General features: G+C 38.8%; 2 protein-coding genes across 3 annotated transcripts; one reads left to right on the top strand and one right to left on the bottom strand.

The window, feature by feature from the left end:
• Positions 1-32,927: 32,927 nt before the first annotated feature.
• Positions 32,928-52,778, bottom strand: TMEM182 (transmembrane protein 182). The gene is made up of 5 exons (XM_021538323.2): positions 52,435-52,778; positions 51,896-51,995; positions 50,481-50,579; positions 41,841-41,978; positions 32,928-34,026 (listed from the first exon to the last, which is right to left on the bottom strand). Exons 1-5 carry the CDS (start codon positions 52,573-52,575, stop codon positions 33,803-33,805), a joined length of 702 nt encoding a protein of 233 aa, XP_021393998.1. The 5' UTR covers positions 52,576-52,778; the 3' UTR covers positions 32,928-33,802.
• A 9,902-nt stretch (positions 52,779-62,680) lies between these two features.
• On the top strand, positions 62,681-71,503 carry SLC67A2 (solute carrier family 67 member 2). 2 transcript variants are annotated; one of them, XM_021538303.3, is made up of 6 exons: positions 62,681-62,930; positions 64,827-64,914; positions 66,204-66,247; positions 67,439-67,568; positions 67,947-68,156; positions 68,689-71,503. In XM_021538303.3, exons 1-6 carry the CDS (start codon positions 62,826-62,828, stop codon positions 69,474-69,476), a joined length of 1,365 nt encoding a protein of 454 aa, XP_021393978.2. In that variant the 5' UTR covers positions 62,681-62,825; the 3' UTR covers positions 69,477-71,503. The 2 variants fall into 2 exon arrangements, with proteins under 2 accessions (XP_021393978.2, XP_077637673.1); XM_077781547.1 differs by lacking the exon at positions 62,681-62,930 and adding an exon at positions 63,004-63,174.
• The last annotated feature ends 586 nt before the right edge of the window (positions 71,504-72,089 follow it).

Genomic DNA, 72,089 nt, shown 5'->3' with positions numbered 1-72,089 from the left:
CCTGTGAATTTTGTATTAATGTCTCAGACTCTCTTATTTGTGCAAGTAATCAATCTTTCGGGGAGTAGAATAGTAATTCTTTGTGAAAAAATGACAAGAGTCTGAGGAAGAAAGAAGATAATCTGAGTTTCATTCTGTACACAGCAGGTCAGCTGTGATTGACAAAGCTCATCACAAAACTATAGCTCCCAGAATAATCCCAATAGCAGAGTTTCATTTGCAGCCGAAGCAGTGTTAATGACATGTTTAACAGCTGCTTGTTGAAGTTTGGAATCTGCATTAACCTGCAGAGCAGTGAACAGAGAAATGAGGGGAAGTATTGAAATCAAGCCCTCATTATGCCAACAGCCCAGGGTGAGGGGTAACGAGGGGCTGGTGGAGCGGGCGGGCGGAGAGGCAGGTTCGGAGGGCTCGGCTGCAGATAAGGATACTGGAGGAGAGGGCAGCATCCAGTCAATGAACACAAAAGGCTGCACAAGGCAACTGACAGGCTTGAGCCACGACACCGAGGAAGGGGGAGATTCCACAGCTGGAATAAACAAAAAGGGAGAGATGGAAAATTGAGGACTGGCAGCATGGCTTGTGAAGAGGAGAACCAATGGCACCGCTCCTCACAGGTTATCACACTCCTCAGCCAGCCTGTTCTCCAGTCTGCAGCCATTCTCTTTTAACCAGGGACCTTTGTCTACCCTATAAAAGGGAATAATGTCACAGCATTCAGTCTCCTGCTGACATTACTTTTAAGATCTGTTGTTATTCCCTAATGAAGAAACAAAGCCAAGACACTGAATGCCTTTCCATGTCACACTGATACCCAGCAATCAGATATTTAATACTCATCTGACTCCAGTTCTCCAGCACCAATGTATACCAATGCACATGTTAAGAGCCTGAGTGCACTTGAGCTGCCTGTAGACTGTACTGTTCTACACCAACTCCCTCTTTCATACTGCTAATACTAACATCAGTTTCACAAAAGCAAAAGGCAAAGGCCTGGAAGTGTTTGACTCTTATGTGCATGCTTCAAAATGTTGGCAGTGCCAGCAGGCATCTTTTGATGGAGATGACAATTAATACAAACATATATACAGTACCTTCATAGGTTAAACAAAATGGCTCATTGTTATTCCCAGTACTGAATATGGGGCACCATTAAAAGTCATTTGAAGGCCTTCCCTCACACCAATTTTACTGACTTTTCTTGTCTGAGTCTTCTTACTCAGTGTTTTCACTGGAGTGGATTCCTCTCTGTTGCTTCCAGACATAAGGGGAACACATTTAATCCTTTTGAAAACCATTTGATTTAGTCCATAAATTGTAGGTGAAAGGCATTGAACTTTCACCGAAGTCCTAGATTGTCTTAGGCTTCCAAGCGTGTAAATTCAAGCACATTACACCTTGAACTGAAGAGTTGTTTAAGCACCTGGCTTAATGTCTTCCCAAAGGCAGGCAATTGCAAAGATAGGTACATTTTTGGTAAAGTCTAGCTAGTCTAGACTCAGCAGATCCCTCAAAGTACCTCTGATCTGCTGCTATAAGGGCACTTACCACTAACACAAGTGACTAGTCCTGGGGAGCTGGAAAATATTTTTGTCTTTAATATTTGGAATTCAAAGCCAAGACATCCAAAGGATAAACAATGCCCATGAAAAGCAAAAGCAAAATTTAGAGGTGTGCAAGTCTGACACAAGTTTAGAGGTCACACTAGTGCTAATGTCTACCTTTCAAACCACCCACAATTTTCTTATTGTGCCTGCATCTCCAGTGTTTTATTTTCTACCTCTTTTTTATTTTTATTTCAAATGTCTTTGTCTCTAGTGAGGGTCAAAATCTCTGCTCTGGAACAACATTGTCTGGGAACCAAGCCAAAACACAGTTGATGCTTTCTGAAAAAAAAACAACCAAAAAAAACAGGAGAAAGCAGATGACATTATACTGGAATGGTCCAGAGGCTAGAGCAGGAGTCAGGGACCTGTGTTATATAAATACCTTCACAGTGATTTACCATAGCACCAATGACAATATTTCTTGACATTCTTAGTCAGAAGGTGTTTTGTTCACAAATAAAATCAAAATTAGTCTTCTGTGGTCATTTTCTCTTGCCTGCTTGGTTTCATGTGGTGAACATATTTGAGACCATTTTGGTTCAGTCTTTTCACAAAAATTTTTTTGCAGACAACCTTCTAAAATCTTAAGGCACATAGCAACGCAAAAGCTGCATTAGGGCAAAACTGTCAGTAGATACATACATAAGGCAGAAGTAATATATGTCATCTCTGCCAGTTAAAATCTTCAACAACCTCAGAAAATGCATGTGGTTTGTCATTCTAGCCACTTGCCCAGAAAAATCTTCATATCCTGCAAAAAATTTCACTTATGCTCTTAGTTGTTCTGTGGACTCAGGCATTAAAAATCAGACAAACTTTGGTAATATTTTCTTATGTTTAAACATCCATTTTCTGACTCTGAATAATGTCAGATATCGCTTGTGTTTTTTTATTTATGCATACCTGCTAGCTATTGCATTATCAAAGACTTAGATAGTATTGTTAATTTGTCCCCTAAAATATATGTGATGGATTTACACAGATCCTGATGGTTTTGACAGCAAAATCTACTCCTGGGACAGTCTTCTTAATCCGTGTTCCCAAACAAACCTCAGGGCAAAGACTGAATGATAGTAAGCTGTTGAACATGAAAATACATAACAAACAAAAGGAAATTAGATATATCTATGGAACAATTTGGCAATGTGTTTAAACACTTTTGTTGTGATTTTCAGAGCTAGTTTTTACATAAAATTACTCTATTAGATAGATAATTTTCTCAGAAAGGGCTTAGAAAGCCTTATTATTTTCAGCTCAGCCTTTAATTTTGCAGTGGCCAGGAAGTTTATTACAGAGAATATAAGGTGAGAAGAAGGGTTAGTCTTTGAATATAAATACACAAATTTCAGTGACTAGAACTAACCACTGTTCAGTTGCCACTTCATTCTCCTTCACAGTATCAGAGCTCTGTAACTTCTGTTGAATTTTAGAATAATTTATGAATTTTAATATTTTCTATAAGATCATGATAATCATTGAGGGGTATTCCTAGCATTGTGCTTGTGCTTTCCATATCTTACTTTTACAAGTGCTTTATCTCCTATTTGACTTCTCTGCAATAATTACATTCTAGTATTGCACTGCTAACAGCAATAGCTCAATTTCATCTGGAAGGCAGAGTTTGGAAAGCAGGGATTTGCTGAAACTTTGAAATGGAGTATGTAGGAGCCCTACATGGAGTATGTAGGCGCTCCAAGGAAACTAATAGTTTCCTTGGAGATAAATATTTCCCACTGCAAGGAGTACAACTTTGTTTGAGGATTCCCTTTGGGAAACAATTCTGCTGTTGTCATCTACAATGACCATGACTTTATACCAGGTCTACTCAAAGTTCTCCATTAACAGTATGCAGCTTCACAAGTGCTTTAGAGAGACAGTAGAGTGCCTTAGTATCACAATACCCGAAGCACAAAGAGTTGAAGGGACTTACCTGAAAACCCTCATCAGACCATTAGGGTGCTCTTTCCCATGCCTCCTGTCACACTGCTTCCCTATGCAGAGTATTTTGCAACCTGACAGTTGAACTAGCAAGTCTTTCAGCTTTGTCAAGGTAAATCGTCATCAGTGTTCCAGGAAATCAGGATAAACATGTAGAAATGATGAAGATACTGAAACGTCCACAAAGCCAGCAGTTGGACTGAGATATATAGAATAAATACATATTTTTGTCTGTTTTACTGACCAATGAATACTCTTACCAAAAACTCCTTTAACACTAAAGATGTTAATCTCTGATTTTGTTTAGGTTTGATCATGAAGTGTCTCCACATGCAGTGGGATCAACACCTTGCACAAGAAAGAATTGTCAAAACAGGGATTTCCTTGTAGGAAAATGGGAGTATGCACAAATAGAGAATACACTGATTTTCATTCTGTTTCAGTGTAAAAAATACTACAATCATCCTGTGGATTTTCTAAAGTTGCTTAAATTGTTTAATTTCAGACCAAGGAAAAAATATAAAATAAAATAAAATAAAATAAAATAAAATAAAATAAAATAAAATAAAATAAAATAAAATAAAATAAAATAAAATAAATATTTTTTTTAAAAATATGAAAAAATTGAAAATAGATAGCTTTTGCCTAAATACATGTACATTATACACACACACACACACACACACTCACACACACACACTCAGACATGCACACACACTAATTTGGTGTAAGGAAGTGAGAAGATTTTGACACCTTTTATTGGGAGCATATGCTATATTTGCCGTTAGCATTTCAGGACCTTTTTTTATAGCTGGATAAGAATGGGCTGGTAGAAGCATAAATGAGAATCCAACTCCATACCTGTCTGAACAAATTTCTTGCACTAATGGGTTGAATTACAGGAGATGATCTTGTTGCCATATGTGCGTTTTGCTGCTCTTAACCATATGGCTTTACTGCTAAGCAAAATATTTCTAGATTTCTATTTTTTTCATCCTCAAGCTGGGACAAATGTCAGCTTTTTGAAATTTTTCCCACATTGAGAATCAGGGAAAAAATGTATTAAAGTAGTTAAAATATTTCCTTTATGTCTCAGACTTTCACAAAAGTTTACAGTAAATTATTCTAGTTTACTAAGCAATCAGTTATTTTGTGCTGAAAACAGTGATAATTTTAATACAGCTAAGTTCAGAACAGACTGATAATTTATCAGGTTTTTTTGAAAAGTTTGAATTTGAATGAATAAATATATTTAGCAAATAAGTGCCATTTCAGTTGCAAACTTTTTCAAGTCATGTCAAATAAACGTAATGCATGTTCTATGATTAGAAGGGAAGCCAATAAGCTTTTCCTTAGTGCAGAAAGTGACTTAGGGGAAATGTGAAAGTGGGAGAGGAAAGGTAGCCAGAGGTAGATTTTGTATAGGATCAGAGGTTTCAAATCAGGCATGGATCAGGATAAAATGAAAAAGCAAATAAAATGACTTAATAATCAGGAATGTCAAACCAGAAAACACAAAAGAAAAGGAGCTTTGGTAAGGACTGTGACTTAATTGTGGCTAAGAGAGAAAATATGAAGTCTGTACTTTGTCATTAAGCTGGCTGTGACTTAAGCACATTGCTGCCTTTTTTTGGATTTGAGTCATAAAACCATATGGTTATAAGAGCACATTGAAATGGGCCACATGGGTGGTAATGGCAACTGACTGCATACCTTGTGTGTCTCTTAGTTTAGTTTCAACCAAAAGGGTCATTTTCACAGATTCTTAGTCTACCCCATGATTTGAACCCAACTGGTAAGAAGAGCCAAGGACAGATCTGTTTCAACAGCACACTTAAGAGCTGGGAGTGAGTGAAATGCTGATGCACCAAATCCTTGACTAGCTTTGTAGAGAATGATAGATGCAGTCACTGCATCTCCCCTTTGAAATTTCTTCCTAAATGGAGGGAGAAACAATGGAGAACTAGATGGATGAGTGACAGCCTTCTTTTAGCATTTTCCCACCAATGCCCATCTCTCAACACAATAAGAAAATATAAGTGATTCTTCATCTTTCACTGGATCACAGACACAAAAAAAAGATCAACACCACTGAGTACCTGAAGACGATGGTGAAAAAATGCAGAAAGTATGTCCACCACATTGCAAGGCAATGTGTTTCTCTGCCACAATCTGGGGCAGAATGCAGCAAGAACTCCTCCTCTCCAGCTACATGACCAAATACTGTGAACAATTTTCCTGGTTTTCTATTCCATTATAAGAAAGAAAACACCTGGGATGCTCACCTTGACAAAGCTAAAAGGGCAGAGAGGGCCTGCTCTCTTTTTTTAGGAAGTCTTTTCTTTCCTGATAAGTCCTTAGACAACTCATAAAGAGAGATCTTATTCTGCTTAAAAATGCAACATGGATCTAAAAGCAGATGAATTCTCTGTATTAATAGGAGAGAAGATATATGAGCAATTATTGCTTATTTCATAATAATTTTAGGTTTTAAGAAATCAATTAATGCAAAGCTAATGCACATCTTCCCTGATGTTTTTAAAGGTCACCCACCCTTTTCTTTCAAAGATCAAAAGAATGAACTAATACCATAGTAAATATTCAAGCCTGCAAAATGTCCCTCCTCCGTGACATGACTTAGGTGTTTGTTCCTTCCGTGCTTTGATCTTTTCCCAGTAGCATGCAGGCACTGTAACCTTTAAGTCTGAATTGAACTTGCCAACTCCTAATGACTGAGCAGGTTCAAAACTGAACAGAAGTAGTATTTTCCATTCATTGCTAATAGGAATAGAGGATTCTTTCAGACTTTACATTGTCAGCATGAAAGAAGTTGCCTATGAGTATTTATCTTCAAATTGAAGAGAATTCTACAGCTTCTGCTAAAGCTAAATTTTACCTAGTTTCATGATGAGGCTGCTCTCACAGAAAGCACAGATTAAGTCAGTATCTGTCAGGAAAGAGAAATATTAGATGAATTCCTTAATGGCAACAGGAATTTACCCCCTTTTACTGCCTAGCATGGCAGTAAATATGCTCATGAAGCATATTTTTTAAAAATACCATTGTCCCCCAAAATCAGAAGCTAAGAATTTAGGGAAGAAATCAAAAGACATTTCTGGAGGCTAGGAGCTGATGCAATTTGGCCATTACTACCTCTGCTGGATTTTGGAGCATTATAATCTCTAGTGAGTCTCTTGTGTCAGAGTCAACTGCAATAGCAACAATCACTGAATGCCAATTGACTCACACTGGCCATTTGCTCACTACATTTCCAAATCAAAATTTGTATTAGATAGAAAAAAACTGAACACTAATATTAGAAGGTTTTTGTAAAACAGTTGTATTTTCCTGCAGGGGTGGTCTAAGAAGTTTCATTCTTGCTTGGGATGAAAAATTACTGAATTATGACAACTCGAATGTCAGTCTGCTCAAGTCATACTTTTAGTACATGCTAAACCCTTACAAACAGACCAGCATTTTCTCCTTGAATTTAGAAGTATGACTTTACTTATGGTTCTGTGCAAAGACAGTGACTCAATTCCTAGGGTTTTTTTTATTATGTGGGTAGAAGGCTAGGTACTAAATATCCCCCTTTATTATAACATTACAGATTTAGTTATTTAGGAGCAAAATAGTGAGCCGCGAAAAACATATTTCTTAGAGACTGGAGAGAGCAATAAATCACTGTTAAATTTAGTTTTCTTTTTCGCAATTCTACCCATTATTAAAATCTCTATTCAAGTCTGTGAATTGATTTGAAGCAGAACTCTGTGGATATCCGATATACTCTCTCCAGGGGAATTTAGAGATTGCAGCATATTCTGAAAGAGCAATGAACTTACTGGCCTTTTCCATGATGTCAAAAGAAATTCCTGTCCTAGACAGATAGCAGCTATATCTCAGTAAGATAAGAGATTGAGAACTGCTGTTTTGTTCTAGGATGGTTAATTTGGGTTTCTTATTCAATCTTCTTTTTGATGGGGATGAACTGTGCTTCTAACCAAATTTTACAGACAAAAATTGGAAAAAAGCTTTTTATTTACTGCATGTATATTTGTGCACTTGAAACCACTTCCTAATAAATTTGTATATGTAATGTCAGAAAAAAAAGGACACTTAGACTGCAATAAACGTTTTTATTTTTTCTTAGCACATGATCATATGAGTATTCAGGAAGTGGTTTTAGCACACTTTTTTTTCTTCTTGCTTTGTTTCAATCTATTGGTTTTTTGCATTTGTACTATTCATTTACCTCCAATTTAAGAAATAGTAATTTTTTTAAATAGTACTTTGCAAAGGGCACCAACATATGCAGAATTTGCCCAGAAAAAATCTTACCAAAAGTGGCTGATAACCACAAATTGTTTTTCTGACTCTGAAGTATTATGGAAAAAATAACAGTCCTCTTGTGCTCAGGCAGCCAGCATACTGCACTAAAGCTAAAATATTACTTGAGGTTTGGTTATCAGAAAGGAGAAAACTTTGATTCTCAAAGTCAGGAGTAGATGAGTGCACATCATAACAATGTTATGACCATTTAATCGTTTTTCCATAAGAAAAGATTAAAATGCCTTAGTTATGCTAGATTAAATGCTCATTCAATAATTGCAATGGACAGTATGCTTTCAGAGTAGGAGAATTAAATTAAAAGAAAGACAACTACAGAAAATGTACCAGTGGTAGAATTAGACAATGTTTCATCAGTCCCTGATGTCTCTACAGTAATGAACCTGTCAAAAGATAATAATATTTTAGTGAAAGGTGTGATTGGATGAGTCACATTATTTATTAACTGTTACCCTAAAATATCACTTTTGTCTTATTATTAAAGAATGGTTAGAGGGCAGCAGGGATGCCTGACATAAAGCATTAAAACATGGATTGTGGCTATAACAGGCCATGAAGTGTATATGCTGTGCTGTAAACTCTGTAGCACAAGTGGCTAACACCTGATGACTCAGAGCATTCGAGGAACCATAAACTAGCAGACTTTGTCTAAGGGCTTTGGATTGGTCTGCTAATTCAGTAGTGTATTTAGCTATTTTTCTGGAGCTACCTTTGTCAAAATATCTTAACCGTCCAGTGGATACAATCTTGGATTCTAAATTTGATTTTCAAGGCATTGCAATGAAACACTTTCTTCTTCTGTTTTTTGTTTGGGTTGAATTTTTTTAATTATGGTGGTAATGGTAGTAGGCAGGAGGGTGTTATAGAAAAAGGAGCTAACAGCAGTAGCAAACCGAGCAGAAAGTCACTGGTCAGAGATCACAATAAGCTCTCTGGTATTCCCACATCACCTGCATTTTATTTCAAGTCCAGCCTAGGTCATCTATTTGTATGTTAAAGAGGGGATCTCAAAAAGTCTGCTACACAAGATAATGGAGAGTGAAAATTTACACAGTGGTGTTATGGATGAGAGCAAAAGAGCTACTGTGAGATGGGAAGGATGTGGCTTCTATTATGAGGAAGACATATCTAAACCACAGAAAGTATGTACACAGAAAGTTTCACTCAAAATGATCCTTTCTTTGATTTTTTTAAAGCAACTGGAATGAAAAATCAGGAGTCCAGACTTCCACAGAAATGTCTGACATTAAAAAAAAAAAAAATTAAAAAAATACATGGAAAACACAAATAATTTTGCATTTTTTAAATCCATATTTCCTTGGCTCAACTCAGGATCTGCAATTACAAGTAAGACTCTGCTAAATCATATTGCCCTGTAGCAGTTGCTGGTTGCTCAGAAAAGTCTTTCCTGTGGCTGTTAGACTACATCACATAGATAAAATGCAAGATGTGACATTGTATATGAAAGCAGCTTTTAAACAGCAAATGTACAAGCTTTAACTAAGCATGTGAGCTTACCTAAAACTGGGCCTCAACTTCATTCTCAAACAAAATGTAAATGTATCTTGCAATTCCAGAAACTGTTCTGAGAGAAGACGAAAAGTTACCAATTATATACCAAGAAAAAGCTAGCCTTGCGGAAAGAGGAAAAGCTATTTAAAGTGAACCCATTCATTGATAAAAAATGCAATTACTCCTGTTAGATGCAACTTGATCCAAAGTGCTATGTGCGTGGGGTTAAATCCCTCATGCTCCTTGAAATATAAATTCTTCAATAAATCAGGGGCAGCAGCAAGTTTTTGCCTTTTCCCATTACTGCCATAAGAACTTCTGTTAAATACATTAATTCAGGGTATAATACTGCAACAATAATGGACAACATCAGACTGGCAAAGTCCTGCATGTATGTCTCAATGTTTGTTTTCTTGGAAAGATTACTCATGAACAAACTAAGATGAATGACACACTGGGGCAGATACCAGGAGTGTGCATATCACCTGAGCTTCATCAGCATCATTGAACCTCAGCACACCCTCTTGCCAACCTGCAGATGGGGCTTTCAGGGCTCCTAGAGACACACCGACACACCCATGTGGAAAGATAAAACCCCACAGAGTGTGTATTTACATACATGATTATCATGCTTTAATATTTAGTAAATTCCACCAGCTCTTTTGAAATTAATGTTATCAAGACCACAGCAGACGCTGAGCTGCTGAGAAAACCCAAACACTGGAGCTAAAGCTACATCCTTTTTTGGTTAAATACACAAACCTTGTCCTGGTTTCCTTTCTGTGGAAAACTGAAATCCTGAAAGGCTTCCTGAGCTAGTTCACACTCTTTAAATTGTAGCTGAATCAGTACCCTGGTACCAGCTTCCTGCCATACTCAGAATGATCATGAAGATCGTTCCCATGACAAACCAAGGCTCATTGCTGCTAGAGAAATGATGTCAAATATTTTTTACTGTTTGACACTTTCAAGGATGATTACTGCCAACCTAATATGCAAATGGGAGTATCAGAAGTATGCAGATTATATATATTTAAACTCTAATACAGGATTATATGAGAGCACTTGCTGTTGCAGTGCTTGCCATTGACACAACTTCATTGAGATAACTTGGCTGTAGCAACCAAGGACAGCACATATACCATAATGTCCAGTTTCACATTATGGGGAGGGGAGGAGAATGGACACAAGCAAAGCAAATTTGTGATTTAATGCAAAACTGAATGAACAACTGTCCAGAAGAAGCACACCACAAAACACAAAGACAGTCAACATACCCTGACACCTCCCCAAATACACCACAAATCATTTATGGCAGGAATTGGAGGTGTCTGAGGTGGTTTGTGCAAGGACTGGTAAACACCTTATTTGCACCTTTGTGGTTAACAATTATATGTTGTAAATACCTATCTAATACCCCCACACATACATCTCTACATAATTACAAGGGAAGTCCTGGACCACACAATATCCTTTGGAAACAGTTGCTTCAATGGAATAGAAGATAGCTCACTGTTCAGGTTTCTAGAAAGGCAGTTCAAAAAAATAAGGCAAAGATTTGTTTTCAGCCCACAATAGATGGACTATTTCTAAATGGCAAAGCAAGAGTTAATCTAATTCTCTAAAGCTCCTTATAAAATGACAGCTCTTAAAAGGGTTGTACCTACACTTATAGCTAACGATGCAAGTTGCAAGGAAGTAGAGAATCAGGCCCACTTGACTCTAATCCTACTGAGTAAAATATATATTTGTACATTAATCAGAGTGTGCACAGAAATACCTATATAACAATACATAAGGAAATGAATGGATTAAAGCACAGAAAACTCCAGATGCTGGAAAAGATTTTGCGTCCTTATTTTTAGCAGTCAGCATCAGCAAGATTGTCTTTCAAAGGAAAGAGAGAAACTGACTTCACAAAGACACTTGCATTTCAGGTCAGCGGTACTTAGGCAGTATTTCTGTTCCCAGATGGCTTCCTGAGTATATTTATAAGATGCAGAAAAAAAAGGACCTGAAAATATTTCCGCACTCACTGCATTTTAATCTGGACAAGGGATTAAAGGGAGGTGCTTCCCATTGCTTGCATAACAGTCTCTAACACACTTCACATGCCCATGTCTGTCTGAACAATTTCCATTCCAAAAGGACAGAAGATACTTGGCCCTTGAAGCCCTGCTACAGGAACTACAGAAAACCAAAGGATGCACATCAGTACCAAGGATCAGACACAAGTTATTGCCACCCTCTGTTATTTACTTCTGAAATTCTTTGCACAAGCAACAACAATGTACAATGATCTGATAAACAGTACTGCTTTTTTATTTCTTTCAAGGTCAGTTCCAAGAAACCCTTGCTAGAATCAGCTAATTAATTTCTGGCCTCTTTAACTACAGGGTATTTGAAGCCACATGTTATGAATCATTTTCAGTTGAGATATTAAAATCAGATTACAATAGAAAAGCCTTGTAAATATTTGCCTTCAAATGAGGCTAAGAATAAATATATATTCAGTAATTCATCCATATTTAGCAGATATTAAAGAGACAAAGCATAGCTTTAAATTCACTTATCATTTTATACAAAGAGGGGAAATATGAAACTTGGCTTGATTAGCTTGTTTCTTCCTATGCTTTGTAATACCTTATTAAAATTTGAACTTTGAAATTGATTATTATCAGTCAAATAATGTCAGCAGAAATATTTAATCTGTGGTTACAGCTTTATTAATAGAACTTTTATTTGAAGTGTTTTATGTCCAAAGAGGAAAAAAAATAATAAAAAGAAAGCCTGAAATGGACTTGGATTGTTGCTTTTACTTCACTCATCTCATTTTGAAACCCTAAATAACGTGCTGCTAAAGAAAAATCTCTAAATCTAACTTCCCACATACACACACTTTGGACTTCCAAGACAACAGAGCCCTCACTGAATGACCTATTCCTTTTTGACTGGCAGGTATTCAGGACTTCGTGCAACACAGAGTACAACTGGTCTTCCACACCAGGCAAAAAAAAAGACTGTTGAGCTCACTGGAAAGGACTCATAAAAGACATTTTCCCTCTTCCTCCCTCCTGATAATATTTTAACCATTAAAGAATGTCCATACAGTATAGAAGGGAAATAGGAAAATGATTGCTTCTTGTCTGGTTTTGACAAATGAGTAGTATTAACTTATAAAATAAATTTTTAGACCTCTGATAGACCAAACCCCAAAATTAAATATAATTATTCTGACAAAAATGAGAATGACATTGCAAAGCCTCCAAGGGTGACATTAGAAATAAAAATCACTTCAGAATTTTGCTTATAGAGGAGCCACATTTATGGAAATCTGAGTGACTGTCATTCATAGTATTCCATTTTGTGCTATAGCAATGACATTGGAAATAGATTTCAGTTTCCCTGTAAAGTATCTTTTTATCTCCACTGACACATGCACCAAATACTGCAGAACGTAACCTATAAAGAAATATATATGAGAAATAGAATCATTGAGTCTTGCTCTGTGTTATTGTTTTTCCAGCAAATATTCTAGTTGTCAGCCCTGTCAGGTATAAATTTAGAAGGATGGGATTTATCTTGAAAATAGAGGAAAGATAAAGGGACAGGGAGGAGAGGAAGAGACAGAGGGAAGAAGGGAAGAGGAGGGAAAGATGAAGGTGATAGGGAAGGAGAAGTAGGGAAAAGTGAAAGGATGGAGGAAAGAAGGAAGGGAGCAAAGAAGGGAGCAAAGAAGGGAGGGAGGGAGGGAGGGAGGAAGAGAGGGAGGAAGGAAGGAAGGAAGGAAGGGAGGAAGGGAGGGAGGAAGGAAGGAAGGGAGGAAGGAAGGAAGGAAGGAAGGAAGGAAGGAAGGAAGGAAGGAAGGAAGGAAGGAAGGAAGGAAGGAAGGAAGGAAGGAAGGAAGGAAGGAAGGAAGGAAGGAAGGAAGGAAGGAAGGAAGGAAGGAAGGAAGGAAGGAAGGAAGGAAGGAAGGAAGGAAGGAAGGAAGGAAGGAAGGAAGGAAGGAAGGAAGGAAGGAAGGAAGGAAGGAAGGAAGGAAGGAAGGAAGGAAGGAAGGAAGGAAGGAAGGAAGGAAGGAAGGAAGGAGCAGATATTTTATTCATACAAAAACTACAGGTCATAGCTCTCAGGAACAAAGAGGGAAAAGATAATGCTCACCACTTCATCATGGTTTTATCACGTTGACTACAAAGCCTAAAACCAAGAGGTACTTGCAAGGAGCTGATCATCCTCCATCAAAACTAAAAACAAAACAAAAAGCCTTTCAGGTCTCTACCTCCCTGTTGATTTGGGAATGTCTGCCTTTGATAATGTTCCATTATACCAGTGGAGGTTATGGCATTATCCACTGTGAGCAGTTCATAAAGACAGACACTAAAAAGAGGACTTTGAATTCTCTACTTGACATTTTCTTTCATAATAAAAGTTATGAAATTTGTTAGAAATCTACTCTACAGTAGCAGCGTGAAACACATTGTTTCACTCCTGAAAACTTGACTAAAATCACATAGCCACAACTGAATTTCTGTACATAGCAAAGGGCACTAAATAAATTGCTTTCCCAGGACTATGAAAGTAATGGTGAGAAGGGGGAAGAAGGGTGCTCATTACAAGCATGATGTTATATAAACACCAGAGTTTGTAACAGGGACTCTGCTACTTGTGCTGTTTTACAACCAGTTTGCAGAAAATCTCCATGTCCAATGCTCTTCCTAGCACTGCTCCTTTCACCCCTCAGCCTCATCCACAGGTGCTGGGTGCCATCCAAGGCAGGAAGATCACATGCCATCTGTGGAAACCCTCGGAGACCTCAGTAAGTAATTGTAGAAATTCACTTGGATATTTATTTCAAGCAGCATTAACCCTTAGCCCTTTCCTAACCTTCCCACTTAGTGAAAAAAAAAAAAAAAAAATCTTAATTCAAGTATAGACAAGAAGCCCCCATCAAAAACAATAATACAGTTCCTGCCAACCAAACACTGATCAGAGTCAGAAGTTTTGGGTCCTACTGCGCCTCAATTTACAGAGACAATTTTTCATGCCAACCAAGAAAAATAATAGAAAATTCAGGAGTGAAGTTTTCTGCTTTGTGCCCCTTCAGACCCAGTCTGTTTTCTTTTTGGTTTGGGATTTTTTTTTTCTTTTTGTAGCAATATTGTTTGGAGCATAACAGATGCTACTATTTGTAGCTTTTATCCTGCAGTTTTCTTTGTCAAGACAAAGTTAGCACTCACACTTTCTTAGTAGACCTTAGCCATGTGACATTACTGGCATACTAATGCAAGCTTTGATATTTTAGTAATTTTTTAACTGAAAAAAATGCTATCAGATTTGAGATTGGTCACAAACAAAAGGCCTGATTGCTGTTACACAAAATAAACGTTCTTTTAAAAGCATACATTATTAATGAATATAATAGAAATATTTAGATACTCTTTGGTTTATGTTAATATTATCTTAATATTCACAACTTACATTTTATTGTAGGAAAATTTGAAAACAGTGACATTAAAGGAGATTGTCAGAGAGAACCATAGAATTTGTGTCACTGGTCTGCAGAAGAAGTCCTTCTCCAAAAAGTAACAGGAATTTTTCAGAGTCCTGCATCAAATTGGCAGTAATATTAAATGGCAAGTGTTGCATGATTATATCAGCGCTTCTTGTATTTTCTCTCCAGCACCCCAGTACACTGAATTAATTCAATATTTCCCTTGGGTTGGAGGCAGAAAATAGCATGAAAAAATGCAAAATAGCATGCCACCAATTTTGGAAGGGGATTTATTTGTGATGTTTTCTTTAGGAGTGCAATCTCCTGAAGAGCCAAAGGGCATGGTTAGTTTAACAGGTTCGTATGAGACAATGGCTCCAATCTGCATCCTTTGGGCAAGTCTGCAGGACATAGCAACCAGCTGGGATGATCAAGCTGAAATGTGCACAGACATCATTGCCCCTGAAAAGTAGCTGAGGTCAGAAAAGCCCACTTTTTCAAGCACACCGGGCTGGTTGGGAATCATTTACCACTGGCAGAGAAGTCTGTTGCTTCATCATGGACCTGACCTGAGATTTACCTCCCTTCTCCTTCACCAAGCCCACGGCAAGAGCCAAAGCAGACACACAGAGAATATGGTGGGAGCTGGAGATTTGGAAATGTGTAAGGAATGGCAGGGAAAAATGAATTCTGAAGGAGACATGAGGCTGCTCAAGAAGGGAGGGAGGAAGGCAACAGCTCACCAGGCTGAGCCTTCCGTGCTGCAGAAGAGGAGCAGAGGAGGCTGCCTGTGTGCTCTTCCAGGAGGTATGCCAAGCATATGACTGCTGCTGATGGGGAAAGAGTTTCGGCGAACAAGCACATTCTTTGTAATGCAAAGGAGATGTTTCCTTACAGACCGGCTGAGGAGCGTTACTCCGGCTCTGCGGGTGCGTGAAACGAGAGGCAGCATCCATCCTGACCCAGATGGCGTGACCCAGCTGTCGAGGCACCGCGGCTGCACGGGCCAGGAAGCTGGTTTTCTGTGCAAAAATATTGCACAGAGTCAGTGTCTACGTTTTTATATCTAAACCCATGAATTTAAGTGTGTGGCCACTCCCAGAAGGAATATATCATACAGTTGCTCAGTGTGCAAGAATAGCTATGACCTCAGCATTTAAAACAATATCTGAAACACATTTTGGGCAAGAAAGTAGCAAAATCACTCACTTCAATGCATGGCTAAGACAAAAAGACAGACTGGCAGTGTCTTTTTGGCTAATAATACCACCTACATGGCCACAGTGCAAAACTTGCCCTGTTGAAACCCTGCAATGCAGGGTTGGAAATGTTGAAAAATCTTAAAGTCCCCTGAGAGGACTTTTGTTTTTAACCAGTTTAAAATATTTCTATCCAGTTCTGCAGTTTCGTCCTCTAATGATTGAAATCAATGCGCAGGGCCCAACTTTTTTGCTGCTCTCCTACCATATGAAAATGATGCTGGTGCGTGCTTTGTGCTGCCTTTCCCATCACCCAGTGGGTGAATTTTGTAGCCTGCCTTGTTAGTGGCACAGCAGGCCGCCAAAAGGAAACCGAGTTGTTTGTACGAGATGAGATGTTGGGCTGCCAACTGTTATAAATCTTGTGCTACTTACAGCTTCGGCTTTTCTTCAAGTCTACTCCACCCCCTGCTGTGGTTTCGACTGTTGGAGCAACATTAGGAGGCACAACTGAAAGCAGTAATATTGGCATTTGCGGGTAAAATAAGAGGAGAAGTGAGGCACAAATGTTTCATTGCAAGAACTATATGCATAAGACCTGTAGCCGCAGACATTTGGGCTCTGTGGCAGTGGAAAAGGGATTTGCCCCCTGCAATATTTACCTGTAGCTGTATTCATTGGCACCAGCTTGTTTTGTAAGTTTAACTGCTTGTAACCTTGCACGTGCTTCCCCACTGTCATATCATATTAAATGAGCTATAATTGTAGTCTATTAGAGTGCAATAACCTAAAAGTGATAGTGCATGACAGCACCTGTCAACACGTCATGGAGGATTGTACAGAATGCTGAATTATACCCATTTTATACCACATTAATGAGGCAGCTCATTCTTATCCGGTCATAAATAAACAGGTTTCAATTTCTTTATACACCATGAGAAGCTGGTTGGTTTTTTTTCCTGTTTTGCACAGAGACCCAAAGAAGTCATGATAGGGTGATCTATTGCCTTAAAAGGAAGATCAGAGTGTGGTCATTAATGACAATGAGGATGTTATTTTTATCATTATTAATTGTTTTATGAATCCATCTTGGTGTGATTGCTTCTTTCCATTCTTTCTGGAAAATGAAATATAGAAACAGATAACAAAAAGCAAGACTAGTTTTCCCTAATAAACCTTTAATATAAAACAAATTGCTTCAGCAGCACCCAAAGGACAGAGTGACACAGGCAGAAACCCTATCCCCTTAAGATCAATGGTATTCTGGGGTTTATTCTGGTTCTCCCTCATAAACTGTTTAAGTCAGGTTTGAACTGGGAATGGGAAGAGAAAAAATGAAAATGACAGTGGGGAGAAGAAAGACAGAGAATGAGAGGCTTTCAGACAAATCAAAAGAAAAGCAAATGTATCAAAGCATATGTATAGTGCCCATTATTTTCTGTAACCTAACTAGATCACGGTGTCTTCATTTCCAAGAGCTGCTTAGCCTTCAGAGCCATAAATAACTGCCTGTGCTCTTCTGCTGAGCCCACATGAGGATAGGTTAGTGCAGTCCCTTTGAGCAAAGATCTCACCCCCTGACCCAGACAGAGGCCCCGGGCACCAAATATACCAGGGCAGTGATTCTGAGAGGTGGATGTGAGAAGTGTGGTCATTTTAGATCACCTTTGAGCTTCTTTCATTTTCATGCTCAAAGTTACTCAGCTAATGCAAGAAGAAGTAATTAATTCAGGAACTCTTAGGTGTATACATAAAGTATTATGTGCAGAAATAAAGCACACTTAAGAGAGAACCAATAAAAAATAGGTGGTATTTGTAAGAGAGAAAATATTTTCAATGTAATGAATATTAAAGGACTGGAAGAAACTGGCTACCAAACAAAATGATCACTAAATTCTGATCCTTTGCCAGGCATCTCCCACAGGGTCTGTGTGATGGGTGTCTTTTGGCTCCTGGGAAACAGCCTCTGCTTCTTCTTTGATCTTTGAACTGTTGCAGGAAGAAGAGCAAGCTTGAAAGCACAGCCCACAGGAGGCATGCCAGCTTTTCCTTAGGAAGTGAGAAAGAGAGATCCAGCCTTGGGAGCTGACACCTGGGCAGTCAGCGTGACCAGACAATGATCTCACCCACCCTCAGCTCCACACAAGACCCCTCTGCACCTTGGGTAAGCCCCACTTGCCTCAGGAATGATGACTTTGGAACCACAGGGAAAACCTGTGATGCTTATCTGAATACTCTGAAACCAAAGGCGGTTTCATTCTTTTTTTTATCTCAGGACTGGTGGTGCTAGTGGTGGGTGTTATGGAATGCTTAACTAAAACTTTCTTCATTTGTCAAGCATTATTTATTCATTATTTAAAAATAAAAAACTAAATTATTCCTTTGTTTGAATATTTTCTCCCTAATCTTAGCTTCATAATAAAGATAATAACAGATTTAGAATTATGTTGTTCATGTCCAACAAAAGTAAGTTTAAAATCATAACTTGAAAATCAAGCCATCATTTCCCTCAGAATTTGTTTACAACCTGTCTTTCAACAAATGCACTGTCCTGTGAAAGAAGGGTTGAAGGACAGAGGAAGCAATGTTGTCAGGTAATAGGCAAATAAGTCTGGTTAAAATTGTTTCTGAAATTGGCTTGATTTGGTTAATAATTTTTACTGAAAAGGACCAAGATTTCAAAAAAAAGATAGATTATTTCCATATTTTCACAATATTTTTCACATATTTTCAAAAATTTTTTTTTCCAAAAGTTATTTCTAAACTTCTCTAAATTTAAGATGCACTTAATGAGCATTTCAATTCCTCCAAATAAATGAATCATTAACTTTGACTTCAACCCCAAATAATTTTCCCTAACTTTTTTTTAATTTTTCTGAGAAAGCCAATAAAATTTTATGCTTCAGGTCAATCCAAAATGAATGGTTTTTTTTCTTCAGTTTGACCAGTGAACTGAAAAATCAATTCTTCACACAACTCCTCTTTAAAATGTCTTGGAACCATCTAATTGTGCATGTAGGCAGCTACTTACTGTGTGATCTTATTACTGCTCTCCTAATTCTTGCTCTCTTCGCGCCTAGCTTTGTTGTGTTTTGTCCTGTGTCAGACCACAGACTGTTGCAGTCAGACATTTTGCCTTCCTGACATCTGAGATCTGTGTGCAGGGCAATTATTCCTGTGCCAGTGGTACATAAGCAGCACAGGGCTACGTCCTTCACATGTAGTTCTCACGAGCATCTGGATGCCTTCCTTGTCATTGCAAGTGACATCCCCAGTACACAGGATTCATGGTCTTCTATTTTCTCCTAAAATTAATAATTCTGTTCTACAAATTAACCATTAAGCTTTCCTATCTTGCCTGTCCACTGCCATTTGAACTGGAAGCCAGCTCTAGGGAGAGAACACAACAGAAGCCTTTCAAATGTCCATAGCAGAGAGAGAGATAAGTGTTTGATTTCCAAACAGGAAAGCAGGTGAGAAGCAGCCAAGGACAGAGAAGGCTGGAAGAGTTTGGTTTCTACCTGCTCAACAATGTTGCCAAAGCAAGAAAGGATTAATGCATGAGTGGTGCTTGGTGTAGATATAACTACCAGATCATTCATTTATATCTTTATCTTTCACTGTCTTTCCCAAGTTTCTTTTTTGTTTGTTTGTTTGTTTGCTTTATTAGTTGATTCTTTTTTAGTTTCTTTCCTTTTAAAAGAAACATGTAGTAGTGTTTTCTGGTCTCTGCTTAAACCACTCTTTTATTTCAGTGGACTTACACCTCATTTACAGTGTGGCAGTAAAGGTTTCTTTGCAACCTAAGAACAAAATTTTAACTGAGATGCACTGTAAAAATTCTTGATTCCTCCTCAAAACAAAATGGACATTTCACCTTGACCCAGACAAATGGCAGATGCTGTCAAACACTTATTGTAGCAAGCAGAGACAGAGGGGAAAACAAGGTTTTCTCATACACTGGCCTCAGATGACTATCAATCATTCATAAACTACACCTATGTTGTTTTGATTTTGTTTTTTTCTTTAATGATTTTTAGTGCCATTATAAACCACCAGTGCATCTCTCTTCACCCCAAATGAAAAATGAAGTTGTAAAAAATCTTCCTTCAAACATGATGCACAGTCTGGAAAACATGTTTCTCTCTGAAAGGGGGGTTCTGGAAGCATATAAAACAAGAACCTTTCTATTTTTAAAGTGTTTCCCATATATCCTCTGGACATATAAGTCATAGCTCTCTGCCTGTGTGAACAACTGAAGCCAAGCAAGAATCTCTGCATCAGGTTGCTGTGTGTTTCAGTTCACTGAAAAAACACTGGTGGGGATGACAGTGAGTGATCAGCAGGAAGCTTTCACAGAAACCCTGATGATAGCCTGTTTTCCAGCTGCAGAGAACTACTATTTAGATCTTTGGGATCCTAGCTTAGAAGGCAAAAGATATCAAAGATGGACAAAGAAAAACCAACCAAAGTCCAGACTCCACAAGAGTTTAGTTCAGAAGAAGACCTTACATTTTTGGTGTTAGTCATGGCCTTCTGAACCCTGTGTGCAGATCACAGTCTGAGAGAGAAAGAGCCAGCACCCGACACCAGGACCCCAAGGGACAACTCTGAGAGCCACAACCTACATCGCTAGCCGAAAACCACACAGCATTTCTCACGCAGGGAACATACCATGGAATAAATTGTACCTACTTAATTAACAGTGCTGTGAAGTTCTATATTATTAGCTGCTGAGGGCAACTGGTGCCTTGGCACTGCAGTCAGCGTGGATTGCATACACAGGCTGAACCTGCTAATTGCGCACGAGCAAGTGCACGCAGCTCGGCTGGCTGGTGGCCAGGCTGTGCCGCACAGCGAGCAAAGCGTCCCAGGGTCTGCTGCTGGACACCAGCACAATTCCGTGTGTTAAAGCAGCACCACCTCTGTAACCTACGCACCAGGAACAACTTGCCAAGCACTTGCTCGCTACACGACAGCAAATTTGACACCTGATTTGCAGGGGCTGTGCTAAGTACAGAAGGAGGCTTCCTTCTCCTCGGCTGCATTTCTAAATGAATCTTTATCTGACAAGCAAGTACCACACACACTTGCCAGCTGACACCCTGTGTCAGGCTCCGCTCCCGGTTTTGTAAATTCCATGAAGACCCCAGGGACAGCCAAAGTGCAAGAGCACACAGATCTGGGGGCCCTGTTTTGGAGTTTGGTGGTGGTTTTTGCTACTCCTCTATGCCAGGAATTTTAAAACATGAGTACAAATGATACAGACTTGTGTAATGCTTGACATCAAATTCTTCAACATCTGAGCTCTCTACAAAAGAAGTTTGCAGGTTTATTAGAATGGCTTACATCCAGCAACTGTGTTCAGAATAAACATAATTTAGAACATAGGGATATTTTCTTTCCTGAAAGTATCTCAAATAGGGAGAGGGGAGAATTTGTTTACATTCACACACTGTGAGTTCATTTTAGAAGCATACTGCCAGGGCAGATACTTGTGGCTGGAGGCCAAGGGGAGACCATGCAGGCAAAGTTAGAAGGGGTCCTTGTTGTCCAATATCAGTCTCTCCAAAAAAGGAGAGACTGATATTGGACAACAAGGAAAACCAAAAAAGTCTCTCCAAAACAGGAGAGACTGATATTAGGCCTCTGACCAGAATCCTTTTTTTTTGTTGTTGTATCCTAACAGGAATAGATATGTGAAGTCCGAATATCTTCATAGATGATTTCCTATCTTTTGAACTCCTTCTTGAAGGTATCATGGGTAAATCCCATTAGCTTTGATCTGAGCCTTTCTCAATACCCCATAAAACACAGCTTTACATACCAGGGCATGAACAACAGCAATAAAAGGGTGCACTTAAGTGTAGGATTTTATGGATCCATCTGCCAAGTATTTCTTCAGAAGAGGAGAAACACATTATGAGTCTAAGCAGATGCCACATCTCACCAAACTGTTCATTGACAGCGAAACACCAAGCCATACCTATAATTTCCTGACCTTGTTGCTACACGTTGGAGATGAATCTGAAGAAATCACAGATGCACTGACTCTGAGGGAGCACTTCAGGGAATGGAAATGTGAGGAGATGATGCTGAGGACACTCTGTTTATCCTTGACCAAACATGCAGAGGAGGGAAAGATGTACACAATATTTATAATCAGTTGAGGAGATATCACATTCAGCCTGATCACATTCCTGATCTCTGAGAATGGCAGAGCAGAAGAACAAGCATTCCTTCTGCACAAAACTGGTAAATGGTATGCAGGAAAATAAGGGCACTCTTCAAGGATATGAATAAGTAAATATGACCCCACATTACTAGAATTATGGAGTTATTTTAGCTGGAAGGGACATTTGGGGGTCATCTGCTCTGACTACCTTCTCAAGACCAGTCTTGCTTTGACATTAGTAAGTCAGACCTACCGTAGTGAGGGGGTTCAAGTGGTCATAAAAGACAACATGGATTTTAGAGCCTTGGCAGCATCTTCTGACACCCTCAGTCCCCCTAAAAACCCAGTTGTCTGAGTCCCTGATGAGGAGCCAGGGAGGGACAAAGGGCCCACGCAGTGTCTGAGCTTCTGCATAGCACCTACTGACCCTTCCCACTGGATAAAACTCTTAAGAACTGTGTCTACCTCAGTTTTCCCAGCAAGTGAGGCAATCCAAGCCACACCCAATGTTTACATCTCCAGTGTGTTTAGAGCATGCCTAAGAGGAAATTTCTGTGAGATGGTGAATTCCCCTCTGCCTCTTCACATAGTCTGTGTTTGTTGTCACAGAAGACAAATTGTATAAAGGTACTCTGTGGTCAAGAGATATTTCACATGTGTGAAATGTCTCCAGATGAGTGTCTTTCCCACTGTCTCCTATTCATTCTTTTCCTCTCTTCTCTCTTCCCCCATTGCTTTTGCTGATGTATAGATTCCCAGTATTGCTTGAGAGAGGTGACCATTCTACTTCTACCTTTCCAGGCCTCCAAACACCTTCCCAGCTGCAAACACAAGGGCAGAGAATAGACAAGCACTTGCCAGAAGGGCCCATGCCCTTAGAGAGAAACATTTTATTTGCATAGACTAAAGCTCTCCCTGCACACCTAGGTGCTAGAAAAATCTGACCACCCAAATGTTTGTGCAGAGGGAATAAAAGGAGCAGGAACGTGATCAGATGGAATCACTAGCTAGCTTTAGCAAACATGGGCTCTAATTAATTTTTTCCTCCCATTGTTTACCCAGCTTTGTATGTAACTGAAAGCTGAACTGGGCTTATCAGTAATTACCAACAGTTCTGGAAACTTTACACATTATTGTGCTGCATTACTACACAGGGTAGTGATCCATGAAGACGGGTGTCTCTGCATTCATTGCTAAGCAATGCCTTAAAAAAATCAAAATCTCCCCCGACCCACTATTATGGTTGCTGCAACGAAGGGGAAAAAAGGAGGGAAGGCAGAGGGTGGCAGCGTGTCTGCTTCAGATCTAATTATGAAAGTTTCCGTGACACAGTGGCGTGCTACCTCGGTAGCAGCAGTGTCAGAGGATGCTCCACCTGTTGCCAGACTTCTTTCCCAGCCCTGGAATTGCATTTTCCCATTCCATAGTGACACCTGCTGGGAGCAACTGAGCGGAGACTCCCCTGCTGCTCTGCTTGGCAAGGGGCTGAGCAGTGCAAAATGAAGGGTCTACGGCAATCAGGCAGATTGATTCCTCTCCTTTCCTTACAGATTGAGCCAGGCTCCTATCAGAGGAAAAACGGATGTCTGCAGCATGATTAATGCTCAGAAACCCCACATGAGCAGCTCCTGAGACAAGACACTGGAGCATCATCTATAGGCCTGCAGGAGAAAGGAGTGAAGAACATCAGAGCACTCTTTGCATGCAGAGGGCCAAATTTAGCCCATCTAGCAAGGAGGTGAAAGCAGGATTTAATTTTTCTTATTTGCAAGAACTGAGAGGTCATTTGAAAGGAAAGGTCACGCTCCACTTGAAGTTTGCTGACAGTCTTTCTGTAAATATTGGGCAGTGTAGGAAGAAAAGATCTTGGGCCAGTACCTTTGGTATGATTCGATACGGTCATTGTGATGGCAGCCCAGACTGTGGCTTCTCTGTGCTTTCTATTCTCCTTTCCTCCTGAGAATTTCACTGTTCCTGCCCAGCATTTAGATTCTGTCATGCCTGGCATGTGGGCTGCAATGCATGCATGCAATAACCAGGGAAATGGAAAAATCTTGCCCTAACCCTGCACTTTCCTTTCCCCCTCTCAAAAGGAAAAGACAACTCAGGAGGAAAAGTGCCAAAATGTTTTAGAAATAAACGACAGACACCAGAGTCATCACACATTTTCCTAGGCAGGATAGTAATTTCTGTAATGTATTTTTAACTGTGAGGAATGATGGGAGGGAAGACACTTAAATCCAATGCAAATGAAGGATTTGTCAGTTACGCAGTTCGTATAATGTCATACGTAGAAAATGTTATAAAAGTGGAGGGATTATGGTGAGGAGACACATTTCTAAAATTGGAGGCCTCCTTTTAGGGGTTTAGCCCCCTCACTCTTTCAGATCTCTGGGAACATTTTCCTCTAAGGAAGGGCAGGAGTCTCTCTCAAAAACTGTGACAGCTCTCTAAGCTACATGTTACTTAAGAAACTTCACTCTCCGCACTGCTTCCTCTTCCAGTTTTTGCCAACTGCTGCTTCTCCTTATTTCAGTTCTTCAGTGATCCCCAACCACTTTAAGCACAGCAGGGCAGTTTCCAAATTCTTCCAGGCTATTTCCTTCCTCCCTTCAAGGCAATGGCAGTTTTTGTGACCAAAAACCTTCTCTAATATGGAGGCTTTCCACTGTTTTGGTTTTGACTGCAGATTGGATTAAAGGTGCTAGAAACAGGACCATTTGTCCAGCTGATGCCAAGTGACAGCATCAGTTTATGGGCACATCTGGAATTTCTTCGCAGCAGTGGTTCAATAGGGTTAATTGCACTGACCTCATTTATACAGCACTTTGAGATCTTATAGAATGAATGTAAGTGTTTAAAAAAAATGTATTATAGTTGTTAATATGTATAACTCTCATGGATAATTATTTAAGCAAGCAATTATTGAAGCACCCATTTACCACAAGTAGAGCAGCACCACAGACACAGGAGCCTGCCAGAAAGAGCATTTAGGCCAGCATTGCACCCGTCCTGCCCCGCTAATGGCCCTGGTTGTTATTAAGGCTCTCGCGAAGGGTAAAACGTGCTTAAGCGTATTAGCCTGTGCTCGGTGAAGGCTGACAGCCGTGAGACCCTCAAAATAAACAGGGAGGCCGAGATACCTTTAAATGGCTAACCCGTGAGCTAACAGCGAACGCGAGCGGCGGGAGCAGAACAGCCGGGCTCTCATTAGCGCTAACAAGCCGCTTTCCCGGGAAGCGGCTCCCGGCACGGCTCCTTTCGAGGGGAGATGAAGCCCCCCGGTGGCCGCTGGCCGCCTTGCAGCCCCCGCTCCGCACCGCTCCCGCACCGCTCCCGCACGGCTCCCGCACGGCTCCCGCACCGCTCCCGCACGGCTCCGCACCGCTCCCGCACCGCCCTGCACGGCTCCCGCACGGCTCCGCACCGCTCCCGCACGGCTCCCGCACGGCTCCCGCACGGCTCCGCACCGCTCCCGCACTGCTCCCGCACCGCTCCCGCACCGCTCCCGCACGGCTCCCGCACGGCTCCGCACCGCTCCCGCACGGCTTCTGCACCACTCCCGCACCGCACAGCTCCCGCACCGCCCTGCAACGCTCCCGCACCGCTCCCGCACCGCTCCCGCACCGCTCCCGCACCGCCCTGCACGGCTCCGCACCGCTCCGCACCGCTCCCGCACCGCTCCTGCACCGCTCCCGCACCGCCCTGCACGGCTCCGCACCGCCCCGCACCGCTCCCGCACCGCTCCTGCACCGCCCCGCATCGCTCCGCACCGCTCCCGCACCGCCCCGCATCGCTCCGCACCGCCCCGCGCCGCTCTCCCACCACTCCCGGGACCCCGCGCCTCGGCCGCGCTGACCCGCGGCTCTGCTGGCCACTCCGCGGGCTTGCCCCGGCCCCACGGCGCACACAGCAGCACGCCCCCGGCCCACACAACCCCTCGCCAAAAATCCGGCCGCCGTCTTTCCCCAGCCCGCCGTTAGGAGAGGCCAAGGGAGAGGAAGCGCCTCCAGCCCATGGGTTTCCCTCCGCCCGCAGCAGGCTGCGCAGGGGGGACGTGAATGTCACTCGTGTTCTCTCTTAGGTGAACAACAAATATAAATCTCAACAAACACGATGCAGATTCTCCCTTTCACAGAGGAAGAAATTGGCGTGCGTCCCAGTCTCATGAGGAGTTTGGTTTTGCCAACCATTTGTTGTAATGCAGGAGTAGTTCAGACGCTGATACAAGTACTCTTTCCAAACTTAAAAGCTGCACCTTTGGTGTTCTTCGCCAGCAGGACCCAACTGCACTGAAAAGCTGGTGTGGACCAAATGCTTTTTGTTAAAATTGCTCTCTCAGAGTCCTATCTTTCTCTGTTATTGAGAAGTTTTTAGATACGTCTTGCACCTACGGTTATTCTTGCATGTAGGCATCTAGGCAACAACTGAACAGATAGTTTGTGCTGGAATAAGGATCTGACCAAATAACCCAAGCAAATGTCTGATCAAGGAGTTTCAGATACCAAAATGTAGGGCCTTAGCTTCTAAGTGAAGCTTCTACTCTGGACTCTCTAGTTCATTAATATTTTCTTACTCTGACTGCAGAAACTCACAATTAAATTAAAGAGCCCATAGCTGATTCATGCAGAGTCTTCAATGGATGTGCTCTTTTCACTGGAGCAGAGGAGACGTGGACACAGATTACCAAGAGCAATCTGAAGAGTATTTCAATGCCATTGAAATATGCATAGAATTTGTTTGGGTTCCTCTCTGCCGAGCAAAAATGTCAGACATGCTTTTTTACAGCAATTCATAATTGGACTATAATTACTTAATATTCCCATAAATCTGAATTACAAGTAATGCTTCTTATTGCAGAAAGGTTATTGAAATATTCACTGTGTGAATCACAGGTTAGACTTATAAGAGGGTCTTACACAATAGAACCAACTGTCACCATCCTGTCTTTAAGTGTGTATGTCACCGCCTTGTAACAGATTTATTCAGGATTATTTGTACAATAAAGTACTCCTAGGTTTTCATTAGAGCTGGAAAAACTAAACTGATAGGAGTTTGTTTTTTTTTTTAATCAGGCTGGAACTTTTATTTTCTGATAGATAGTAGAAGCAAGTGCTTCTCATGGATTGCATTCTCTGTAGTTACAGAGAGTAATCAGAAAGATCTTCTGAGGAAATCTGAAACTGTGCACAGCTTTTCTGTATTAGTGTATCAATCCAGCTAAAGAGCTACAATTTACACATACCCTGTTCTGTTCTGAATCTCACCAGTCTCATTTCCCCAGGCACAACTAACACTGGGGAAACCCACAAACTAACAGCGTATTGTGCAACTTCAAAAACATGACAGGCATTTGGAGCTACAGTGACAGGACCACAGCGCTGGTACGCTGGGCCTTGCTTCTGTGGGGAAGGCAGAAAGCATAATCCAGGTTACTGTTCCTTCTCTCTGGCCCTCTCCTTGTCCTGCACGACACAGGCACAGCCACCATCAGAGTACAGTACTTAACTTTTCAAAGCTAGTTGTCCACATGCACTGCTGCGTAGACACGTCTTGGAGACTGCATTCTGAGCTGTCCCACATGTGGGTCCCGGAGCAGCTCACAAAGCTCTTCAGGCTCCTCTCAGCACCAGGCACGTGCAGGACTGTTGTGTGCACGGTGCGGCACACCAGTGCCTCGAAGGATGAGGTGTTTCAAGGGAAGCTTAACGCTTCCCTCCCTAAAGCCTGCTTCTCAGGGAAGGCTGAAAGGGTGCTCTTGTCCTGGATTATGCGATGTACATGCCAAAGAACCAAGCTACTTAACACTAGTCCCAGAACATACAAGAATATATTGTACATATTGCTTTGACTAGCAACTTGTTATTTAAAGTTCGGGGCAAAGATTTAAACCCTGAAAAGGTTTTTTCATAATTGCAGGGGGGATGGGAGGGGGAGGATGATGACGTACACGTGGGCAGGACGTCAGAAAATAGGAGTAGAAAAAGGATAAAAAAACTTCAGTTTCCTAATCAAGACTCACTGGAGCTTCTTTGAAAGCACTATCCCATATTTCCTGAGAGAGGTTAAATGCAAGCTGATCACTCCAGCTCCTGAATTTAATACATCTATCAGAGCTCAAAACGAGCTGGGCACTAGATCAATCACTTTGTTTTCCATGGAAAATTCTCCTGTTTTACATTAATAGAATAACTAAATTCCCTATTAAATACAGTGTATTTATTGGTTAAATCTTCTTGGGACTAGCTTTTCTTGACTTTGTTCAATGTTATGTAAAAATTAATCTTTTGTAAAAAGATTAGTCTTACGATATTTAGAGCAGGTGTCAAATCTATTTCAAATCTCATAAAGATATCCTCTCCTGATAGAAAATCTCACCCTGGACTGAACATGAGAAGACAAAATTAGTCCTTTTCAAGACAGAATCATCAAAGATCAATGCCCATCAAAGAGCTTTACTTGGAGGAATAAAGAAAGAGGCCAAATTTCAAGATAACACAGTCAGTCAGTGAGATTGGAGTGCTTGAAGCTGCTGGAATTTTTTTAAGTCATTCACAAATACTATATCTACCCTTGACAGGTCATTTCATTCTATTTAGCACTTTTTATTCTCTGTGGTTTATAAGCTCTTAAGCAAATGTAAGAGGGAGAAAAAGCTAACGTGTCTGATAATACACTATATCAGGCTGACAACCTAACTGAATTTCCCCTGTGGTGCTAGCAAAATGCTGTTCCAAAAAGTAATAATGCATTAAAAAAAAAAAAAAAAAAAAAAAAAAAAAAAAAAAAAAAGAGAGAGAAAGAAAAAGGGGGGAAAGGATCATAGAGATCATGCCGTCACATTTAATTTCAGAGAACAAAACCTGAAGCTGATTTCTCTTTAGATCAGTTGTATACCAGTTGGAACATGGGTGCCTAGCACTGCGACAGAGTAATATGATCTGAGCTTTAAATAGCTGCCAAATAACCATGTGGTGGCTGGCAGCATTAAACGTGTTGCAACGAGAATGATCTGTTTCAAAGTAAAGCCACATAACAGAGGATTTTAGTCAATCTGATGTGGTATAGAAGAGGAGGGGGGAACGTTTTTCATTATCCTTCTGGGTTTCTTTCTGGTTTAAACGTCTTCCAACTCAAAGATGCAGTAATTTAAGCTCTTTCTCTTAACGGGTTTAAAACCTGAACCATGTTCAGGTCATTTCAGATAACATCTCCTAAGGTACCCGGGTACAAGCTGGGGAGTAACAGTGTGACAAATGTGAAGCAACACCACTGAGACTGTTCCCTTGATTTAACCTAGTACAGAGTGGCTGCCTCTCAGTGTGAAAGGCACCTTCCCTGCACAGAGCCGCTCTCCACCTCCCACCCCCCCTGCCCCACTACCATCCCCCCACCTCCCTAGTTTGTACCAATGCATTCTTGCCAGATTTTAGGAACAGATAAGGAACAGATCTGCAAGTAACATGGGGTTATTTGTACTCCAAGCCCTTTCCTTATCCTCACAGCAAAATGGCAAGCCTTGCAGAACTCCATGAGGCCCTTCTGGGCTCTGGGACACAGGAGAAAATCAGGTGCAGTTTGGAAATGTCTAATACAGGATTTGCTGCCAGCCTTCCATTCCTTCTTATCTTCAAGTCAAATGGCTCCCCTGACCACTATTGTAAATATGTCTCCTGAGTAGATAAGGCACATAAAGACTGGAAAGACAGACCAACTTGGTCTTAAACTGGTAATGTGAGTGAGAGACACAGAGGGAAAAGCACTGCTGTAAGTACTTGCGAATCTTCATCCCTTCTGTCACTTTTGATTATAGATGACTGACTTCTGTTTTCAATTTCAGTGTCTCCCCCAACTTCAGCTGCATCAGTTCAGACTTACTGTAAGTTAACAGCAGAATTTCATGTGAACATATTTTATCTAGCCTTCACTGCCTGGGAATCACACTGCCAAAAGGACAAATAAGAGCAGGAGAGCCAAAGGAGAGCCAGCTGCTGCATCAGAAGGTAAATAGCTCACTTAAGATGTCCAACATGACTTCTTAAAAGATAATAAGCACAACATACTTCACAGCCAGGATTTTGCAGGAATAGACAGTACCTACAACTGTTTTACTAGCAGTTTACTAGCACACTACAGAGTACAGTCTCAGCAGCAGCAGATAGGCACCCTGCAGAGAAATAAAGCAGGCCTTTTTCTGCATTTCCTCAGAGGAGAGCACTGTTTTACCTCATTAATGTAAATGCCAATAAACAGCCACAAATTTCATGAAGGCCAGCTCCAGTGAAACCTACAGCAGCCATCGAAATGAGTAAAAAGAATAATAAATGGGGGAAATCCTTTTCTGACTGGTCTTGTCCGCAGCTGCCTTTGCCACATTGCATTGCTGCATCCTCCAGGGATCAACAACAGCTGCACAGAGGTCTGGCAGATGGCATCAACAGAGGGACACTCACCTGTCTTTTTCTCCCTCCTTTCTCACCTCCTTCTCCTTATTTTCACACTGCCTCCTTTGTGGGCAGTCTAGTCCTTCCCATGTTTGCACTGGACAAATGGATGATTTACAGATTGAAAGTAATCAGAAAATGCTTCTTATTTACTCTTCTTCCTCACTCTTCCAAACACATTACTTAAAAAATAAATCTATTTTCTTTCAATATGATCACAGGCTATTAAGCTAGCTAGGAAATTATTAAGGAAAAAAAAAAGAAAAACAACCAAACTCCCAAACTCCTATGGATTTGTGAGGAACAGAGTTCTTTGACCAATTTCACAGAATATTTTGATTAGCGTACTTAATCCTCTTTACAATATTTTATTCAGCTCTCATGAAAATCCCTGCATCCCTGCCAAGGATTTTCTAGACAAAAGCATATCTGGAAGAATGCCACAAACCAAGTCTCCTTAGCTGGCCTATCTTCCCCAGGTTCTTACAAACCCATTCCCCTGCACATAACTCTTCAAAGAAATCAGAAGAACAAGAGTTAAACTGTACTTTTTAGCAATATCCATCCAGAAATGCCTCCCACCACCCTTAACACCATTCCTTGGTCTGCAGCAACTACTTATTACATATCATGTGCTTACCTACATACATGTTTTGGAAGGAGCAAACAAACCCCACCACTTCAGAAGGAACCTGACTTTCAGTTCTGCCACTAAGAGGGAGTCCAATTAAAGCAAATTGATAGAGCAACAGACTACTGCCAAAGTATGAGTTTGAGAGAAAAATTTACAAGGACTCAAGAAATTTCTACTAATATTGGAAAGGCTTCCAGACATTTCCAAGGTAATCCTCAGAAATACCTTGGATCTTGACGGTCATTACAACCATAGTCTGACCCAAAGGGTTGCCTCCAAGAGAGGATCTTGCACACAAAAGTGTAACTAATTTAGCTGCAAAATTGAGAGAGTTCTGAAGGTGCACATGGGCTGAATTAAGGGCACCACAGGAGCCTTTGGCTCAATGCTTGCAGAGTTTATTAGTTGCTGCTGCACACATGGTTGGGTTTGCTGGAAGAGGTCCAGTTCTGAGGCACCTCTCAATTCCTCCAGCTTCCAAAAGCTGCAAGAAAGTGGCTCAAGCATATTGTCCCCTTAAGCTCTTGTGGAGAAGGACTCTCCCATGCAGAGAAGCAGACAGGGTTTTGGAGGGGGTACATAGTCAATAACTCTTGATTATTGGGTTTACCTTCACAATTACCAGTGAGTGTACTGTAAGGACTGTAAACCAATAGAATGTATTATTTGAGAAACAGTATGTGATTGTGTAATTAAGGGCAGGAATATAATACCATACGCACAACGAGCAGGGAGCAGGGTTAATTTTAGCATTTCCTAACTAACTAATGGCATTATGGTGTAACCCTAATGTTCTCCGGATGGCTATCATTTATGTGGGGTTCATATATATATGTGCTTATGAATACTTGGTTAAAATTCACCCATCATACTCTCTGACACAGTAATAAAAACACCATGTTATTTGCCAATAAAAATATTTTTGCGAATTGGTAATTATTCTAAACCTCACAGCCCCAGCTTCCCTACCTCCTACTCTTATTGTCTTCCTGTTCTAAAATGTATGTCACTAAACTTGATGAGGGAAAAATAAATAAGTAGCAGGAAAGGCTGGAAAGCTTCCAATCACAAAACCTCCCAAAATGGAATAACATCCAATCTGGCTCACCACATCTTCTCTGTGGGCATTCCTTTCCTGCCTTTTAGCAATGCTTTCAGTATTCATAACAGCTGTGGAATTAAGCATTATGAACAAGAACAAGCCGACATGCAACCTTTACTTTTCCCCATCAGCCCCAAACTACTCTGCATTGAGTTACAAAGTGAAAACCAGCACACACTCAGATGGATTTAATTTCTATTTGGGCCCAATGCCAGACAAAGTTTCCCCATTGTTAAAACTCAACCCCATCTTTTCCATACCATGTATACAGTCTCATCTTTACCCCATCTTCCACACAGATGTGCACGCACACACACACACAGAACCAGCCATTCCTACAATGCAGTACCAAATCCATCTCCCTGGCTGTCTTAGCTAGGCTCATTGCTTTCCCTAACAAGCCTAGTAGGCAAGTTGGACTTGGTCTATAATGCAGATTTTTAACATATGGGAAAATGAAGATTGCACAAGACACACATTTTCATGTCCTAAATATTTTCTTGATAATAAACCTTTTTTAATAAAAAATTAATCTTACACAACCATGAAAATATTTTTTTAGAGGAGACAGTTGTTCCACTGAAAAATAAAAGGGTTAAAACTTAATTAAAATATCAATGCTATAATTCAAAATACAATTTTGGCATAAATTCAGATAGTGATTCTACTATGGCATTTTGGCTTACAGAATCATGCAACACATGGATTTCAGAATACAGAAGTATACAGCTTTCAGATGCATACAGAAAAGAGAAATGGGTAATAGAAAGTTAAGCTTTTACACATTTATGGCAATTTTCTTCTCTCTCATCCTCTTCCTATGGATGCTGCATAAACAACTGGACTCTATTTTTATAAAGTGCAGACATGTTTGCTGCTATTAAAGCTAAGGCAAGTAGTGGAAAACAGGAGAGAAGGTAGATGGAATTACTGTGTTTGAATGTTTGCCTTCTCATCTACCTTGTGCCATTCTCTACAAACAGAAGAACAGTGTAAATGCTAAAAGATAAATGTACAAAATGTTGATTTGAGACAATTCATGTTCATGTTTTACTTGCAGAAAAATTTTGTCTTTTTCTGTTTGTTAACCTACAAAAATGCTGCCAATAGTACAATGTGAAGAACCACGTGTACTTTCCAAAGAATTAAAAATAACTACTTGGGACTAAAGGTCATTTCTTCCTGTAATGAGTTTTGTGTCCCTTACTCTTAAACAAGTAATAGAAGAACTTGCAGAAGTCTGCCTGCACATTTAAGTTTCCCATAATGGTAATAATGTACAAAATTGTGTTCCAGTTTACACTTGCCACAAAGTTTCACAAGTATTGCTGTATTCCCTTCAGCAGCGGTTGACTAGTCTGAGTGTAAATAAATGGCACGCCCTACCAACAAGAACAGCATTCCTGCTAATAAAGCAAAAAATCCTCCAATAGGAGCCAACATAAATGACCAGCCATAATGTACATAAACAGCAAAGTCTGGGCAATCCATTTTTTTCATGTTTGCGTAGCTTTCCAGATCAGCCATGGCCTGGACCCAGATGACATACATCACGACTACCAGCGAAAATAAGACACCTGGAAGAGAAACACCAGGTTTTAACAACAGGGTGTGAGACAGATGCAGGGTGCATTTACTTTATTACCTAAAAATCCGTCCATGCTTGAGGTTCTGTCTGCATGGCACAGTCAGCCACCACTGGATAATTTTTGCCTTTGGCTTCCTCTAACTAGCACTACCTCCATCTTGCTCCTGATTTGCACTGAACAGCATGCTCCCATGACAAAGGTGATACCTGGTTCTGGCACATTTTGATGACAAAATTCATGCAGGTAGGTGGGTGAAGGAGGGGGAATGGAATGGGACAATCTGGGAAAAAAATGTACTTTTGCTTCCCAAACTCTGGCATTGTATTTATCAGTCTTAATGATGAGATATAGAAAGGAATGGGAAATGTTTCTATTATCTTCACCTCTCTGCTTTTGCTTGTTTATTCTTATGAAAACAGCTGTATTTGAAACACAAAACTTCAGAGTATTGTAATCAAATATTTTGCATGAAAATTCAAATATATTTAATTCAAAATCATCCACCTTTAGAAAAGAAGCTCTTGGTAGAGGAAAAAAATCCAACAATAATTAAATAATAACTATGAAGCAGGCTATTAGTAATAACCTCAAATTGGATACAACAGTTTCCTGAAATTAATCCACCACATAATTCACAGCCTTTTCCCAACCACTCCTCTGAAAGGCCTTTGAATTGTTTATACATTATAGTAATAGGAGCACACATTATTACAAACTTTGATAATCTCCTTGTTACTATACACCAGAAGGAGATACAAGAAGTGCTTTCCAAAGTATCAGTTGCATTCCTAATATTTCATTTCACTTTAGAGGAATGTGGACACTTGAGAATTGCAAGCCTGCAGAACAGATGCTCCAGAAGAAGATTTGCTGGAGGACCAAGGGCACGAGTCTAAATTTTTTGCATGCTTCAGCCTGTACCCATTTGCTCCCTGAGCTCCAGCTGTCACAGCAGAGTTACAGCAGCAGGACCATCTATTCCAACAATCAAATATTTGAGTGACACCACCCCATCACATTTTTATCCCAGAATGTTTAGGTGCCTCATTAAAACACAGTTCAGTGCACAGTCCTGTGAACACTTCACTGCCAAACTTGAGGTTACAGTTTGTAAGTCAAAGGTATTGTGGTCTCTTCTCCATCCAGCTAAATACTTGCAATGCATCCTTGATGATATTTGTTCACAAGTGCACCCATGGCCAGGCATTTGCTTCCATATCCACATGTCCTGGTAACCTTTGATGGCTACCTTTCCCCATCCCCAACCTGAGATGCTGCCTCACAACCTCCTTTCCCCACACTTTCTGCCCATTTACCAGGGAGCAGCTGTTGTCTCACTCACTCACTTGATGCAGGCATGTTAGATGCACCAGCTTAACCTGGTGATCTGGTGATCTTCCTGCTACTGCTTTTTGGACAAAATATAATATATTTACATACATCCTGAACATCTGACAGGTGAGACCTCATGGCTCAATCCTTATAAAATTATCTTTTGAAGACCAACAAAAAAAGGGCTGAGGCATAATCAAAACATTCCCAAAGGATCTGCAATTTCTAGAAGGCTGAAATAATAGTAGAAAAACTAAATAAAGAAGGAGGCAGACACATTTCATGTCTATGAAATATACTTCCAGGATTACATTTTTTGCTAAGGTTCAAATTCCTAACAAAGTTTGAAAAAACCCAACACTCAACTCTAAGAGGCATAAATTCAATTTTGAAAGTATTTTACCTAAGTAAAACTCAATTTTGATGGAATATAGTACTGTGCTTGTATTAAACATAAAACCACTAAAACAATCAGAGAGAAGGATTGCCTTAGGGCCAGACAAAAAGAATAAGAAATTAGATTGAAAACTCTTTAAATACAATTCAAATTGAGCAGAAGATTCCTATAACAGAACATCTAATGATAACAGGTAAATGTGGGCAACACAGGAAAATTAGAACAAAACAGAGCTAGTAATTTTTTATTTAAAAAGTAGAAAAATTCTGGGACAAATTCATAAATGGAGTTATTAGATATCTGGATTTTGTCCAAGGTTTCAAAATTTGAACAAAAAGATTCTAGACAAAGGTTTGGAAAGATACATTAATAATCTGGCAAAATCCACAAGAATTTACCTCTTCAACTGTCTGTGCCTATGCATTTTCAAACTAGTCCTCTATTTAATCTCTACATTGGGGAAAACTCAGTCCAAAACAATAATAATTACAAAAAGTAGTGATGCATATTCCCTTACTATAGCAGCAGGTAAGTATAACCAGGCCTTGCACATCTGGAAACCCCTCTGGCATTCTGGGTAGAAGCAAAGTTAAGTGGAGCAGTTAGTCAAAAACATCTGTCACTAAAACAAAACTGCATCAAAGGTGCTTTAATCTAGAAATGGGTACCCCTTGCTTTTCAGGCACCCTGAAGCAACACCTAGGTGGTTAAACTAGAATCAACACCATGTAGGTGCAAAATAGAAAGCCAGGGCTGCCAGTGGTGAAACAGCTTCAGGGAAACTATCATCCATCGGGTGTGATTTCACAGCAAGCTGTTACACCTGGGAGTGGCAAATTGTCGGGTATGGAAATTTTGAGAAGAAATATATGTCAAGCAGAGATAAATGTCCTTCCTTAAAAGGGAAGAAAAAGAAAGGAAGAGTATGTAAACCCTCTTCGTTAATTAAGGCACTAAAGGAGTATTTAAGGGTTCTCATCACCTGCTAATGGGGACTAATTAATAGGTATATTACTTAGCATGTTCAATAAATATCTTGAACAATAGAATCAGGCTAAGTAAAAACTGACAGTGTCCTGTTGCCACCATGAGTATTTCATTCATTAGCACTCCTTTTGCCTAATTTTCAGAGAGTTAGGACTTCACGGGAGCTAAGCACTTAGACAGGTTACTGAATGTATATTTATTTTAGAAATCTGCTCCTGCAATCTTGCTCTGACAATCCATTGTGAATGTCATGAACTCTCAAAGGCAGGCTCCAAGACAAAATTACTGAGACTGAAAAAAAATCCACAATTTCTTGAAGCAAATATTTTTAAGAACAGTGTGTGCTATGACATATTTCCACATTTTTGGCATTTAGACCTTTTTCATAGAGTGCAGGCATCCTTTTGCCTTTGCCTTTTAGTGGATAAAAAATAGAACAGCAGTTGCATGAATCAGTAATGATGAGGGAAATTATTCCTAGAACATGAAATATGTCTGAGAGAGATTAAGACAAATAAATACTTCCCTCCTACTCCTTTTTCTTTCTTTTTTTCCATTTTTTGTTTTTTTTATAAACACACATGTTTGAAACACAGCTCTGTGCAGTGTGATAAGACACAGACTTCTCTGAGGTCACTCTTTTCTGTCTTTCACATTAATTCTTTTGAATTTCTTTCAAACAAATACTTGTGCATATTGTAGTGGAGAAAGAATACAGAACCTTTAGAAATGTCTGTGAATTCAAGAAGCAGTTTGCTGGCCTTTAGTACTGATTCTTCCCACATAGAAATGCCTTTCACTTGTCAATGGTGAATGGCTGTTTATGGCATGAATCTTTTACTATGCAGTCACGAAGACAACAGGTGCTGGAAAGAATGATGTGAGCTTTTTACTTATGCCTGGAAGTTTAGAACTCTTTATCTCACTTGAGGAAAACTTCTCTGTGTGTGTATTTTTTCATTAAATGTATTTTTCTGTTCTTGTCCTTATTTGAGATTCTACCACCTACCTTAGCCTCTTGTGACCTTTATTTAAAAATAATAGTTGGCATTCTATGCTGAAGTACATGCAGAGGATCCCATGCAAAAGTTACGGGAGTAGGTACGTGTCTCTGAAAACAGATTTTTGACCTCATCTAGGATCTCAAATTAAAGTACCATCTTTTTCACTCTTTTGGCATGAAGCAGCAGTCATACTTCTAATCTTTCTTCTTCACCAGGGTGTGATTCTGTAATGGTCTGTGCACATCCTGGTATATTCCTTATTGGCATCAGTACAAGAGGACTGAGAAAGAGGCAAAAGGTAATTATGGACTTCATTGAAGGCTGCTCTAAAGAGATCATTCTATGGCAGCTTTCCCTTCTTTTCCTATGATCTTTGAAGCAACTTTAAGGCTTCTTACAGTTTTCAGTACCGTAGCTGCTCTTGGACCATCCTCTAATGTTGCAGACATGGAGATGAGGCTGCAAAGGCAGGACTCAAGTCATTGACTGTGGTATCATTGATCTAATACCCACTTTTCCCCACAGGTATTGCAGGTGTACTTTCACCTGTGGCCTCAGGTAATTAATAAGGTTACAAAGTTTTTCTACTCCCAGTTAAGGAAAAATGGGTCAGGAAAATGATAGGTGGTGTTAATTGTAGTTATAATGGCCACAGAATGGCTAAGGTTAATATCCTAGGAGGAACACAGAAAGACCCAGAACTCAGGAGAGCACACTTCAATCTGTGCAGAGAAGTGGTAGCCAAGATCCCAAGAGAGGCTGCCTTGAAGGGCAAAGACTGCCTTAAAGGGCAAAGGGGCCCAGAAGAAGCTGATGTTGCTCATAGACAATTTCCTTAAAGTAAAAGAATGGTCCCTTTATATATACAAGAATTCAAGCAAGTCTGGCAAAAATGAAAATTAACCTCATACAGAGCTGCATTAGCAAGAACACCATAATTAGATGTGAAAATACTATTATCACCCTTTATTCAACACTTGTAGTATCATATGTGGTAAGCTATGTCCAGTTTGGGGTCCCCATATGAAACAGATACTGATAAACTGAGGTGACGAACACCAAAACAGTTAGGAGAATGCAGAACAAGTGGAGTCTGAGATGGGGAATTTTTGTCCAGAGAAGAATCCAGTCTTCATTTTTCTAAATGGAATTATAAAAAAGATGGGGACAGATTTTCAGAGACCTACAGACTTGACAGGATGAGATGAAATTAGCCACAAACTACATCAAGGACAAATCAGGTGAAAACAAGGAAAAAAGAAGACATTTCTCCCAATTAAATTGGTCAAACTGGGACAAGCACCCAAAGATGCAGTGGAACATCAGTTATTATAAATTTTAAAAACTTGATTGGATAAATCTGTGAGCTTTGAAGACAAACCTGCTCTAAATGGGATGTCAGACTTGATTGCCACAAGAGGTCCTTTTCAATGTAAATTTATTTGTGTCACTCGGGATCTCTGTTTAGGCTTCTTGAATGGATCCCTCCAAAAGGCAAGTTTATCAGCCTTATCACAGAGAAAGTGAGGTGTCCATCTGAGTGTTGACAATAGAAATTTATGCAGTTGGCTTATACACAACAGCTCTTAGAGGGCTGAACAGTTGGCAAGAATCTCATTCCCAATACCTTCAGCTACTTCCTGAACCCTAAGACATCACAGCAGATCATGCTACAAGCTGCACTCTTTGGTTGAGAGAGAGCTTTTATCTGCTGCTAATTTGTAAGGTAAGGTTGTGGAGGGATAAAGATACGTCCAATAACAGGTATTAAAATTATTTCATCTAACCTAATTTTAAGACATGTCAGTAGGAAAATTACTTTCTCTTCTTCCTAAGAAGATCTTCTAACTAACTTCTGAAGAGCAGTCATCTTGTCTAACTTCCTTTTCAGAACACTTTGCTCTACAGTATATCACATACTTGAATTTTGTGTTAAAACAGCACCCAGGCCCTTTCAAAACAATGTGTGTAATTCCTTTTTCCTTTCTTCAAAATGACCTGCTTGTTTCTGTCTTAGAAGAACTCTAACTTCATCAAATCTAAGTCACATTTATCTAAGCCACATGACACCTTTTCATTTTCCCAGTAGGTCTGTGTTTAATTGATGCACACCATGGCTGCATCCTGATCGCATGTTTGAGAGGTGATAAATATGCACCACTTCTATCACTCTCCCCTTCCATGCCCTGCTTTGATTTAGCTGGCAGTTAAATGAACAGTCTCTCTAATCCTGAAGGAGATAGACATAGAAAGGGATCAGGGCAGCAGGGACACAGCAGACCCTCTTCTGCATCAGATGCTATCTTATCTTGCTCTGTCTTAAGCAACTTGAATGGGTCTTATATTCTCCTGCCACCACCACTTTTTTGACAAATTATAGCAGGATTTCACTAAAGATTCTTGCTCTTCAACAACAGAAATGGTAATAACTTTTTTCTAAAGCCCTGATTGAGAACAGTCCTGAAGTTGAAACATGCTACATACAGAGAGAGAAAAAAAAATCAGGATTTCCCTTGAGAAACATTTTCTCTATAGGCACAAAGGGTGAAAGGGGCAAAGACACAGACCCAAGGTCACACACTGGGATAATAAAGCTCACTTAACTTCACATACCTAAAGAAATAGTCTCTCTAGATTCTCTTAGTAAAGGAAAGAGAGGTGTAGGGTTCCTCTATAGCATATCCATCTGATCCAATTAGGCCCCTCTTTCAGTATGAAATGAATCCCCAGCTGGGGGAACTTCTTACATACCTACTGTTTTTACTGCCAATGAATGTTATTGCCTCTTGCAGGCCTCCTAGGAAAACCAAAGGAGGCTAGCACAGGCTTGGGGATCTAACTTTCCCCTACCTAAACGAGGGCAGATGAACTGACCCAGAGTGGAGAACACAAGCATTGCTTTGCACCTCTGCCAGTCAGTTCTACATCTTTCAAGTGCCCTTTTCCTCTCAAACAGCGTCTGCTACTTTCTAGTGACAGCTGAGGTTTTTCATGCATTACAAATGCAGAAAAAGAGCAAAACTCACATGGGCTCTTGCCCTGCAAATTAGTGACAAAAAGTATTGAAATATCTTAGAATCTCCATCAGCCTATGAATATTTTTGTGTCTTTTAAAAGTGTAGAGGAGTAATTCTCAAGAGATAAAATGTAAGTATGCAGGATTTTCTTCAACTGAAATATTATAAAATACTTCCCACACTTTACTGAGAGTCCTTTGGAAGGGAATAATGATCACTAGCTGCACATGAAGAGCTTAGAGGTGCTGCGGGTAAGCAAGGTCAGGGGGTCAGTATGAGAAGCAAAAAGAGAGCCCAGGCCTTGTGGTCCTGACACGGGTGACTCTGCCCTGTAACACAATATGTTCTCACAGGGTTGCCTCTCACCAGGCTTTAAACCAAGGAGAACAGAGATGGAGCACATACTATCATTTACATCCTATATATCTTACACACCAGTGTGACGTCTTCACAGACTTTTCAAGGTTAAGCAGTGTGCCAGTGAGCTGTCCATATCAGCTGAGTCCTGAGAGGGTGCATACTCCACAATATGTGTGGCTTATGAGGAAGGAGGGAATTCAGTTATTTGTTATCTTTCATTCCTACTTACTCATACATGACAAGTATTTTGTTTAGTCCTATCACATCCAAAGCATTTTCCTGTATTGGTCATGTATATGTGTTCTGTCTCCCAACTTCATCAGAGTCTACTGTAATTAGCTATTGCATCACTGATAAAGGACAAAAACCCCCTTCTTAGCTAAAGCCCTTGAGAATCCTATAAACCAACATATGCATTATTTTTCTGTTAAAAAAAGTAGATTGAAATTGCAATGTAATTCCATTGTTTGTCCTGGATGCGGGGTTTTTTTTAACCTTAACCCAAAAATAGCTTTTATAATAGCTTCCTGACTAAATAACTGTGCAAAGAACCTGTGTCCAAGACAGGCACTCTACAAGCCAAAGGTAGAAGCATATGCTTTCTCTTTCTTTTAACCATGATTGATATAATTTTTGGTTAAGGGAAATGGAAGAAATAACTCATCTTTTCTACTCTATAATTGACTGAGCAAACAGTATACCCACCAGCAATGATGAAAAAGCCTCCTCCTGCTTTGTACAGAATGTGACTGGCAAAAGGAGCTGCACAGATGATGAGGAAACTAGCTGCCACAATGGTGAGAACTCCCAGGAGCATAAGAACTGTCCAGAAACCTCGATAAACTAGAGAAAAGGAAAAAAAAAAAAAATACAATGCTTTTTAGAACTTATCCAAGTTGGCTAACAAAGATTTTCCTTTCCCCTACTTTTATCACTTGCCTTAATAACAAATGTAACATTAATTCTATTTTGCATATACATTATATATTATGTGAATCAAAATAGGTCTGATTGTCAGCCCTTACCTGATGATCATGGAAAATAGCATGCAAGTTATTGTGAATGAAATCCATCTGCTGAATATTTAGCAATACCTTGTAAGATAGAAACCTGACCAAACTGACACTCTTTAGAAAATGGAACAGCAAAGCTATAGCAGTGATTCCTTGGGATAAATGATTGGACTGACAGGATACAATTATTTTACCAAAATTGTGTGGAAGAAGCAGTGAGCTGCAACATATTAGTGTCCAGACTATATCACCAATAACAATCTGTAAGTTCCTTACAATTTACACCTGGATAATACTCCTTATATATAGCCATATTCAGCAGAAAGAAACTTAAGCTAGGAACAGGGAGAAACTAAGAAACTATAAACTGTATTTATGAAAAAAAGCAGTGTCTTAAACCAGCCTATTTCTGCTCTAAAGCTTTTTGTATTTTATTAAATTTAAAATGTGATGTTTCAGAAGCCTGTTAGGCAGTGCCAAGCAGTGTTGAATTAATGGATGCAGCTGGTGATAAATGAGCTGAGAGTTTTGTGACATACTCTGGCCAAAAGAGTCTTTCTAACAATTAGTTTTTAGCTGGTTAATTGCACATCCATTTAACAAAGTCATCATTTTACAAATGCTACAAGAGTGACATAAATTTCTCCCATGAATTTAAAAATTGGTACATTAACACAACCCATTAGTAAAATTATGAGTTGTAAAGATCTCCATCGCCAGATCTGAAAATCTTGAAGCACTGACAATTCAGTCAGTGAAAAACATTTCCACCCAACTGAGGGAAAGCATATAAGCCAGCTGGCAAGTCAGGAAAAGTGTATCACAAAAGAAACTGCCACTTATCATCTGACAGCACCTACTTACTGTTATGGAAAAACACAACCAAGCAACTATTATACTGGTTCCCATCCTGAAAGATTCAAATTCATACAGCTTGTTAGAGACAGCTATTCAGTAATAATTCAGTTTTACTCTCATCTGAAATCTGAAGGCACACTAGGCATTAGTAGCTCGTGTTTCCCACTAATTTATTACAAAAGTCTACGGTTTTTAACTTGACCAGCTAACACAGGTTAAAGTATACATCATCAGCCTTGTAAATGTATTAGCTAGATCACACTCACCACATTACATTAGCCACACTTTTTAAATAACACCCTTTTTAATCCAGGCAAACATTCAGAGACATAATTTTCCGCCACACTGATCAGCAGATTTGGGCATAAAAAGGATGAATGTGTCTGAAAGTACCTGGCAGAAGGGTTAAAACTGTGGTTTGGTTCATATCCAAGTCTTCACTTCACATAAACAAAAAATTATTGGAATAGTAGGTAAGAAATAAGGCTATGGCTCAGCAACGCAGTTAATGTGTGTTTTGCTTTAAGTACTATACCTCTTATGGGATTTAGGCACCTGTTTAAAGTTAAACACATAGTCAAATTATTCACTTAATGCAAATGGACAATGAATGGAGACCTAGAAAGGTAAATCTCTCAAGTCCTTCAGTCTTGAGTTTCTGAAGCAATTTCATATTATTTTACTCAAGGGGCTACTTTGATAAGCTTCATTGCAATCTCCAAGTCCATGGGACATTACTTCCTCATTTAAAGCCTAATACCACTAAATCAATCTATAACCACCCAACTCTTTTACATGGGTAGCCCAAGGTACTTCAAAGTCATACTACATAATAGGACACATTGGCCAAAATGAGCCTTGAAAAAGCTTTCTTGTATATTATTATGGTCACTCACCTACGTCATGGAGCAGTATTTCTATTTTCTGAATGGAGGAGGACACGAGATTCTCCAGCATTACAAAACCAACTTCCATCCACAGTATCTACTCTTCATAAAGAAAGCTTTAAAGTCCATTTTTCATGAGATTTCATGAGAAAAGCTGTATTTGGTCACAAATATTTTTAGAGCACAAAAGAAGTACAAATGTAACTGATGGAAATTTGTTTCAATCTCTCTGTAACTATAGAAGAGAAAAGCTGTTTCTCTGCTCCAACACTGTAACTATTTTATGCATTACGTAGGAAATACTGATTTCACCTAGCTATCCCCTGACAGAAGCTTCCATTCTATTTTTCCAAAACAATTATTTACTCTAAAGAATCATAGATAAGTCTGATTATCCTAATGCTTGTTTATTAAGCTAACTCAGTCATTAAACATCAATTAAAAAATAGATTGTAGTTGATAGGTGCAAAGTCTGCTCACAAATCTGTGACTTTTCAAGCAAAATACTATACCCCCTAATCTGAATGGTAGAAAGTAATTTGGTTCATTTGTGGCACAGGTCTGAGGAAACACCCTATGAGCACTTAGACTTTTACTTTTGTAAGGGAATTAAAAAGCCATAATTTTCCTGCAAAGATGGCTTCACTTACTTTATAATCTGATCATTTTTGTTTAGATCACATTTCCCATCATCTCTGTCTAGATGGGCAAGATCAGTTTCTACAGGCTAGTCATTAAAAATTACAGCTCAGCTGTCATTTAGCTTAGCTGTCATCTACAGATGAACACAAAAGAGCTGGCTAAAATTAAATCTTCTTAAGAATGAAATTACTTCTCAAGTCAAAGACTTTGCTGCTCTGAGGTTGAGACACACAATGATAGATAAAATGCAACAGAAGATGCAGCTTTAAAGACAATACTCTTCTTTACATCCCATGAAAACTGTGATCCAAACAGTCTGTTTCAAGAAATAATGGTTCAGTGAACCCATACAAAGTGTATCTATACAAAGTGTTCACAGAAATTTGCACAATTTCAAGTCTCACTGAGGTATATCATAGGATAGCCCATGTTCTGGTCCAGATGAAAAGGAGTACCCTTGTCTCTTCCAGATACTTTACAGATACGTTAGAGTTATCCTCCTAAAATACATGCATTAGTCCAAGTTTTTTCCTACAACAGAGGAAATAAAGTACAAGCACTATTGTAGAGTGCAAAGTAAACATATCTGCAGTGTTAAAATCTTAGATAACATTGCTCTATGTTGCAAGAGTGCTAAACAGGAGGTTTTGTAACTCATCTTGGTAAGCCACCCCTCTGTTGAATACAACATTTGCCTAGAAAATGACAGGCAGGCCTAAAAATAAAAAAGACTTAGTGGAAAATAGGAGTACACACAACTGCACCATGGGGCCTATATAGGAACATTACATTCCTCCAAAATTGTGACCCATATTTTTCCCTTGCTACTTGTTTTTCTTCTAAAGATCCTAATTTAGGTCCTTCCAGAGACTTTTACATTATTTGAAAACTAAGAGTATCTGGGTCTGTGCAAGGTCCCAAATTTTGGAGAAATGGGTGAAAATTACCAAAAGCCTTCTTTTCTAGTATAGTGGATCTTAGTATTGATTACAAACTGAAGTTACAGATTCATATTTTAAGATGTTACTGATACATGAAATGAAAGAGAAGCAATAATAAATTTTAAAAGTTTCAGAGCTGTGTCACCTACAACACACACTTGTGTAGCAGTCATGGACACATCTGGAGCTCCATAACAGTTAGTCAGGAACAGCCTAGCTAATGTCACAAAGCAACACCTTTCTACTATTAGAGATGTTAGCATCAGCACCATGAAAGCATTCCAAGTATTTCACTGCCCTTGATGACTCAAAGTGTTTTTAAAACCCAGCCATCAGTCCATACAAGTACTGTGGTCTACCATAAAAACCCCAGCTACTTAATCTTAAATTTAATATCAATATGAATTATTAAGCACTATAAGGATGAAAAGCCTTTTGAAACGTGTTAGTACAATCCCACATAAAAATTTCCAGGGGTAGGCAAAATGACTTGGAAAAGTTTCCTTGAACTATCATGGACAAGCTCACAACCAAAAGGGAACATTTCCTGTGATCTGACAGTGGATTGTATTTTAGAATGTGTGGGTTTTTTACCTCCCTATTTAATAAGAGATATTGAAATGCTTTTAACAAGAGCTTTGCTACACACAGTGCCAGTACAGTGAAAGGCAAAGTGCCTGAACTGCTCTCAACCAGGAGCATCTTCTCTGCAGATAAACAAGTGTAAATGAAATCACTATCTCAGCAGCAGCACAGGAGACACACCTGGCAACACAGTAAACCTTGCAAGATTTTTTTCAGCATCATTTAGCATCCTTTACTATCCCTTAGTAATATTTTTTTTAAAATAACTTTACCAGTAAAACAAATACAATATTCACAAGATGTATACACTTCTTTTTAAAATGCTTCTTACTTTATAGCTGCTTGGGGGACTACAGAGATCCCACTTATAAATGTACTGTATTACAATCTCTCATGGGCAATTATATGACTATTACATAAGAGCATTTTTCTCCCCTAGAAATAGACTTCTATTTCCCCCCTAGAAATAGACTACTGCTAACATTTCACTTGTACAACTTCTATTTTCAGATTTCATGGCTGATATTTTCCAGATTACTTTAGGTTAATTTCAACCCATTAACAAACCTGCCAATAAATTTGATCTCACCATTTTAGATTTAACAGTTGCTGAATCAGATTTTTGCTTCTGTTCTATAAACATTGTGTATAATCCATCAGGCATTACTTCAAATCCTGGTAATGTGCCCATGCAATAGAAATACCACAGTACTGGACAAAATAAGAATTAATAGTCAGGGAAAAAATACTGGCAACTACCAATCAGAGTATTAAACTACTGTGTCAGTGCTACCCCATTAAAATACTTCCACTACAGCTTCAAAAGATGTTGGGGTGATTTACAACAGTTAGGGCATTTAGGGCACTATTGTTATTTCTAAATTAAGTTGAAAAAAATCCCCTCAAAAATAAAAATAATGAGTTAGTGACTAAGTGTTATATTTTTCACTTCTTCTTCTTAGAAAAAATTTCACTATAGCCAATGGGACTATTTCCATGTATAAGAACTTTGTACATTTTTCAAAAACAGGCTTAGTATTGCCCTATAGTAAAAGAACTTTAGGAAAGGGTGATAGCCCTTTGAACATCAGTGTTAAGTAACTTAATGAATGCATGAATATAGCTAGCAGTGAATTAATATTAAAAATACTATAGTACTATGCGTTCTGAATAGCCTGATGGGGTACCTAATCTGTTTATGATTATGCAATAATATGTCTATTTTAAAATATATAGGTTGCTGCTGTAGTATTTCTATTGCACAGTCTAATTTATTTTTTTTTTTATTCCTAGGTTGTAGTTTATTACACTTATATATGGGAATCATCATAAAAATGAATCTGCTAGCAGCACAATGAGGCGCTAAGTCGACTTAAGAACTGCATACTATTAAAAGTCGTCACTCTAAACCTCTGTACCATCACAGAAAGTCACTAGAGTCAGGCTTCCTCTGAGGTCATTTAAAATCTGTTTTAGGTTAAGATAAATTATACGAATTTCTTAAAGTACATTAACCATAAATGATGGATCACACAGCTTTTGATGATACCTTACACTACAGCTACAGGAAGTCCTCCCCACTCTGTTAAGACTATTTAACAAAACCAATGAATGCACAGAAACATTATAACCATGATTAAAAGATATAGCAAACTGCAATTTCAAAGCAGTGCTATCTAACTCTGTGAAGCTGGTCATGCATCTAGTAATGAGTAAAAGATATCTGATACAATAAAGCATGCATTCAAACCTCCAATATAAGTAGCCCATAAGTTTTTCTGTTTTTACATTTCCATCTAAGGCTGTAGTCCTTGACACCAAGAGCTTATAGTTTAGGTTTGTACATCAGAGTGGACCCAGCCTTTGGTCTAAAGTTTTGCAAGGCAGACTGAAACACTAGAGCTCCCCATCTCAGTGCTTTAAGACTTTTGGGAACTATAACACAAATGCAAACCCAACATACAAAGAGATGTAAATAAACTAAGAGAGCATAGGTGAACCTGTTTTGAATTCTGGCCCAGAAAAGCTCTGAGCCAAATTCCTACTAAAACCAAAGGAGTTATATCAACAGAGAACTTGGTCCAGACACTGCACTCAAAAAGCATCAGAGATTTCATGTTCCTCAAGCAACTTATCTTTGTCTGAGCTTTTCTAGCTGGATGGTGACACGGCACTCCAACAAACCACACTTGTGTCTTCACACAAGTGACTGCAGAAGGGACTAAAATTAAATTCAAATTCCTCTGCTAAGATCCAAATGTCTCTTAAGACAAATACTATGTAAAAAAGTCACATGCCTGTACTTGTTCAGTAACTAATAGTGCTCTGAATGGAAAGAGATTTTTAGAAAATGTGTTGTATACATGTTTGATTTTTCTAAGGAAGTTTAAAGCTCTTTATTCAGTTGTTTCTTTGTCTATGAAAGAGCAAATGAATGTGACAGAAAAATTCTTGTTATCTTGTTATATTTTCTTAAAATAGAACTTGATTGACTCACTAAAAATACAGTTATAAACTTAGGGAAGAGATTTGGGCTTTTTATCATCCCCAAAAGAGAATATGTCGAGAAAGTTCTGTGCCACAAAAATTGTAAGAAACAATAGCAGAACCAAAAAAGGGGACAATAACCTCAAATTTTTGGTAATGCCCTTTTATTCTATGCTTTGCTGGTGCAAAGTATTAGATGCAGACAACTGGATATACAAATCATAAATTAAATCTTGTTCTTCATGAAAACAAACTGGAGCCTTTTGCCACTGGCTTTATAGCAAACCACTTCCTGCACTGGGAGTCAAGAAGAAGAGGATAAGCTTCTAGTATTTCTTAATTTAGCAAGTGCAGTTGAAGCAAGGTTTTTAAAACCTGTTTGCCAGATATCATGGGCAGGATTGTCAAATTAGACTAAAGGAGAAACAAGTTTTGAACTAACAGAAGAGATTATGACATAACTTTCTTCATAAAAAGTTGTGAAAGACTCTTGAACAATCATAACTGTTCTAATAAATAACTCAGCTTGGATGCTGAAAATGAAATGTAGGCATAAAAAACCCCAAACCATCTTCAGTTTTAATGAGCTCAAAAGCAATCCAACTGTATCTATTTATATAGCAGGAATGGCTCTGAATATACTCTGCCTGGGCCAGCATCTATAGTACAGTTCTGCCTACTTTTTATCTCCTAATATGAAATATAGATAGGAAAATTATATTTGAGCAGTGGTCCTTTTGGCAAACATTAACTAAAATTAATTAAATTTTTGATGATATTCATTCTCTTTTTCTTTTTCTGTGTTTGTCCACTTCTATGTAATCATGCAATATAATTTGAGGAACCTTTGTGAATGTATGAGTGAACGGTGGAATACAAACTCTGTCTAGGCTATTAGGAGCTGATGACTCTGTCACTTACAAATGGAAAGATAAACTGTTCTAGATGTGCTGTGAAGTTACAGATTAGATCTCTGAATGGTGAGGACTGAATTCTTCCTGGACAAACAGTTCATAATTTCTAAAGATTAACAGAACAATTATAATTCTAGTTTGTTTTTTTTTTTTCATGTCTGCAGCATAAAAATTGGATTCTAAAGACACTTCAAGGTTAGCAAAAGCATAATTACAGCTTCAGGACAGGAAGGGATCATTTAAGTCCCTTAGTCAGCAAGCTCAGAGACATGTAGCACGCACATATCACAGGTTGTTTAAAAAGTCATGAGAAATAGGTATCAGAAGTTATTTACTTCAAATATGTTTGCTTAAAGCTCTTAATATGATTGAATGTTCCTGACATTTTTAAGTCATTCCTCAGTGTTGTAAAGACAGAGCTTTCTAGGCACTATTCAAACATAAAGTTTTCTATTAATGTTTATCTTTCACAAGTCTATGATACTTATATGTATCTCTGTTACAGTACAAGTGTTTCTCAGTGAAGTATATCTGAGTCAGTTAAATAAACTCAGTATCAAGGATCTGCTTCTCCTTCCTCATAAAGTAAAAATGCAGTAGACTTCCAAATATGTTTATTTATTTAACAAAAACAAAAACAAAAATACCAAAACAAAACAAAAAATTCCAACCAATCACAGTTTTATTGAAATATATGACAAGAAATACTTGTTTAATGCATGCAGCCCAAGGAAGATAATTACTACGCTGGAGAAAAAAAAAAGCACTAAAAAGGAAATGTCTTTCTTTTTCCCCAGAAATTACCTCTATTCTGCCATCATCCTTAAAGCTAACAACTATTTATGTGTTTTGTTAAACAGTGGCTTAAATATGCATGTTGTAAAATTATGAGAAATATGAAATTCCAAAATTCTGTTAATTAAACTCTGTGGAGTGATAAGGCTGTTTATTTTGAAGCATCCAAATTGCTTTCTTGAAACTATGGGCATTGTATTCATTTGCACCAAACAATACTTACTGATTGCAGAGTCATAGGAGGTGGAGTTGTGTTCATCACGGAGAAGAGGAAATGGGGACAGGTAAGCATGCGTACAATTCTTAGAAGGTGACTGGTTGGCTAAAAATGAAAGAAAGCTAAAGATTAATATTTTATTGCCATAAAAATAATGGGTGCCTGTTCTTCAAATGGGCAAACTGAGCTTCATAGGTCAAGATTTCAGGTCCTTTCCTAGGCAATAGCTTACAGTGAATTTGGTTTAGTAAGAGATACAAGCCTTGTTATCCAAACAAGAATATTCCTTAAGGAGCAATACAGATTTGTACTCTGGGACAATAAACGAGCCCTGCTGAAAGCACACTGCAATTTATATGTGATGCATATGTATGCCTCTGTATGCATACATACCTTTCTCATTTGAGGGCTAATTATGTTCTCATTATTACATGTGCAGAAAAAAACAACCAAACAAACAAAATCCAGGCAATTACTTTTTCTTTTGTGAAAGAACAATGAGACTATCAACATCTTCAGAGCATTTACAATGGCCACGAGTAAGAGTCTAGTCTATGGAATTAATATCCTCCAGAAAAGGATAATTTTACCCTTTATACTAAATACTTCTAAAAATATAAACTTCTTCCTTGCAAAAGACAAAAGTTGACTATAACTTAAACCCCATCTAAGTTTCAGATTCCTGACCACATAATTTTCCACATTAATAACAACTACAGTGGATCTCACATTTTCCACCCAATACAAAGCAATATATTTAGCAAAATTGATGTCAAACTTGTATGATGGCACCTGCTTTTCACAAAGATTATGGAAATCTTGCAATACGGTGAGGTAGCTCCCTACCTCAGAGGGAGTGTCAAAGACTGGAGATTTCAAGTTTTGCTTGACTTCTAAATGGGAGATCTTGGTTGTAAAATACTATCTGATCTTGTAATTCTATCTATCTTAGAACCCTGGGTGTAGTGAAAGAAAGCAACTGGTCATCTGTAAATGTAATAAAGAAACTCTTCTGGAGATGGTGTGTCCTACACCATTTTCACTGTGGAGTTCCCATTCCCTTCTTAACCCACTTATAGTCAGTTAAGAACAGATGGAGAAATTCCGCAAGCAAAAATTCATGGACCAGGCCAACCACTAAGCTCTTTTCCCCTACTTAATAGAAATAAACCAACTGTTTTACAGTTTTGGAAAGTTACAGAGCTGTGTCACTGTGGTACAGAGCTGTGGTAAAAGACTTTGTAGCTAAGAATGGACTCAGGTTAACAGGACATCCATAACAATCATAGTGTAATCTGATTGCTAAACTTGTATAATTTTGTTTCCTATAGATTACAAAAGTAAAAACAAAAAACACACCAAATCCCAACAATTTTGAGAACAAACTACTATAGATAATGTAAAAGGAAAAAATTACTTACTATACCAAAAATTCCACATGCTGCCATTATTATCTCCTACATTTCCACTAAACCAGCACCTCCAGAAAAAACCTTCATGATGGAAAGTGGCCTTCTCTCCCTACAGAGGAAGGAAAACAAGAAAGCCATTATCATACAACTTTTGAACTGTTGAAAGAATTAAGTTCAGTTAGATGTTTAGGTAAAAAAAACATTGCCATCATAATGACACACAACCTGTCTGAATTTAGGTCAGCTATAGCATTTATAAACAGTCATTATTCTTTTGAAATAATATCATATTTCAAAAGCAGTATCAGAAAATAAAAATTCATTTTAGAGCTGATTACAAATGATTATAAGAGGTTTTCAGGCAGGCTTGTAAGCCTCCAGAAGGTCAAAATGAGTATATTCAAAACTATATACAGAATTAAAGTTTTAGAAAAATAAACAAAATTAGTATATTCAAAAGTCTATATAGAAGTAAATTCTTAGAAAATAAACACATCCGAGGATTCTACATATATAATTCTCATTATAAATAAAAAGTTCATACTAACCCCAGCACCTTCAGGTGCTTCTGAACAAGTTCCTATTTCTGTAGCAAGAAGCCAATAATCAGTTCCAAATGCCACCAAAAAAAGCAAAACCCCCAGAGCTGCAAAGAAGCCTCCAAAAAATATTCCCACACTCAGTTTCATTATTGAAGTTATTAGGGGGAAAAAAACACCTTAATTACTTAAAAGGTTAGCAGTAAAATAAATTTAAAAGAAATTATTGTGAAAATAACTAAAAAACTGTTTGGAGAATACAGCTCATATCTAAAGAAGTTTCTCTTCACTTGACTTTCTGCCTGTGCCCTTCTTCCCAATGCCCTGTAAGTCGATTTGTGCCTCCAAATTTGTGTTCCATGTGGCTGACTCAAGTCTGACAGATGAAAAGGGCCTTCTATTTTAGGACACTGATGGCAGAGCTTTGCTCTGTTTCGCTGTCCGGGCGAGGCCAGTCAGAAATAGCTGACCTTCCTCAACTAATGAGGGATTGACTTGAAATATTATTGCAGCTGGTGCATCAACACCAGTGGAGATGGAGTTGCAATGGATCTGTCCATCTACGTGAGCAGTGTTACAGAGCACGCCGTACTAGCAAGGACTTCCAAAGTTCAGGCCTGGTGGTGAATGTTTCCTTAGCTGCAAGCAGGCAAGGAAACACCAAAAAAGAAGTTACTATAAGTCATATTACAAAAAGAAGGCTGAGGATTTTTTATAGAATTTTAAAATATGGTAGCCAAAATTAAGGGATGCCTCTGAAAAGCCCTATATAATAAAAATACAGTAATCTAAAAATGTACATCCTATCTTTAAAGTAATAACTTTAGCAACACTAAACACAAAAACACCTAAATGCTTTATTTATTCAGACACTTTTTTTTTTTTTTGCATAGATCAAAACTTTATGCAGTTAAAAATTCCTTCAAGCACCTGATAAAAAACTTCAACCTTTTTAATACAAGAAGTCACTTTCCCAAGAACATGCTCTGACTGTTTGGAAAGTGATGAAGTAAAACATTTAAATTACACACACTCACTGTACAATAAAAAAGCTTTTTCAACAACTTCATTTTGTGCCAAGCAGGCCTTCCCATTCATTTCTCATGGCTTACAGGGAATGCTCCTATAGAAATGTATAGAGTTTATACAACATGCACCAGATCCTACAGTCCTTACCCAATAAAATTTCATTGGAATTATTTATCACCAGAGTAGAATTTTCCATTGATATTGCATACTGGGAATTGCTGGGCTCAAGAGAAAAATTAAACCAGTTTACTCCAGAAAACACTTGTCACAACATTTTATGGGAATAAACTTTGGACTCCAGAGGGACTCCTGCTTTCAATATGCCAGTATTGGTTTGGACAGTGCAACAGCATGCTTGAGGACAGCAAGGAAAACACAGTTTCTACCACCTCCCTTCATTTCTACACAGATGAACTGGTCTTGTGTCCTCAGTGGTTTTATACCACTACACAATCTGCCCAACATCACATTTGCTATTAATCATATTTTATTCAAACCTGATACTATAGTAATTTCATACACAAGCACACCTAATATTTTGTGGCCGTTTTTGCACTTTAGCATTTTAGTGTATTCAGAGCAGCAAATGAATATTCAAACAGATTCTTTTTGTCATATTTGGTTTTCCTGACAGCCACTGATGCAGTTAATTTTGATACAGGAGAAGAGAGGTGTTCGGAAACCTAATTTTGGAAAGCAATGTTTTATTGTTCATTATTAAAGAAAACAAAAAAAAAACTGGAAAAATAAGAACACATAGGATGTGCTATAAAATAAAATAAAAATGATTACTTGCAATTTGAAATAATACTTCAACTTTTGGTCAGCCCTGAAGGGGTCAGGCAGGTGGATTAGCTAATTGCTGTAGGTCCCTTCCAGCAAATATTCTATTTTAACATGTCTTTAAAAAAACCCAAAAAAAAAGTAGGATTCTGTTCAGTACTACCATACCCAAATTTAAACAATTTCATATAAGCTAAATGTCTTTCCATCACAATAAGTAGTGATCACACTCAGTGGAGCCAGAGAGCAGTTCATCACAACCTAGATTAGACTCAAGGGCTCTGCTCAGGCACTTGGGCAGACACATAGCTCTAGCCAGTTCCAGAGTATCCTGCTGGCTCTCAGCTGCCATGCCATATTTCCCTCTCTGTTTTAAAATACCTGCTAGTCCCACATGGGATCTTACGTGTCCCCTCTCCCCTTGGATGACAATAGGACCCTACATGATGGTGACTGAATCACGTCTGGAAGGAGCGATGTGGTGGCCTTGCTGTCACCTCCCACAGCTGGGTACTCCAGGATGTCTAAGGCATCTACCTTGGCCAGGCAGGTACCACAAGGGACTTAAAGGAAGCCAACACCTTTCTTGAGTGACAACTACAGGCCAGGTTCACACCACCTGTGCCACTCAGGCTACCTCTGAAGCCAGGCTCTATTAGCTTGTCAGACCATCCTGGAGGCACCACTGAGTGTTCCAGCCAGACCTCGATCAACTCAAGATCTGTATTTCCCATGGAGATGTCTGATTGCAAAGGTCTTCATCTGCAACTGAATCCTACTCAGTGAACTGGAGTTCCCAACCATGTTGGTGGTATATGGGTGACCTTAGAAAGCATTGACCCAAAGTTCAAGAATTTCATACAGTGAAATTCAAAGATACAGATAGTCACAACATAAACAAAATCATTTTATAAAGTTGTTCATGATATCTAGTAAAAATGAATTCTAATGCACTGTTTAATTTAACACTATGCCACTTAGCTCATCCTAAATAATGGGCGGTCTTATAATGTCACAACAGTGAACTTTTCCAACATTAAATCAGAAGTAAAAAGAGAACTCTAGACCCCTTTCTCAGCCACTGAACCACAACTAATAAAACAAACTACCAAAAAATATCAAACGGCTAGTTCCAGTCATGTTGCACCTACCTGCCCTCAGAACAGAAATATGTCAGTGACTCTGTGAGCCTGTTTCTGCATGAGAGTAATTTACTCTTGTGAGTAGCTTCACTGAAATCAGTTTGCATGGGAAGTTTCACTAAATTCAAATGACAGCTGAATTACTGCCTGTGCAGTGCAAGTATTTATTTTTAATATACTGTACATGCACTCCGGTCTCAGTTTAGCATGTTCATCCTGAGAGGATCTAATTTAATTATTCTCTTTTATATTTATGGCACATTCTCTGGCAGTGTTATCTTCCAAATACTCTAACATCACCAGTATTATGCCTGTCTATGTCAAGAATGAAGCAGAAGCCATGTTAAGACTTGTTATGTCAGCTTAAAAATTCATGCTATCCACCACTTGAATACTCAAAGAAAGTCAAAGGGCCTTTTTCTTTAATTAAATTAAATTCTGAAGGTTCCTCAATAGAAGAGAGAAAGTTTCAAGGGAGAGAAAACAGGAACAAGCTTATCGAGGCAAAATAATAATTATTTATTTCAATCTTAAACAAAGTAATTCTCTAACTCCTTTCAAAACTCCTAAATTTCTGCAGAAATATTGTCATTTTATACCAAAATGACTTAGTCAAATTTATCCCTACTATAATGACAATGAAGTAATTAAAACAGCTTTAATATTCAATCAATTTGACTAATTAAGCCCAACATTCATGGATTTTGTTGACTCATAGTGTGAAGATTGAAGGACCTACATAATGGATAGATTCCAGGCTCATTTTAAAAAGCTGCAAAAGTTTTTTTATTTTATTTCTGTTTATTCACCAGATAGGACTAAATTAACTCCTGAATCTGCATATTTTATTTATGCATATAATAGTTTCAGCTTCAATATAATATCTGAGCCCCTCCTTCTATTTAAAAATAGAAAAGAAAAATCAAAAAAACAATAGCAGGCTGTTTCTTTTTTTCCCTTTTCCATCTGAAGTGTAAAAAAATATATTTATGGGAAGGGGATGTTGTTTATTTGCTTGTTTATGTTTGTGTGTGATTGAGTAAGTGTCGGGTGCGTCTGTTTGGAATTGGCAGGCAGCTCCTTATCTGTGCTGGCAGATATGCCCATGATCTAAAAACAGCCTTTTAGAACTGGCTGCATGTCTCACTACATACCAAGAAACAATTTCAGCAACTGCCTCAGAACTGAGTCCTTCTGAGACCTCAATGCTCATTTACAGTTCTGAACAGCAATGGGAGTATCTCACCCGCTGATTCCGATCCTCATTCTGTCCATCTTCCCCAGCTGGGCAGATGTTACCAATTGCACTGATACGATCACTTGTCAGAAGAGTACTAGGCAGACAAACAGCCAGAAGCCTTGCACAGTGTACCCTGCACACCTCTTGTCCATGAAATGTGTGCTTGAAGTTCATCTTTAAGCTGGTCACTTCAGGTTTCCTCTACAGTCATACACCACTTTTAAGGCACAGTCTTTCTAACCTTTTTTTGGATGACCACTTCAATGTGCAAGCAACCATGCCCTAAAAGTACAATCACTTTGGGTGGTTCTTGGTTTGGTTTGGTTTGTTCACTGACCAAGAGAGAGTCTGGAATAACTAGTTTGAGATACAACCACTTTATTCTTAATACTAAAAAAAATCAGATCACAAGTCACACAATCACAGAGTGAATGAGGTCGGAAAGGACCTCTAGAGGTCATCTTGTCTAACCTCCCTACTCAAGCAGGACCATCTAGAAGTGATTACCCAGGACAATGTCCAGGCAGTTTTTCAGTATCTCTGAGGATGGATACTCCAGATCCTCCTTGTGTGACACCTTCACAATAAAAAATGTTTCCTGATGTTCAAAGCAACCCTCCTGTGTTTCAGCTTGTCCCCGCTGTCTCTGGTCCTGTCACTGGGCACCACTGAAAAGAGCCTGGCTCCATCAGGTATTTATATAAAACTCCTTCTGAGCCTTCTCTAGGCGGAGCAGTCCCAATTTTCTCAGCTTTTCCTCATAGGAGAGAATGCTCTGGTCCCTTCACCACCTTAGTTGTCCATCATTTGACCCCCTCCAGAGTGTTCATGTGTCTCTTGTACTGCGGAGCCCAGAACTGGACACAGCACTCCAAGTGTGGCCTTATGAGTGGTGAGCAGAGAGGAAGGAACACCTCCCTCAACTTGCTGGCAATGCTTTGCCTAATAAGGCCCAGGATACCATCTACCTTCTTTGCAGCAAGGTTACGTAGCTGAGTCACGTAAAACCTGAGTGGAGATTGTAGAAATGTGCTGAAGTCCCCCACAATAGACGGAAATCAAGCTATTCTGAACTCAGGTTATTACTGAGTCATTCATTCAGCACAAGCTACAATGAGATTACAGAGACAATAGTAAGAACAGAAGAGACATAAGCAGTCCATACGTCAGTAAAAGCTTCAACAGGAATTCTAATAAACCAACAAGAAAAATCTTCTTTATGATGAATTACTTTTACACATCTCTGTGCATCCAGGACCCACTGTTAGCCACCTGCAGGAACACATGACAGACTTGTAATCACCATCCCATTTGGACCCTGCCTTATACCCTCTCTGTATTCAGGACTTTGACACTACAAAGCATCGGAGATTTATTCAGCCACAGAAAGGAAGACAAAACTTTAGTATGACTGAGTGGATCACTCTGTTTCATATATCCCATTCTATATTATATCTTGCATTAAATCTACATGATATGAAATAGGTAAAAAGGCAAAGTATAATTTTTTTTTAATTGTGTCATAACACTGAATCAAGATGTGATGAATCCATGTCTTTCCAAACTGGACAAGATAACTAGAATCATCAGAAGTACAAGAATGTGCATCTGAGTTCCTTTATCACATCACCATTGTGAGTGCTCTGGATTTTTCATATAATTATAGGAAAGCCAGGCCAATGCCAGTAGTGTTCCCCTCAACACTTTAAAGTCATGACACATCACATGTGCAATTTTCACAGAAATGAATGAGTTGCCTAATTCTAGGAGGTATTTCAGGAAGTTTCCTATAAAAGTAGTTATGCATAAATAGTCAGAAATTAAAAGCTGGAGTCTTCTTCACCATTCCCGTTACATGGGTCCTTCCATAGCAGGATGCTACTATGAATCTCACTCTGGGGCTGTAACAACTTCCATTTACTGCACAGACACTTTCTGATATATATATTTTTGGATTTATTCAGGAAGTCTGAGGAACTAGTCTTTATGTCCTTCTGTGCCCTTCCAGCTTCTACAGAGCCACTGAACTTAAAATAAATATTTAAATAAATTAGAGTGCTCTTTGAAGCAGTAAAGGATTGGGGGAGGGGGTCCAGCATAGAGAGTGGGGAATGATGTGTGTAATGTAAGAGTACTCTAATACACCAGAAAAAAGACTGAGATCAACAGGAGTCATCCTAGCCACCATCTGCTCCAGAGAAGGATCAATAGCATCTAAACCATTCCCAATGTATTGATTTTATCTGTTAAACATTAATTGAAAGAAACACAAAAAGCCATGTGGCCTTCGTTATGCTGCCATGAAAAACTCCAGAAGGGAAGAAGTAGACCCGATGCCTGAAATAATTCCTTCTTTTAACAAGCTGTTTTATAAATGCTTTCTAAGTCTCTCTGACATACCAATGTGATTCATTTACAGCTTTGAGGGTGGCATCAATTAAGAGGTTTCTTTCCACATCCCTTAAATTTACAGATCTTTTCAGACAGATAACACTTTAAATGTCTTTAAGATTAACAGCAGATTCCAAACTCAAGTTCATTTACAAGTACCTCGTAAAATGTTCTAGACCACTGGATTGTAACTTTTTCTACTTCGCTCAATTTGTATATGAAAAGTTGAAATTACTGTTGAAGTTACCATAATGATCTGAAGCGGTAAGCTAGAATGAAGTCAGTCATTGTTAGATTCACTAAATTTGATGACAAATTGCACATTTGAGGGTCTTGACCTTACCTATTTGTAATGCAGGAATTCAAGAATACATTCCATTTACTGGAATAAATCATAGCAGTTCTCTTAGACCTGTCTCACAGAAGTATTTTACAAACTTTATTTAAGAATTTATAAGGTTGAAAATTTTCTCCACTATTGAAGTAATGTGAGGATCTTTTAACAAAAAATTTTATTAGATTCCAGATTACTTCCATCAATGCTTTCACTATGTCGCTATGTCACTTAGAGCACACACAGCCACAGAGTTGGCTGAGGAAGAGCAGCTGCAGACTGTCTCAACCCCTTGCTTGGCAGGTGGCACAAAATATTTACAGTACATGTTTTCACTAAAAGGCTGAAGATTCCTCACCCCTTCCTCTTATGAGCAAACTGAATCTCCGACATTCTCCCACAGACTAGTTCTCCTCCCATTCATAATTTGAGACAAGAATAGCCCAACAAGGCTGCAGATAATCTGATCTCTGGCAGCCCAATGCTAGAAATGTTCCTTCTGCCATTAAAATATCTCTCTCCTTACTTTTTTTTAAACCCTCTTTATCTTCAATTAGGACAGCAGACCTAGACACAATGTTGCATTAGTATACAAACAAAAACTGACACATATGTAATAAAGCTTTCCTGGTTTTTTATTTCTGGTTCCTCTATATCTTATAAGAAAGATGAGTGAATTTTTCTGGGGGGAAACAAAATAACGATAAAAAACTTACAGTTGCTGGCTGAGTACTATGACTACCAAGTTCATCTCATAATCACTGTCACAACAGAGAGGTGCACCTCATACTTTGTTTCTAGCATGATGCATTTCACACTTACATTCCTTACATATAATGAAAACAGAACTTTTGTACTTTTGATTGTGTAGTGACAGTAATCTGCATATTCTTCCTGGTTCTACCATTATCCATAAAAATCAATAATTTTCATTCAATTGCTATTACCAGGTCACGGGAAAAAAAGATAGAAATAAGAGGATCATCTAGGCATTTCTGAACACACATGCTGATGGCCACTTCTGAGCATCTATTGTGTACCTGTTTTTAAGAACCATCCAGTAACAAGTCAAACACCTTAAAGTATGTAAGTGTACTATATTGATGATATCATTTTAATCAACCAACTATGTAATTCTGCTCCCAAATATATTAGACTCGGTCTGTTTTCCTTAGGACTCTGATAAATGATCTTCATTGTATTTCATTCCTTTAATTGCTAGTCAATTTCCTTATCCAGTTTCCAGACATAAAACCACTTTATTTGAGAACATTTATCTTAAGATTTCTATATTTGAGAGCCTTTGTCTAAATTTTGTAATTGTGATTACAGAACATGAGTAGGAACCTTGAGGCAGCTGAAATCATCTGCCTTCAATTTAAAAGTAACAAAGATATTTGTCCATTACTATATATTAATGCCTTTTTCTTATATATTTGGTAAATTATGTAATAATGTAAGATGCACAATTCTTTAACAATATGATCAAGTTCACCAGGAAAAAAGCAGTAAGAGATCTGTTAAAGGAAGACACACCTATGTGTTCTCTAAATGTTTGGGTTTTTTTCCTTGAACAGTTTGCATTTATGTCATAAACTTTGGCTGTTCTCTGCTTTACAAATCATTGTGCATGGAGATAGCTTGAAATAACACATAAAACCTAAGGGTTTTCATTGTCAGGGAATTCAATATTCCTGCCTGCAATACCTTGTCCCATCATATTTGATCATTCTGGTCTTCAGAACCTGAGAAAAATACAGAATAGCTAACTAGTTTCAGAGACTTATAGCAGAGACTAACACATAAAACCTTAAACATTGCAGCTGGGCTCACTGTTTGCATAGAAGTCAACGTCCCTTAGACCCCAGGAAAAGTTCCTAAACCCTTGCAATGTCTTTTAATCATCCACCTCTTGAATACTTTCTTGTAATAAATTTTCAGGCACTTTCCATTTCTTCTACCGGTTAAAATGACCAATGATAGAATTAGCGCAATATTGAGCAGACAATGTAGCAGCAATTCCCAGGATGCTCTAATATTTCAGCATCTTGTCACCATTTTGTCGATTTCAGAGAAATTGTGTGCAACTGATCTCTGTTAGTGTTGTATCCAGAATTTTAAAAACCTCACTGAGAGAATTTGTTATTCAAAGTGGCCTCAAAGAAATAAATTAATAGGATATATTGGTTAACTCAACACAAAAACATCACAATCACCGGGATATTACACAACTGAATTATTCTTGTCTGGACTCTGATAACATCTTTGTCCCTATGAAGATACTAAGTTTTGCCTTGGTTTCTTATAAATAAGCTATATATCTAGAAATATGTCTTTTTTTACACTTTTGGTATTTGGGGGGTTTTCTAGCATAGTTTTTAATAATCATAGGAAAACCACATTCCCCTCTCCTTTCCTTTTTTGTGACCTAAATCTGTAAAAGATCCTCAACCCTGTGATATTTATTTCTTCTGAAACATGAAGATAGAAATGAAGTTATGCTATTGTCAGTTACTGAATGATCTTCCTCAAACTTTACAACTCATGCTTTTAAAACTTAAGAATCATCAACATTTTACAAAAGTTTCTTCTTATTGATAATTTTTAAAAAAGTTAAAACATCTCCTTTTCCCTTGTGCATTTTTAAAAGTATTTAAAACTGCAGCAATTTTACTGATCCCTGGCCAAGGATCTATATAAAAGAGTGAACCTCTGACTCCAACATAAAGACGGGTGGTCACATTTTGCATGTGACAATTATTTCCAACAGTGCTTCTAAGAGACTGATGAAGCATCACTGGTTTGGATGCGAATGCATTATAACATACTAGTCGTCAACAATTCCAGCTATCCCTGACTTTAAACAAAAACACAGCACAGCAGCGAACGTGCTAAGCAGAAAGAGGGAGGCCCTTGTTCCTTGGCTCAGTGCCACCATCATATGCCACGTAACAAGGCAGGAAAACATTTTGCTGGCAGAAACACTTGATGGAGGCTCCGGGCCAAGCCCGATGGCCGAGGAACAGCAGCAGCGCTGGGACACGGCCGCTTTCCATATGGATAAGTAGGATCGGAGATGCAAGGGCCGAAAAGCCATCTCTCCACAGCAACCACAAAAACTGTGCAGGGGATCCATTACCATGCTCCTATGGCATATTTGTTTCCAAAGCCCCTCGGCTCCACCTGGCTCTTCCTGCCTCCCCCAGAGCCTCAGGCCACAAGGGGACGGGTTGCAAAATTATTCCCGTACAAACACGCAAGAGGCAGGAAGGGCAAAGTCCTACAGAGGCGTGTGTGGGATCCCGACGGCTCCTGAGGCCGGCAGGGAGCCTTGCTCTTCCCCGGCTTCGTCCAAAACAGAGGACACGGGGAGCACAGAGGGAGCACTCCGTACCAAGCGAGCCGACACCCGAGGCCCGCCGGCGCCGCCTCTCCGTTTCCGCCGCGCCGCGGGCACTGCGCAGGCCCGGGGCCGCCGCGCATGGAGGAGGAGGAGGAGGATGAGGGCGGCGGAGACCGGGCGGCCTCGGCTAGCCCGGCCGCGTCCGCCCGCTTCGTGCGGTGCCTCTACGTGGTGGGATTCCTGGTAAGCGGCGGCCGCGCCGGGAGCGGGGGTCGGCTCCTTGGCAGGCCGAGGCTGCTGGCCCCGGGCGCGCCGCTCCCATCGCCGCCGCGCTCCTCGGCAGCGCCCGGGCTCGTAGCGCTGCTGGGCTGCGGCTGCTGCGCCGCTTCACCCGCGCAGACAACCAGCAGCTCCACACACAGGTCGGATGTTGTAGCCCGTGAAGCCGTGGAATGGCGTAGCCCACGAGAAGCTGCGTCTTGCCTTGGTGCTTATAAGAGAGCTGCTCCCTGTTTCCTTGAAATACCCGTGGTTCCTGTAAATTTACCATAAACCCCTAAAAATATGTTTCTCTAAAACATAAAAAAAAAAAAAGTTCCTTGTTGAATGAACAGGCTTTTAAAAGTTCATATTCTATAGTGACTCCTGAGCCTCAGGAAAGTGCCGTTTAATTAATTTGAAATTAAAAGCGACGATTTGGAAAATGAATACAAAATGAGTACGAGTTTACACTGTGAAATGTCAAGATAACTGTCTTACCTACTTCTAGGCTGGGCAATTGAAACGACCCAGTTGGTTTGTGTCCTGGAGCAAATATCCCAGAGAAATTTGCTCCTTTGGACTGACTTTTAAACGCTGTGGTTCTCCAGCCCTGAAATAGCTTATTGACAGTGAGCTGGAGCACACAAAAAAAATCAACCAAGTGTCCTTTTAGAGGATGTGATGATGCAAACTTCCTGTAGCCTGACAAATAAATACAGCCTGTCACTCCACAGAAGGAATTACACGGTGGAATAAGATGTAACTACGCATCAAAGAATAGTAGTTAATGGGTCTTGCTCTGCCTGCATGCCTGTGACAATCCAGTACTGCCAGGGTGTAGTCTGAGAATTGTACTTCCTAGTGTCTCCATTGATGATCTGGACGAGGTCACTCAACCTTTCTTCAGGTTCACAGATGACACCTAAGACAGTTATTACTGAAGATGTTTGGAAGTGGTGCGCTCTGTTTGTTCATGCTAATGTATTTAATGATTCCAACCTTGTAAGCCTCAATTTCAACCATCAAAAAATAATTAGTGACAGACTGTGAGAATTTACTTGGTGGCACACATTGTTACAGTTTATCAGTCTTTGAGGTAGTCTAAGTTTTCAGTTCAAGCAGTCAGTGATGAAAGCTCCAATAGATCTCCAAGGGACACTGGATGCTGTGCCAGATTTTAGTACTACTGAAAGAACTACTGGGTCAAAGTGGTGAGCTTAATAAAAGGTAATAAAGCAAAATGAAAGAGTAGGAGATTCTTGTACTTCTCAGGATGGGCAGTGTCCTTTACCCTCCTCTTACAAAATGTTTTTCAATTATGCTTTTACTTTACTTTTTTTTTCAAGTTTCTGCTTTGTCACATTTCTTAAGCTATACACAAAGGCAGTCTGTTAGTAGGTTTAGATCTATTGTAGTTTCTTCCCTGTCGTAGTTGGGTGGAAGTACCATTTTTCAAAATATACTTTTGTATATTGTTTTGTATACTTTTTGTTCTTTGCACAAATAAAAAATATGTTTAGGTGATTGAAATAAGACCACTTTGAATTTAAAGCGCTGATACGAAGTACTTTTCTTGTTAAACACATAAAGTTTAATATATTTAAAGGAGTATTAACGTTTAGATAAATACCTTCAGAAGGATTGTATCTAGAGTGGGGGAAGAGAATTGATATTTTAATAGGTTTAACGACTCTGTGAGGCAATCCTTTATCTTTCAGTTTATTTGTTTTGAAATATGAAAAAAAATTCTTTTAACCTTGTTTTGATATGGAGATAATTTACATTTTCTTAATTTATTTTTCTAATGTTGACTGTTACTAAGCCAGGTTGCTGTTGTCTTTGTGAAAGTTACTAAAACTTTTCCTGCCTTCTTTTCAGGATATATTTGGGGTGAGCATGGTGGTTCCTTTAATGAATCTTCATATCAAATCTCTAGGAGCAAGTCATACAGTTGCTGGAATCATAGGTGAGTTGCAATACTTGATTTATGAAAGAGTAAGATAAGGCCTGGATTTTGCCTTACTGCAAATTGAACATTGGAGCAACAATTCTTCCTTGCTAATAGCATAATAAAAAATAAAGACAATTTCCACATGAAACCATAAGGGCACCCATACTGTGTTAGACCTGGAGAACTGTCCAAACTCTTGCACTGACAGTAGCCAAAAGCACATACCTGGGAAAGAGCACAGTTAGAAAGAACAAGGACGTCTTGCAGTAGCATTTGTACAGCTACTTCCCAGCATCCAAGAATTCACAGCCTAGCAATTTAGAGAGGCAGAGGTGTTGCTTGTAGTTTTATTGTTATTTACACTTTGCAAATGGTACTTCTGCAGCTAGTTCTCCAAAGTTTTCCAATGTCCATGACTGTTCCCAGTTTGATTAAAATTCTTACAGCTGTCTTGGCAAAATATTTGTTCACTTTTAGGAGTGTTTACAAATAAATTCTCAAGATTTGGAATTTTATCTTAAAGTATTTAGTGTTAAGATAAGTTCTATGGCTTTAAAGAACCTTTTATGGTATTGTTTATGGTTTGGAGTGATACAGTAGTTTCTTTATTCCCAGACATGGGACCTGTTATTCAATTTTATTAATTTTCTTTCTTATTTAACACTTTGTATGAAATAATTCTTCTTCTGCACTGAGCTGACTAGTCAGAAATAAGCAACTAAGCAGCAACTAGTCAGAAATATGTTTTAATTTCAACAGTCTGCTTTTATTTTTAACATTAGAAAAAAATAGGTTTGAGGTGTATTCTTATACGTGACAGCATCTAGCAGATGTTTCTCTCTGTTTCTCTCTGCTCCTTCTCTTCTGTCACTAACTGCTGCTAAACTCCTAGCTTCCAAAATGAGAAAGCAGGATCCATGTTTTCTTCTGGGCTTCTGTGATGCCTTGTAGTAGACTGAAGCACCACGTAGAAAGTACTTTCCAGTAGGGAAATTCTCTCCTGATTCTGAGAAAGCAGATATAAATGCCAAAATTTGTTTTGTTTAATACACCATAAAAAGTAACATCATTTTAGCTTACATAGTTTTACAGCTTTTCAGCACTTTTTTATTTTTATTTTGTCATTCCCTGAAACTATTTCCTTTATTAAAGGCTGAACTCCACCCTTGGTTTCTCCTGCTCCCTCTTCCCATTTTTCTAGTAAACTACTCCCATGATTTCCCATTTTTAATAATTTATAATTTTGTGCAGCTTTCATTTTAAAAAAAGCTTAATTTTTAACACTGGTATTTTGTTGGTTTTAGGATCTCTCTATGGTGTAATGCAGCTATTTTCCAGCACGTTTGTGGTGAGTTCTGACACTGCATTCCAGAGCATATCGTATTTCTATGGATTGTAGGGGGGGAAAGGATGGGGTTAATGATAGCATTTCTTAACATTTTGAAAATGCATAAAGTGTTCATACAATAACATTTTGCTTGGAGGAACCAATTTTCAGTTTGCATGAGAAATGGCAGTTTTGTTTCTTGGGAATGGTCCAATAAACAAATGGTTTTTCAGGCCCAAACAGAACATAATTTTTAGACAAAAACTAGCATACAGATTTGGGCTCAGATATGTTACTGAGCAGGTCACAGTTACACAGGGTTATCTCCTCTAGAGTTGGTGCTAGTAGAGCAGTTTCCTTCAGTGCAGTAGCTTATCCAGCTTTTCATAGCCTGTGGTCTAGTTTGCTTTCTCTGCTTAATGAGCAGTGTCTTGTAATTCACTGTATGGTCTAAATTAATTGTTGCATCTTTGCTATTTGTTTGGTTTTGTTTTCTATTAGCTGTTGATTTTTTATATCCTAATATTACCCTGGTACTAGTTTTCTAGTTTTGAAGAGAACAGATTATGAGAATGTTTCATAAAAGAACTGTTTCAGGGTTTGTTATGCAGGACACCTGAGATAATTTCCTTCTGTAATTTTGTGGCATTTTCTTGGAAGTGCAAGACAATTGTCTGCTTTCTTTAAAAGTATTTCCTCTTGTGAGTCAAGCTGATTTAAAAGCAAGTTTTCTGTTTGCCCTCTGCAAACTACTTATTGAGTCTGCACTCAGATGACAAGCTCTTCATAGCCAAGATCATTGTTTTTAGGATGTTCAACAAGTGTCTTAATACATAGCAGCCTGAGTGATATAAGCAAATATTTGTGCTTGATAATGGCAAGATTTTCAGAAGGCTTCTACTGGCAATGTTTTGTGGTATTTATTGCAGGACTGTCTTTTTAAAAGGGTGATTTTTTTTTTTTTTTATTAGAAAGTTCTGTAAATACAACATTAAAAGGAATCATGATTTTGGCAGGGAGCCTGTCAGGAGAGCAGAGCTCTCCTTGTGACTTCAAATTTTGAGCACTTAAGAATGTTGTATAATAAACTTACTAGGCTTTCATTGACAGTCCTTTGATGTTTTGTCTCAATTAAATTTAGAAGTACTTATTGATCGCTGCACATAGCTTAGTGTTACAAAAAGCTAATCTTTCTTTCCTGCTTTGTGAAAGGGCTGCTGGAGTGATATAGTAGGAAGACGGTATTCCCTGCTTGCTTGTATTCTTCTCAGTGCACTGGGTTACTTTCTTCTTGGAAATTCCACCACAGTGTTCCTGTTTGCTATTTCTAGAGTCCCTGTAGGTGAGTAAACGCTTGACATTTTGCAGTTTAAATTCCCTGTAGTCTCAGGCTGAGAATTACTACAGGAGAAATGGTGTATGGATAGCCACATAGCATCATCACCCAGCAGCACCAACTGAACCTTAGTATTGGAAAAGTCTCTACAAATCAAGAATTCTCATTATTTTTTTCCCTGAAAATAATTTGAAATACTGAGGCCTAACCCACCAGGCATCTAAACCCCACAAAGCTGCTTACTCCAGCACTGAAGAATTTGTGATTAACAGAATTTTAAAAATACAAGTTATACAAATTTGGACCGTTGTTACTTGAGATGATTCTGTCTCTTTTTTGGACCAAGAGATACATGTTTCTTGATTTGTTTCTATTTTGTTGTAGGTATTTTCAAACACACACTTTCCATCTCTAAAGCCCTGCTGTCTGACCTGGTTTCAGAGAGGGATCGCCCTTTAGTAATGGGGCGCTTCAATGCAGCCTCCAGTGTGGGCTTCATTCTGGGACCTGTTGTTGGTGGCTACCTTGCAGAGTTCAAAGGTGGCTTTTACCAAACGTCCTTCGTCTGTGCCTTTATCTTCCTTCTGAATGGTGGTAAGTTTTATGTCACATTTTGCATCTTGGGTCCCTTCATTCCTCATTTTGTCCTTTTAAGCCATCTGTAATATCTTGAATTTACAGTGTGTTTATCATCTATGGCATAATCATTTTGTATGCCAATACTACTGTTTGAATTTGAACTTGTGTGGAAAGGTGGAATTTTGAAACAGTTATCCTCCAGGTGCTTCTCCTTTGTTCTGCCTATGTCTCCTTTACATCCAGACACAAATGGGAATTTTTGATGTGCCCAAGATGAAGACTAGAAATTAGAATTTCGGTTTTAGCCATTAGATTTGTTTATATCATGTGAGTGTGGCATTTCAGTGCTTTCCTTTCTTGCTTTCACTGCATTTAAAATTGAACCAATACTATGAATAACTTAATAGTTGCAATAGACTTAATGGTTGCAATTTTTTTAAGGACAAATATTGCTGAAATATTTTTTAAATTGTTACAATCAAACTAATGTCTTCCATGTAAAGTTGATGCAATTGAATGAAATCAACTAATTTCTTCATCTTTATAGGTCTTGTCTGGTTATTACCCTGGAGTGAAGAAAACAATAGCAATAGGGACCATTACCAAGACAAAGAAACAAACAGTTTCTCAGCAAAATCAAATCATGACCATCACTTGAAATCAGCAACTAGCAGAGCTGTGACAAGCAGTAGTTTTTTCCAGTCACCATGGATCCAAGTTGCAACAGTGCTGAAGAAGATTAAAGGAATTGCGTGCTCTAATTTGTGGGATGTATTTTTAGTGCGGTTCCTGATGTCTGTTGCTATACTGCTGTACTATAGTAATTTTACTCTGGCCTTGGAGGAGAGATTTGGGGTTAAACGCTTGTTTGCTGGATACCTACTGAGCTACAGCAGTGCGCTCGGAGTCCTGGCTGGTTGTCTGCTCGGACCAATTACAAGACTCTATCGACACAACACTTACAGGCTTTTGTTGCACTCCAGCACTGTTACCTGCACGTTGATTCTCCTGTATGTGTCAGCACCCAGCATATGGATGGTCATTTTGTCCTCCACGTTCTTGGCCTTCTCCACTACTATAGGCCGTACCTGTATCATTGATCTGGAACTGACCGTCGGTGGGAACGAGGCCAGCGGGACTCTCCTGGGTGTTGGACAGTCAGTGACATCAGTGGGACGTATTATTGCCCCACTTCTTTCTGGAATTGCTCAGGAGTTCAGTCCTTGTGGCCCTCCAAGTCTAGCCGTGGGACTAGCATTAATTGCCATTCTGATAATGAATGCAAACAAACAAAAATACCGTAGTCATGGAAGTGTGAAGTTAAAAAATCAGTAGTCAAAATTTTGGATTGCACAGATGTATCTTCACCTGCCGGGCTTGTAAAGTAATTACATGATTTTTAAAGAAAGCACGTTATATTCCCATGGAAGCAAGTATATATATGTATTTCTGCTGTAGGGATGTTAAGTGTAGACAGATGTTATTCTAACAGGTAACACCAAGACATTTCTGAGAGGGGCAGATGTTGCTGTATTGTGCTGACTGTGATTTTTTAAATGGCTTTTTAACCTTTTTCGAGGGGAAAAAAGAATGTTGGGAAAGGCACAAATCCTGCTTGTAGCTCATTTTTGAAACAGTGTTTAGATTGTTTAAAAATGGTGAATCAAAAGTTATTTTTTGTTATTTAATCAGAAGGACAATATGTTTGCCCTTAATTCCTTATTTTGTGGTGTGTGTCCTTTTCTCTGTTACGACAGTAGCTTATATAACAGGATATTTGCTTATGTGATTTTTTGTGTAAACAGAAAACTTTCTGAGAACCATGGTTAGGCACTTCAGGGTAATCATGCAACCCCTGCTGACTCCTGGTCATTCCCAAGTAAGAGAATTGGTTATATGCTAACTTAATGTACTAGAAGACCTAATCTTAGAATAATACAAGGCCATTCAGACTGAAACTGAGGCTGAACTTAAGTTTTATTTGAAATTGGAACTGGTGGCTTCTGTTTAGTTATAACTCCTACTGAGGAACTTTGTCATAATTTCTTTATTTATATTTCCTGTGCATTTTTCTACCTTTATTTAAAGAATTTCCTTCTTCATTTTCTTCTTAATTCTCTGAAATGACTAAAGGTGTGAGCATCTAGCAGTAGTTCATGGATCTGGATTAATGCATCCTGTCTCATTTCAGGCATAAGTGACATTTCAGTAACAAGAGAAAATGGTTTTTTTCATTTTTTAGTCATCATTTGTGTGCATGGCATAACTGAAGAGAGGTTACTCTCAGACCTGTACAGAGTTGTAGCACTCTTGTGCTATTTACTGTTCAAGCTCATTACTTGCCAGTCACCATTGTATTTCATATGAAACATGGAAAAAATGCATTTCGCTTGGATAATGTTCTCTATGATCTTCATTATATTACTTGATGAAAGTAAAAACTCAACTATGTAAGTGTTTGGTTGGGGGGTTTTTATGCAGTTGAGTTCTCTCCTTGGACACATCAGTGCAAACACTCTTCCTGCTTCAGGTGAATCATGGATAGTGCTTGTATTTTTTATTTTCATTTTCTTCTTTACCTATTCCCCTGCTACTAGCATTCAAATATTTTCTGAAACCCCATTGATTCCAGTGGCAGTACCATAGGAATTAATATATGGAACTCTGAATTGTTTTATTTATTGACATAATCAGTGTCTTATTCCTACTGTTATTTCATATACATATACTCATTTCATATTACATATACTCAGAGTTCCTTATTACAGTAATATGTGTTTCATTTCTCCCTAGGAACTTGAGGCATTTTCAAGTCTCTTATCTTCTCTTGCTTTTCTTGGTAGGTGCCCAAAACATTATTGCTCTGCATTTCCTATTTTGTTTCTTTCCATCTTTTAATTTTCTTTTTTTTTTTTCTTTACCTTTACGTCCCTTCTGTAAGTAAGAGCATTCTGTTTTACGTCTCTAGCAAGGGTTAAGGAAAAGAGTTGAAAAAAATCCTTCATTCAGAATTTCATAAATATGAATGATTTAGTAATTTTTCCAATACTTGTTGATTATATGACATAACATCTAACCTTCTAAAATGCTGCACTGATTTAATTTGACTTCTGTGTACATCTGTCCTAATACATATCCTACTGAATATAGGTTATAGAAGCCTCAAGTTGAGAAATCTGTGGAAGCCTGTGGGTCTCAGGGACTCGTTGCAGTGCATTTTACAGAAGTTTTTTACTTGCAGGCCAAAATTATTCCTGAAGTGCCAAAGAAACATTTATTTTCTGTACAGGTACAGAGGAATTGCACTGTATTTTTTTTTTCTTTAAGGACTAGAAATAAAATGAAGTGACATTCCATATGTATCATTATGTCACTGTGGTTTTTTTCCCATCTTCCTCTGCTAAAGCTACAGCACAAAATAGAAGTGATCAAGTCAATGTGAAGTACCTCAAGCTCTGGTTAAAATAATTTGAATCTGTCTACAATGCTCATAAAGGGCACAGGAACCAAGGATTCAACCAATAAGTGGCTTGGCAATGAATGAAAAATAAGAAATAAAATAGAGAACTCTGCAATTTTGAGATGAAGTCCTTAAAGCTACTGTTCATTGTGCCTGGAGAACACATTTGCACCCTTTGTGTTGCCTCTAAGTTGCATAACCATGCAGGTTCAGAGTGGAGATTCTATGACATTCCTGCAGAAACAGAAATGTGATTCCCCATTTTAAGTTCAGGAAGGAGCAGTTGCAGCTAATTTTGGCTCCAGTCTAGTGGGCAAGACTACTGAATTACTCAGCTTTTTCTTGAATCCAGTTGTAGTATATTCTGTAGAAGACTCTAACAAACCAGATCTGAATATGGACTAAAGGAAAACAGTTTCTGCCAGCAAACCACTGCAAATTAAGATTTTTCTCTTGCTTGCTGTTACTTTATTTTGGGTGAGTTTTCT

This window comes from Lonchura striata, chromosome 2 (assembly GCF_046129695.1).
Source record: "Lonchura striata isolate bLonStr1 chromosome 2, bLonStr1.mat, whole genome shotgun sequence".
Lineage (NCBI taxonomy): Eukaryota > Metazoa > Chordata > Aves > Passeriformes > Estrildidae > Lonchura > Lonchura striata.
Note: the sequence above shows the minus strand (reverse complement) of the source record. Positions and strands in the feature narration are given on the sequence as shown.

What these genes read in the sequence shown, in the direction of transcription:
- SLC67A2 (XM_021538303.3), top strand. Translation starts at nt 62,826, where the DNA reads ATGGAGGAGGAGGAGGAGGATGAGGGCGGCGGAGACCGGGCGGCCTCG. An exon ending in TACAGTTGCTGGAATCATAG is followed by an intron (nt 64,915 to 66,203) that starts GTGAGTTGCAAT and finishes TGTTGGTTTTAG; the next exon opens with GATCTCTCTATGGTGTAATG. An exon ending in TATTTCTAGAGTCCCTGTAG is followed by an intron (nt 67,569 to 67,946) that starts GTGAGTAAACGC and finishes ATTTTGTTGTAG; the next exon opens with GTATTTTCAAACACACACTT.
- TMEM182 (XM_021538323.2), bottom strand. Translation starts at nt 52,575, where the DNA reads ATGAAACTGAGTGTGGGAATATTTTTTGGAGGCTTCTTTGCAGCTCTG. An exon ending in AAGCACCTGAAGGTGCTGGG is followed by an intron (nt 51,996 to 52,434) that starts GTTAGTATGAAC and finishes CTTCCTCTGTAG; the next exon opens with GGAGAGAAGGCCACTTTCCA. An exon ending in AGGCTTTTTCATCATTGCTG is followed by an intron (nt 34,027 to 41,840) that starts GTGGGTATACTG and finishes TTTCTCTTCCAG; the next exon opens with GTGTCTTATTTTCGCTGGTA.